Source organism: Copidosoma floridanum, unplaced genomic scaffold (assembly GCF_036245765.1).
Source record: "Copidosoma floridanum isolate Cflo_tuat_1 unplaced genomic scaffold, Cflo_Japanese_pri ptg000020l, whole genome shotgun sequence".
Taxonomy (NCBI): domain Eukaryota; kingdom Metazoa; phylum Arthropoda; class Insecta; order Hymenoptera; family Encyrtidae; genus Copidosoma; species Copidosoma floridanum.
In genome coordinates this window covers 39573412-39645500 of record NW_028321897.1, presented here as the reverse complement: position 1 = coordinate 39645500, position 72089 = coordinate 39573412, and the positions used below count along the sequence as shown (strand labels likewise).

The window sequence follows — 72089 nt, the reverse complement described above, 5'->3', positions numbered from 1 at the left end:
GTTGCTATTATAGTACAGCAATACTATATGATCTATAGTAATAATAATAATGATAATTATAACGACAAAATTATTATTATTACAATAATAATAATAATAAAACTTAATATGATTACTATTATTAATTACTGAAATGACAAAATATTGTAACTACTCGCATGGAATTCTCAATTTTTCAATTTTTGGTCTTGAAATAAGGATTTGTCATTATAATATTCCGAAAAATTCAATCCCAAAAATAATTAAACCAAAAAATTGTGTATAACAAGACTATTATTTTGTTAATTACGAAATGATACGCAAATTTGGCTCGACAATTAAAAACACCACTTAGTCAAAATTTTTGTTATTTACTTACGAGGCTTGATGAAGTTATTCTAAAACAATAATCTAGTTCTTTTGATCTTTAAGTATATTACTTCCTATACAAACAAATACATCAGTTTTTCTGCAGCATACCAGCGTTAGACATTTTCTGCTTGTACGGCAGTAATTATGTGAATACAAAATAAAAAGTTTACATTGTTTATGCTGTTGGCGGCAAGTTTACAATTTATCTTTTACCCGAAAGTATAAATATATAAGAGGTCAATATTCAGGTAAAAGATAAGTTGTAAACCAGCCGCCACTTCTATCGTCGATATAAAATAAAAATTTAACGTTGTCTGTGATGTTTGCGGCAAGTTTTCAATACATCTTCTACCTAAATGTTGATCTTTTATATATTTGTACTTTCGGGTAAAAGATGAATAGTAAACTTGCCGCCAATAGTGCAAACGAAATCATCTTTTTATTTTACATCTATGAAAATTGTTGCGGCTGGTTTATAATTCATTGTTTGGCTGTAGGGCCAAAAATGACTAAAACTCTCGTTGAGAATTTTAGGGCTACTTTTTAGTTCAAAAATCCGCAACGCTAGATGGTGCTGATCAAATAAATTGTTACTAATACTTACAGAAGAGCCATTTCATTAATTATAAACCAGCCGCAACTAATCTTGTAGATATAAAACAAAAAGATAACTTTGATTGTACTGTTTGCGGCAAGTTAACAATTTATCTTTTTTCCGAAAATCTACCTCCAAAAGTGTGAATATGTAGGAGGTCGATCACTCAAAAGTGCGCAGCACAATGGTATTTTTGAAAAATGTATACTTTCATAAATAGGTACTACTTGATGTGATAACTGTTTCTTGAAACACGGCTAAAATATAAAATAATAAATAGGCCTCACCACGTGATCTAGACATATTTTAAGAAAAAACGTGAAATTTGTTAATCCAAGTAAAAATAAAAGTTTTTGCGCCTAAGAAAATATATTTATATTGTTACCTACGAGGTTGTATCAAAGTTATTGTTGATTCTGTTAATTTCAAGTAATATTTTTATACTTTGGTGTAAAATATTTTGCCTTTACTCAAAAAAACCCAACTTGTAGCGATTAATTTAAAACTTATGTGTGTTTTATAACCACACTTGTTTTCTTGGATGACAAATGGATTGATTGTACGTTTGTATATTAAAGCATATATATTTTTGTTATCAGTACAACAGTCACTGTACCAAATTATACTAAAAATTAAATAGCACAGCATGAAATTTTTATCAGATGTGAAACAAAAACCAAAATCATAAGTAAAGTGGTGTAAAATTTATTTAAAAAAAATATATACATATATAAATATTAGACTGTTACAGGATACGTATTCATGACAAACTGTATCGATTGTAGAACTTAATTGGTTTTAAAATTTTGCAAAGACTACTTGTGTTACTAAAGATGTACATCATTTTGGAGCAAAAAACAAATTGCACCAAATCTTACATGTAACGACATACTTTTCAAAGAGTCTTACAATACAATTCAATTATATGACATAGAAAATCACATATTCTGTTTTACAAAAAAAAATACATACATACATAAGTACATCGATCTGTACCGATTTAGTTCTCTTATATTTACATACTATACAAGTCACGCACAACGGGTAAAACATAAAATGTCCATTTTTGGCAACGTGGTCAACAACATTGGGAGACCACTGCCTTGAAAATATCAAAAAAAATCGGATGCTGGGTCGACATTAAATCTACAAAATCCGGCTTATTGATGATATTCTTCGCATTAGTCGCGATAAACCAAAGAGCCCTGTGCCTCAACCTGTCGACGTCGTGTCTATCCGCGAGGACCATGTACTCGACAACGTTGTCGGCGCTCACTTTTTCCACGAGTTTGTCCACACACATCTTTTTCAGCTGCTCGATCTGATACTTGTCCGCCGCGTACAAAAGGTCAACGGCCACGTCACCCAAACCCTTGACCTCCCTGGTGTACATGAACCGCAGCATTTCCCGCAGAGTTTTGTACTCAATGTCATCGACGTGGATGGTGCTCGTCTTCTGCTCCACCATCAAAGTGCGGAACATGCTGGCGAACACCGGACTCTTCACCGCCAGGACGCACCGGTGGGCGTACATCATTTTACCACCAGCCACGACAACCACGTCGCTGAACTGCTCGTTGTCCAGGAGCATCTTGTAGTCGTCAAACGCCTTGGCTTTTTGCCGCAACAGAGCGTACTTCTTCGGGTGTTCGTCCAACTCCTCCCAGTCGCTTCCCGAATCGTCGTCCTCCTCGACATCCATCGTCAGAGAAACGTCGACCTTGTGGAACCAAAACTCCACCATGAACACCTTTGGCCCGGCCCTCGTGTCGAAGCAATCGCACTCCAGCATCGTGGACTCGCTCGACCATTCGGTCCGTGAGAATTGGAAGCTCCGCGTGCCCGTGTTGTTGAGGAACCGCACTTCCACGTCGCCCTCGATTTTTTCCTCGTTTTTCAAATTACAATGCAATATCTGGTCGTATTCCGTTTTTTCGGAAGACTGTGCAAACGGGAACGATTGGGTGGTCAGTTGTAGCTGCCACTTGTAGCCCAGACAAGGGTCCTTGAACACTGGCGACACTACTCTCCCGTTTTGGCTGATGTCGCTCAGGAATACCGTCCACCGGTAGTGGTTCAGTTTCTGACCGATCACGCCGGACGTGCAATCGGTGTCCAAGTTGAATGATGCCATTTTCTTTCTTGTATTGAAATCGCACTGCACAACCAGTCCTTGGTCAACTTGTTTGTTTTGGTATTCTTTGACTGATGCCTTTGCGATGATTTTCAAAAAGTGAATATTCGAGGTGATACTCGTGGAACAGATAACTATTCTTTGACACTAACTTATTGTGGAGAGCATAAGCTACGACTGATGCCTTTGCAATGATTTTCAACGTACAAATGTAACGAAGTGAAAATGGATATTTATCATCGTTCATTTAGTTGGTCGTTAATAGCCAAGTCGGTCTTGGGATTGGTCAGCTACCTGATAAGCGCTTAAAGAATTTGGCCCCGGGGCCTTTCTTTTAGACCACCACGTGCGCTTTCGCTATGAGGTGGCGTACAAACTTCATGCGAAAAATTACGTCAACTGTTAGTCCGAATTCGCTTCTCGACTTTCTATGCGTTTATCGACAACTTTCTTCATGGCTATACTGATAAATGCACATACGATGCAAACAGCCCAATCGTTATATAAATATAACCCAAATATAGCCCAATATTTGTCACTACTTAATGCAGTTGCTGGCAGGTATAAAAGGCATCCATTTATACTTCAAGTAGTAAAAAAAAGTTTTCAAGTTAATGTTTATAATAAATATTGGTAATAAATTAACGACACGATTTTAATAAATAACATAAATATATTTTTCGGTGTTTAAATGTCTAAATAAAGAGGAGCAGTACAAGTCGTTACTCATCGCTACTTTCGATCTGAGATTACTTAGTATTTAATATTAGGCAGCAACGTAGTGACGTAAAATGAAATGAGTCATAGCTTGTTATAGACCACTGTTGTTGTTAACACGTAGGAGAAGAAATCGAATTTTAATTTTAATTGTGTTTAACTGTGGTTACATGTATAACGTATTTCAAGAAAAGAAAATTTCTTAAAAATATTTATGACAAGCCGTTAGAGGGGTTTTTATTAATTGTTGACAGCATCAATTTCATAATTGTAATACATTTATTTCAAATAAGTACAACCCATTTTTTTAAACACACGCACAATTTGGTTTGTGATGTTGTGGCTTGTTTAAGATTCAATAAAAATTATCGACTCACTGATTTGATTTTCTCAGTAAGTTATAAATGGAATATGATACTTTCAAAATCTGCAAACAAAAATGTAATCATGAATTTTATAAATCGAACAATATTGGTTTAAACTACGGATGATTTAATTACGGAAATATAAGAGCCGAGTGTCAAATATATCAGGGGACCGCATTTTATTACAATGGGTTTGGCAGCACGCATCATAACTAATACAACACTTTTACGTGAAGAAGTGCTTAGATTTATCCACTCTGTATTATATATGGAACCTTGCAAATTCATACTCTGCAAGATAAAACAATTATCACTAAACATTTAACAGGATGGCACTTGCATTTAATAGGAAAAGTATTTAAATTTTATTTTACCATTGCAAACAATAAATTAACAATTTTATTTTTTTTCGTTTGATTCATTAATTTTTTTCCGAATAGTTCCCCCATGACATAAAAAAAAAAAAAAAAAAAAAAAAAACTAAATTTATAAAATTTACGACAGAAAAGTAAAACAATTACTTATTCCTTGATTTTATTTGGAAGAATGAAAAATGCATCTTAACCAGTCAAGAAAGCACATTAACAGAGTAATTAAGAATTATTAATTAATATTTTATCTTTAAGAAGTAGTTTTTCAATTGCAATTTAAGAACACGATGTAAAACATATACTAGCCGCTCTATAAACTTTATTCAGTAAATGGCTCTAGGGCTAAACTGCCTAATGCCTTTATGGTCCTTATAAGCTTGCACATTGGTAAAACTCTAGTTTATATTAATATCTTTTTCCATGAATACTTTGTAGTGTTTCCTACAAGTAACCAGACCAATCTTTTGTCGACTACTCCATCAGTTGAACCAAGTTTTGCGAAAACAATTGACAAATAAAGGCCGTTAGATTCAATATTCTTGCGAAAAGTTTGAAATATTGGTGAATACAAGATATTCGAAGATAGGCGCATTGGGCTATTTGCATCGTATGTGCATTTATCAGTATAGCCATGAAGAAAGTTGTCGATAAACGCATAGAAAGTCGAGAAGCGAATTCGGACTAACAGTTGACGTAATTTTTCGCATGAAGTTTGTACGCCACCTCATAGCGAAAGCGCACGTGGTGGTCTAAAAGAAAGGCCCCGGGGCCAAATTCTTTAAGCGCTTATCAGGTAGCTGACCAATCCCAAGACCGACTTGGCTATTAACGACCAACTAAATGAACGATGATAAATATCCATTTTCACTTCGTTACATTTGTACGTTGAAAATCATTGCAAAGGCATCAGTCGTAGCTTATGCTCTCCACAATAAGTTAGTGTCAAAGAATAGTTATCTGTTCCACGAGTATCACCTCGAATATTCACTTTTTGAAAATCATCGCAAAGGCATCAGTCAAAGAATACCAAAACAAACAAGTTGACCAAGGACTGGTTGTGCAGTGCGATTTCAATACAAGAAAGAAAATGGCATCATTCAACTTGGACACCGATTGCACGTCCGGCGTGATCGGTCAGAAACTGAACCACTACCGGTGGACGGTATTCCTGAGCGACATCAGCCAAAACGGGAGAGTAGTGTCGCCAGTGTTCAAGGACCCTTGTCTGGGCTACAAGTGGCAGCTACAACTGACCACCCAATCGTTCCCGTTTGCACAGTCTTCCGAAAAAACGGAATACGACCAGATATTGCATTGTAATTTGAAAAACGAGGAAAAAATCGAGGGCGACGTGGAAGTGCGGTTCCTCAACAACACGGGCACGCGGAGCTTCCAATTCTCACGGACCGAATGGTCGAGCGAGTCCACGATGCTGGAGTGCGATTGCTTCGACACGAGGGCCGGGCCAAAGGTGTTCATGGTGGAGTTTTGGTTCCACAAGGTCGACGTTTCTCTGACGATGGATGTCGAGGAGGACGACGATTCGGGAAGCGACTGGGAGGAGTTGGACGAACACCCGAAGAAGTACGCTCTGTTGCGGCAAAAAGCCAAGGCGTTTGACGACTACAAGATGCTCCTGGACAACGAGCAGTTCAGCGACGTGGTTGTCGTGGCTGGTGGTAAAATGATGTACGCCCACCGGTGCGTCCTGGCGGTGAAGAGTCCGGTGTTCGCCAGCATGTTCCGCACTTTGATGGTGGAGCAGAAGACGAGCACCATCCACGTCGATGACATTGAGTACAAAACTCTGCGGGAAATGCTGCGGTTCATGTACACCAGGGAGGTCAAGGGTTTGGGTGACGTGGCCGTTGACCTTTTGTACGCGGCGGACAAGTATCAGATCGAGCAGCTGAAAAAGATGTGTGTGGACAAACTCGTGGAAAAAGTGAGCGCCGACAACGTTGTCGAGTACATGGTCCTCGCGGATAGACACGACGTCGACAGGTTGAGGCACAGGGCTCTTTGGTTTATCGCGACTAATGCGAAGAATATCATCAATAAGCCGGATTTTGTAGATTTAATGTCGACCCAGCATCCGATTTTTTTTGATATTTTCAAGGCAGTGGTCTCCCAATGTTGTTGACCACGTTGCCAAAAATGGACATTTTATGTTTTACCCGTTGTGCGTGACTTGTATAGTATGTAAATATAAGAGAACTAAATCGGTACAGATCGATGTACTTATGTATGTATGTATTTTTTTTTGTAAAACAGAATATGTGATTTTCTATGTCATATAATTGAATTGTATTGTAAGACTCTTTGAAAAGTATGTCGTTACATGTAAGATTTGGTGCAATTTGTTTTTTGCTCCAAAATGATGTACATCTTTAGTAACACAAGTAGTCTTTGCAAAATTTTAAAACCAATTAAGTTCTACAATCGATACAGTTTGTCATGAATACGTATCCTGTAACAGTCTAATATTTATATATGTATATATTTTTTTTAAATAAATTTTACACCACTTTACTTATGATTTTGGTTTTTGTTTCACATCTGATAAAAATTTCATGCTGTGCTATTTAATTTTTAGTATAATTTGGTACAGTGACTGTTGTACTGATAACAAAAATATATATGCTTTAATATACAAACGTACAATCAATCCATTTGTCATCCAAGAAAACAAGTGTGGTTATAAAACACACATAAGTTTTAAATTAATCGCTACAAGTTGGGTTTTTTTGAGTAAAGGCAAAATATTTTACACCAAAGTATAAAAATATTACTTGAAATTAACAGAATCAACAATAACTTTGATACAACCTCGTAGGTAACAATATAAATATATTTTCTTAGGCGCAAAAACTTTTATTTTTACTTGGATTAACAAATTTCACGTTTTTTCTTAAAATATGTCTAGATCACGTGGTGAGGCCTATTTATTATTTTATATTTTAGCCGTGTTTCAAGAAACAGTTATCACATCAAGTAGTACCTATTTATGAAAGTATACATTTTTCAAAAATACCATTGTGCTGCGCACTTTTGAGTGATCGACCTCCTACATATTCACACTTTTGGAGGTAGATTTTCGGAAAAAAGATAAATTGTTAACTTGCCGCAAACAGTACAATCAAAGTTATCTTTTTGTTTTATATCTACAAGATTAGTTGCGGCTGGTTTATAATTAATGAAATGGCTCTTCTGTAAGTATTAGTAACAATTTATTTGATCAGCACCATCTAGCGTTGCGGATTTTTGAACTAAAAAGTAGCCCTAAAATTCTCAACGAGAGTTTTAGTCATTTTTGGCCCTACAGCCAAACAATGAATTATAAACCAGCCGCAACAATTTTCATAGATGTAAAATAAAAAGATGATTTCGTTTGCACTATTGGCGGCAAGTTTACTATTCATCTTTTACCCGAAAGTACAAATATATAAAAGATCAACATTTAGGTAGAAGATGTATTGAAAACTTGCCGCAAACATCACAGACAACGTTAAATTTTTATTTTATATCGACGATAGAAGTGGCGGCTGGTTTACAACTTATCTTTTACCTGAATATTGACCTCTTATATATTTATACTTTCGGGTAAAAGATAAATTGTAAACTTGCCGCCAACAGCATAAACAATGTAAACTTTTTATTTTGTATTCACATAATTACTGCCGTACAAGCAGAAAATGTCTAACGCTGGTATGCTGCAGAAAAACTGATGTATTTGTTTGTATAGGAAGTAATATACTTAAAGATCAAAAGAACTAGATTATTGTTTTAGAATAACTTCATCAAGCCTCGTAAGTAAATAACAAAAATTTTGACTAAGTGGTGTTTTTAATTGTCGAGCCAAATTTGCGTATCATTTCGTAATTAACAAAATAATAGTCTTGTTATACACAATTTTTTGGTTTAATTATTTTTGGGATTGAATTTTTCGGAATATTATAATGACAAATCCTTATTTCAAGACCAAAAATTGAAAAATTGAGAATTCCATGCGAGTAGTTACAATATTTTGTCATTTCAGTAATTAATAATAGTAATCATATTAAGTTTTATTATTATTATTATTGTAATAATAATAATTTTGTCGTTATAATTATCATTATTATTATTACTATAGATCATATAGTATTGCTGTACTATAATAGCAACTTTATAAATAACAAAAATAGTTATGGTTAACATCTATGAGGCTCTTTTACCGTCAAGCTTGAATCAGATGGCGCCAGGGTACGTCGCGGCTGTCATGGCCGTCTCACTCACACAACATTAGTTTTCAGTACTGTATGTACATAGGAAATTAAAGTGTAGTGGTAAAGCGCAATATTTGAAATTTTGAAATGAATAAGGAAGACAAGAAAGAATATTATGGGAGCTTAAAAGTTTCAGAATTGAAGAAGCTTTTAAAAGGGAAAGGAGTAAGAGTCAGTGGAAGAAAAGCAGAACTCGTGGACAGGTAAGTGTACATTTTAGTTTATATTTACAAGGCTATTTATGTATTTGTTTACTAATGATTGGTCTCCCAATTGCTTCGAGCCACTTTTTTTTATCACACTATCAGAAGGAAATTTAAATTGCACTTTCTTATCGCAGGATATTACACTGCACTTCATTTTTCCTACTATCTTTAAACGTAAATGCAAACAAAAATTGTCTGCAAACAACAGCAATCATTTACAAAGGTTATGTCTTATGCTTTGCTCATCACACAGATAGGCTCACGGACACAATACACTACTATACTGTAAATTTGACGGTGTGTAAGTGCAATGGCCATGACAGCCGCGACGTGCCCTGGCGCCATCTGATTCAAGCTTGACGGTAAAAGAGCCTCATTGAAATCGAATATTAGGTTATGTATTAGTAATTATACAAATATATTTATAAATTATACATTACTGCTCTCTAATGCAATTTGCACTGGCTTCCCTATGATTATACATTTTTTTTTTTTCAAGTGTCTATAAATATTGTAATTCAAATTCTCGCGCTTTAGAACGGGAGCGGTTTGGACTTGGGAACTGGAATCGGAGATGCAAGGTGCTACCAACTTAAACCTTGCATCCTCGGAAAAAATATTTTGTCTCCGATCTCCAAGCGCAATAGAACCATAGACATATAAAGAATAGATGGCTCATTAGCAGCTAGGCTGCTAGGGCCATAGACATTTAAGAAATATAGACTGCTCGTTCTTACGTACGGGTACGGTGCTAAAGCACAAGTAGGAGACACCTTTGGCGATGTGCGAGAGACAGATACCCACGTTTGATAATGTTGATGTCTCCTTCTGCTTGTTCTTCAGCACCGTACAGCGTACATAAGAACGAGCAATCTACATTTCTTGTAAGTCTGTGACTGGGACAGTGAGGGAAGACGAAGGTGGTGAGTCTTGCTCTCTGGAGTAAGGCAGTGAGGTCGTAGGAGTACAGGCAGGAGTATGCATCGGTGCTTCTGTTTCGTCTTTTAGACTTGTGAAGTTGGCGCCCGTAAATATTAAATATTAATTTTTTGCACCCATTCAAGGCTTAAACGATTCCTCCTTACTTGCGGATTTATCCTCCACTTGAATTTTTATTTGCGAAATCAATAATTTGCGAGATATTTGCAAAATAAAAAGTCGAAAATGGGCGCGGCGCTGAAGTATAAAAAACTTTTTCTTTATACGTCCACGAATAGATCTAGGGCTGTATTCTGCAAATGCTGCCAGCAATTAAATTACGTAGGTCATGGTAACGCTACATGGTCGGGCAGCGCTACTGTCAACCTGTACTAATTAACTGTTAATGGGTTTCACGTGTCAATAAACTCCAAAATATCGGTGTGGCTGTGGCATGGGAGTAAAAACAGCAAAAAATATTGATGTTTGTTGACATGCGGAACCCACATAGAGATACAATACACAGAGTGAGGAAGGGTACCGTCATCTGATCTCGGTCAAGAGTTGTTTTGCATCTCTTTCTTGCGGACTTTGTCGGCTGTCTGCTCTTAGAGTTTCCTCTTTCAGATGGTTTCACCTCTCCTCCTTCACCGAAAAGCAGCCACATTCGAATGAGTCTGTCATAGCCAACCAGTGAAGAGGGTGGAAAAAGATGCAAGACAACTGCTGTCTTTTTTCTCTCTTTATACTGATGAGATATCTTCACTTACATAAGGTCCTGTGCCCTATGCCTTTCCTACTCTTTGTATTATATCTCTATGGAAAATGGAAACCCACCGACAGTTATAGTACAGGTTGACAGTAGCGCCGCCCGGCCATGCGGCGTTACCACGACCTACGTAACTTAACACTTAACTGCTGGCAGTGCTGGCAGAATTTGCGGAATACCCGAATACCCCGACAAAAAAATGACCACTATAGACGGCCGTAGCTGAACACCAGGCCCTGGCCAGTATTGGAATGAGGCTATCAAAAGGGTATCGCCAATTCGTGAGTCCCTGATTATAGAATACGTATATAAGTACACTATACAACCTTCGTCCTTCGAGACGTGACATGTGACATTTAGGCTGCGTATACATGGAGTCTTGAACTTCCAGGACCAGCCCATTTGCCCTTGTGAGTGCGAGAAAGAGAGTAATGTGTTCTTGCTTCTTACTCGCACTCACACGGGCTTATGGCTGGTCCTGGAAGTGGGTGGCTGGGTGCCTGGGTGGTGGGTCAATACAGTTAATGCGTGTATTTATTACATTACTTGTCATAAATGTAATTAATGTAATAATTAGTAATAAATGTAATTAGTGTAAGGATACAGACATAGAGATATTATAGATAGAGTAGGCAAGCCTGTAAGTGTGAGCGTTAACACGTTAAAAAGAGATGCAACACTGAGCTACCTTTCTATCTCTCTCTGTGCTCGCTGCTGATTGGCTACAGACGTTTTACGTATATGTTGGCATAGGCAATCAGTAGCGACCACAGAGAGAGATAGAAAGGTAGCTCGATGTTGCATCTCTTTTTATCGTGTTAACGCTTCCACTTACAGAAGAATCGGTGGCTTGCCTACTCTATCTATAATATCTCTATGGATACAGAGCATCAGTGTCTGAAATGCGTAAGATGCTCCAATAAGACGAATAAAGACAAATATTTTATGACACAAATAAGTGTTAAACTTATTAAAAATTTACTTCAGACTTTGAACACATACAAAAATCAAGTTGAGTTGTTTCGGAACCAAAAATGATTTGTTTATACTTCCAGATACCAATTTGTCATGTATTTTATCGTAGAAAAATAGCTCTGAGAATTAATTACATGAATTACACGCTGTGTCATTAATACACATTATCTTACGTAGATTAATAACCTATAAGAAATACACTAATTACATAGTGTAAGATACATACCTACTACTGCCTACTAGACTAAGAGCTGAAACCAGAGGGTGTTCAAAATTTTAACCAGCCACCAGGCCGCCACTCTCACCTCTCACCAGAATCAAAAAACCTTAGGCTGCAGTCCCATGGTACGAAACAGAGCTCTATTGCGGAGCTCTATTTCGTACCACGGACCATGGGACTGCAGCCTTAGAATTTAGGATTCGTGGAGATCCGAAATATTTCGGTCACATTCCATAGTGGTTAGGAGTTTTGTGGTAATTATAGCAGTGCCATATGGTCTTTTTTATTGACCAGCCACAACTTACATCAATGGATAGAAAATATAAAGCTGTTATCTGAAAGTACCATTTGCGGCAAAATAAGAATGCATCTTGTTTCCAAAAATGAATCTCAAAAAACAAAGACTCCCTACCCGATGTTATCTATGATACGCATCTAAGATAATAGATGATGGGTTATAGATAACATTATAGATAAGAATGCAATATATTTTTTTTTTGGAGGTTAAGTTTCAGGTACAATATGCATTCTAATCTTGCCGCAAATGGCACTATCAGTTAACAACTTTTTATTTTGTATCCATTAATGTAAGTTGTGGCTGGTCAATAAAAAAGACCATACGGCACTGCTATAATTACCACAAAACTCTTCACCACTATGAAATATGACCGAAATATTTCGAATGTTAACGAATCCTAAGGTTCTTGAATTCTGATAAGAGTGGCGGCTGGTTAAAATTTTGACCACCCTTCGACCTCAGCTCTTGGTCCGTACAGTACCTACAGTGTAGGTCCTACACTGGAGTGGCATTCCGTAACTAATTTGCTGTACATCAGCCTATATGCTACAACCATAGAGGTATAAGAATTCTTATACCTCTATGGCTACAACATGTTCCTTAATTAAGGAATACTACCCCAGTGTATGGGGTGTGTTCCAATCTACAAAAAGACAAAATTAAGTTATTTAAATGACGTGAAGAATTTCGCTTGCTTAGAGACACTTAAACACTTAAATTTCTCTCTTGGTTTTGTTCTTGACACTCTCGGTAGACGCGGTTCACGTCCTTCGTCTCGTTACCCTCGCTTCGTGCCATTGTTAGGCTTGACACGACAAACTGGAGCACGAGTCATGGCTGCGGAAAATGAGGTTTTTGTAAGTCCAATTTACCAGTTTCTTACCGAGATTATTCTGCTTAACTTTTGGTGTCAGACAATTTAGTTTGTTGCGTTCTTTTTACACAATAATACTAAACGCGCATAAGCTGCACCTAACCAACTATGTTAAAAATTTTTTTTCATTGTTTTACATTGTTCATTCAACAGTTTAAGTTGCTTTTATCATTCCTAAGTGTCGTTCGCTAGTAAACCTCCGGAGTACAATTAAAATTATAATTATATACTTTAGACTATAGTGTTTATTGCAACAATAAATATTTTACCAATGTGCCTTATTTGTACAGTAAATAATATGTACACGCACGGAGAATATATCTAGTTTCTAAAAAATTGTCTAGCATGAGCGTAACCGAAAAAATCCACGTATTTTACGTAGAAATAGAACTATTTCAGCAACATCAACTGTGCCTTAAATATACAATCATATCATGCATGCCTCAATTTGTATGTACATAATTTTTACTCATAAATAATCAATCAGTATTTAGTGTTATTTATTAAACAATACTTGAATAAACTGTTCACAGTTAAGTCTCTAAAAAATTTTTTTGACATTGTCTACAGTAATGTGATATGCTTCATTTCAAATTGAGTTTTGAGTAAAAATGAATATTCTTGTACATCCCTTGAGTTTTTTTTTAAAAGAAATAAAGTATTAAACAATACTTTCTGATATAACTATTAATTATCTATAACTATTAATTAATATAACTATTAAATATATAAAGTCGCATTTAAATAAATCCCATTTAAGACTAAAGTCTAAGGTAATGCATGATGCAGAGTCTGAAAATTGTGATAATTTTTTAAACCATTTTCTATCCACACAATAAATTTAAGTTGAGTTATAATGGCATCAAGTAATGAATTTTCTGTATTCTAACAGTAAAAACGGTCTGGGATGATGAGCAACTTTAGTCTGTTTTTGCTGTTACTGTTGGATAATCAACAAAAGTTGTTTAGTTTTTGAAGTCAATTAACATACCTGTATTATATTTTTGTTGAAAATCTATAAGATATTCTTAACTAATAGGATTGGGGCAATGAAAAGTTGCAACGTGCTCAAAAGACTGTAAACGAATCCATTTATGATCTTGAAGCATGGAGTCTTCTTATCAGGGAAGCACAAAATAGATCAATAGCTGAAATGAGACCAGTTTTTGAAAGACTTGTCACAGTATTTCCATCAGCAGGACGTTATTGGAAAATTTATATTGAACAAGAGGTACATGTTATATACAAGTAATTTATGTTCCAAAACTTCAAGTAAATTTCGCAGACAAATTTCTATTTATGTATCCACTTTTTTACAGATGAAATCACGCAACTATGAAAAAGTAGAAAAGGTATGTTAATGCAGAGTTTCTTAAGTTCTCCATAATCTAGTGAATTTGACACCAAATATGTATGAACATTTGTATTTGATTAGGTGTGGAACAAAAATGAAAAAGTGGTATTTCATACCAAATATTTCAATAACGACACATTTTAAACGTGACAAATTTCATAAAGATACTTTAGGCTGTGATATAGAAAGTTGCAGGTTTTATAAAAGAAATTTTAAAGGATTTGTAATACAAAATAATACCAGATGTCACAGAAAATTTTTTTTTATATTACATCTATCAAAAATTTAAGTCTTTCAATCATTCATAAAATTTATTTTTTTAAATTTATTAATATACTTCAAACAATTTTTATCACTTTACGTAATCATTAAAAAACTCATTTATAGTTTTGAATATTTTTGTAGTTAAAGTGAAAATGTGGTTTGACAAGAATTCAAGCTTTATAATTCGTGATAGCAAAACTTACATTAGTAATGATAGTATGAAATGTGATTTAAGCACTTTACAAATTGTGTGAAGTGAATAAAAGTCTTTATATCTATCACAAGGCACTCTTTTCATTAAATAATTAAACGCTGAAAATGTTTGGGAGGTGGTTTTCCTTATAGATGTCTTTATATTTTTTCTACTCGATTCAATGTATACTCTTAAGTGTAAAGTATTTTAAAATACAACTTGTTAGCATCATGGAAGGCGAATAACTTCCTGAACATGGTGGCCTTAAATTCCTTCCTAAATCTTATAAATTATACCGATGTGCTTGTTCAGTGACCTTCTTTCACAGTTTGCATGTTTTCAACAGAAATACCAGTGAAAATATTTTTTAACTCATAAACTTCCAAATATTTCTAAATCGATTTAACCATCCCATCCTGAACAATAAATAGATGACGGTTTATAGAGATAGCATAACATTAATCATTGTATCAATTGCAACAAAATAATTCGTTCTTGGGTAAACAGTCGTTGAACTCTGCCTTGTAATATTAATTTCTACTTACTAGTTAGTTATTATATATCTACATTTACAATGATCTCATCTTATGCTGTTTCGCAGTCTCAGTTTTTTCTCTTATTGTTATATTTGCCTTAACCAGTATGAAGCCATAAGAGTTGAGAATCAAAGATTTTATTAATAAAGAGACTTCACACTAAAATATTCGTTTCGATTCAATTTTTCATGAAATTCCTCCCAAAAAATAAGTTACAACATGTGTTCGACAATAAACTACTTAAAAAACATGATGTCTAACTTTACTCTCCCAACTTGTAAGGATTTAATTAATTTAAGCACAAATTAGTGATGCAGAAATCAATTCATCTGTCAGGTATAAACAAGACTTTTCGAAACACATTTCCATGTGAGATAATATCCTAATTAATACTCATGGAAACAATTATTTAATTATTAACCACTTATTCGAGAGTAAGTAGGTGGTGATAAAAACGTAGTTTCAGTTTGGAGAAATGCTCACCACTTTACTTTTGATAGACTTAGATAACAAGCATTTTTTTATTATTCAACAGCTTTTCCAGAGGTGTCTCATGAAAATTTTAAATATTGAATTATGGAAATTGTATCTTACTTATGTTAAAGAAACTAAAGCAAGCTTAACGACTTATAAGTGAGTTGTGAGAATATCATGAACATCTTTTGGTAACAACTTCATTAATTAACACCATCTTCATCGTCGAAAATTTTTATTTTTCAGAGAGAAAATGGCCCAAGCATACGATTTTGCTTTAGATAAAATTGGAATGGACATACACTCTTACAGTATTTGGAATGATTATGTTGTATTTTTAAAAAGTGTAGAAGCAGTTGGTTCTTATGCTGAAAACCAAAGAATAAGTGCTGTTCGAAAGGTAAGATCATTGAAGCATAAAATATGGAAATCAAGTTTATAGTTCTCAAATTATGAATAATGCGTAATACATTATTTTTAATATCAGAAGTTTTTTTTGTTTTTTTTTTGTTTTTTTTTGTTTTAGTATTTATAATAAAATTAGTAAATATTAATTAAAAATTTAGTAGCATGAAAAGTATTGTGTAGTGGTTTGAAAAAGTATTTTTTTTTACTTGTTAATTTCTTTAAAAAGTTTATCAGAGATTTTCGTGTCTCACGATTGTTGATTAAATTACAATAGCATTAATTTAATTCCTGGATATATTTGAAAAAATATCTACAATTTATGTATTTATGTTTTTGCCATGCTGCCATCATACTGCGCGGAAAATTCCTTCTCTAGGCGCAGGATTGGTGAAATAGTATATTAGGCACCTAGTGAGCAAGGTGAAGAATGTCGCAGATTTCACGTAAATAAACGCCCGAGGCGAAGCTGAGGGTGGATAACGTGAAATCTAGGGCATTTCTTAACCTCCGAACGTGGTGCGTATACTATTTTTCGTTCCGCTTCGCGCAAACGAATATCCCTTCTCTCGGCACAGGATTGATGACAAATAGAATACGCACCACCTTCAGAGATTAAGAAATGCATTAGGTCTCACGTTAACTACCCTTGGCTTCGCCTCGGGCGTTTATTTACGTGAATTCTAAGACATTCTTATCCTCGCTTAGTAAGAGCGCAGTATACTAATACATAATATCTTCAGAGGTTAAGGACGTTGCCCTGGATCCTTATCTCTGAGTCAGTTACCTTCATTATGGACGTTCATCTAAAGCTTGTTGTTATCTTATAAAATGCATTTTAAAAAATTAATGCATATCGTGCCCTTGCATTAAAATCAATTTATAAGTGCCACTGTCTTTTTCGCTCTATTTCATTTATTCTGTCTTAAATTAAAAATGATTAAGCTAACCTCAAATGTATTACTTTGTTATTGTTTTCATTATATTTCACTAAAAAGTATTATAACATGGGTTCAAACTTGAAGGGTTTACTCAACGAATATTTTCTTGTTCACTATCGAAAAATTATTCATATGCGTAATTTCTAACATTTTTCATTTTTTATATTTCATTTTTTCCATATAACTAGTGTTGAACTGCTTTTGTTTGGTCTCAAATTTTTCTTATTTAAGTGTTGTAACATATGTTTAAAAAACGCGTGTGAGTTCAGGTCACTTGAATCTACCATACTTCCAAGTTTCATCTATTTCTGTAATTATTTACGTAAACAGGGCAACGTTCTTAAGAAATGCATTAGATTTTACGATAACTACGTTCATTCACGTGATATTTAAAATATTTTTAATCTCGCTCACTAGGTGCATAAAATACTATTTTTGAACGTCAACGTAAATTGCATGATTATTGTGTTACTACTTGGAAAATTCTATTGAGTACATCTGGTAGATGATTCTAGAAAACTGGATATGTACTTTTGCTACGTTAATAAAAAATGAAGATAAAAACATTGTCAAATGTTTCATATTTCTGTCATTTTTTGTTTATGTAATTGAAAAAAACTTTTTTTTTAAATCCATTTGACATCAAATGAAATTAAAAAATTTTTCCCATGCCTAATACCAAAAACATATTAGAAAAAATCATGATTATTTTTCTATCAAATCATATAAACTCTTGAATAAGGAATGTAAAATTAAAATTTAAAATGTTTCCCAATAATTTCAGGTGTATCAACGTGGAGTCGTGAATCCTATGATCAATATGGAAACACTGTGGAAGGATTACATGGCTTTTGAGCAAAATATTAATCCTATAATTGCAGAAAAAATGGGAATTGAACGGTCACGAGACTACATGAATGCAAGGAGAGTCGCCAAAGAGTTGGAAGCGGTCACAAGAGGATTGAACAGAAGTGCGCCAAGTGTACCTCCAACTGGTCATCCCGAAGAAGTTAAACAAGTAATTAAAAATTTCGTTTTTCATATATTACTATTTCAGTGTTAAATAAAAAATTTAATTTTACTCCAACGTATTCACCTCCTTGCGTGGAATTTTATTTTTCTTGTACATCACACAAAATAAATACATTTCACTTCTCATAATTTTTTTTGTTATTGCTTTTCGAGATTCGGTTGATTTTATAGTTGGACATTTTCATTATACTTATAACGAAATTTTTACCTCACCATCAATAAGTACACACACCTAAGCATGAATTTTCAGAGTAAAAATATCTTTGCTTACTTATTAATTGTTAGAAATGTAAGATTATTCGCACAATTATTCGAAATTTAATAAAAATTATGAATTATTTAAATTGATTTAATAATACTTACATTTAGCTTCTATACTTTATAACTGCCTAAAGGAACATGCCTTGATAAGAAAAATGGAAATTTAGGGACTAGGGTATGAATGATTATTATTTAGAGTATCTGTGAATTTAAAGTACATGTTTAGTGATAAATACCGTAAAATTACTCTTTCGAAAACTTGAAAATCTTTTAGACGTCCCACAATGAAGTTATGGAAAATTTAGTAAAGTGTGAGTTTTGATTGAGGCTAGTTGCGTTTGTTACTAAAACTTTCAAAAATGAATATATTATTGAAAAGAAATCTTCGATTTAGTTTGAAATATTTTTCTAGTCTAAGTTTAATTTTGTGAATGTTAAGCAAATCAGCTCGAAAAAACGCTGGATCGACGACTACTGAAGTTCAAAGTTTTATGTTTATTTACAAGATTTTTGGCGGTACATACTATTTTGCCTAGATTTAAAGTAAAGATAAAACAATTTATAACTACCTGCGTAATTGCTTATAATAATTTACGAACTCGTAAAAAAACATTTTTTCTCGGATACCCAATTTTCATTGTAGTAACACACAGTATTGTACATAATGGTAGTAATAAACAGTATTGTACAGTATTGTACGGCCATATCAATGCTTTAATTTTTTTTTTCTCTTTGACACTAACTTTCTGGTCAGAAATCTTGAAAACGATCAAGTACTTATCATCAACATTTTTTATTCAAACTATATAAATAATAAATATGTTGCTTGTTTAACCAAAAAAGCATATCTTTCAATAGAAGGCAAAATAACCAAAAAATCATAACTGTTAGTAAAATGTATTGTGTTCTAGCATAATGGAGTAGATGATTATAATACTTGCAATAAATGTATTCAAGGTTCACACCATCTATTTCCGATTTATTACAGTGCATTTTTCTGAAATGTACAATATTGTACTCGCACGACAAAAACGTAAGTATGTACAAAAAATTCGAAGAAATTATTATTTGCACTTTCATCCGATTACCGCTGCAGTTATTATTTGATTGTTGTAGTATATTATGAACCTCATGAGCGAGGTTAAGAATGTCTTAAAAAATTTCACGTGAATAAACGCCTGAGGTAAAGCCGAGGATATTTAACGTGAAATGTAATGCCTTTTTTAACCTCCGAACGGGATGCATATACTATTTTTCACCAATATTTTGCCAGAAGGAGGAATTATTTTCGTAAAAAAGTTCCTTGTTTCGGCGCATTATGATAAAAATAAATTGTGCATTCTGATCGTCAAATTTGTAATCGACCATCTATCCATGATTTTTATGACTTATGATTTTTTAGACGAAATTACCGCTTTTTCCCTTGTACTAGACCTAAAATTGGCAAAAAGAAAAGAAAATTAGATCTATATTACAAATCTTGTCATGTAATTTACAGTTTTTGCTGTTTCATAGACAGACTGACCGAAAATCTTTTTAAACAGATAGTTGTAGCCCAATGTCATATTTTGGATATTATATGTAAAAAAAAAACTTCTCGATAACGAAAAAAATAGTAAAAAGCGTGTATATTTAGTTAAACTTAAATGAACTTAAATGAAATAGCCGGGAAAGCCTTGATTGCCAATATCTCATAAACCCTAAAAGATGAAGCAATCATTAAAATACCAGCTTATCAGGTGTACAATTTTCTATCGATCCAGTACTTTGCCTTGATTTGGTTGCACTTAAAATTTCGACCTAAAAATTAATAAAAGGTTTTTCGCGATCAGCTTGCAAGAGTGAGAGAGATAAACAGTTTTTGCGAATGGCTGTGAGCCCCGAGCCCCCTTCATGCTTTACCATCTCACGCACGCATTCGGTGTATTTATGTTGATTATGAGCACATTTAAGGTGGCGCTGCCAATGCTGGAGTTCGGTACCAAATTTTTCAGCACGAAAGTATTGCATCTTACAGAAACGGTTCTATTTTATTTAACTATAATTTTATTCTTACGTGACAGTTTGTGAAACTGGTATTTATTACGAGATATTTGAATAGTTTCTTGAAAAAAATTATTTAAAAGAAAACAAATTAGCAGAAAAAAAACAAGAGTCACCATATTCTTTAGGTAAACAGCACGTATCTGCTATTCCTATATATAATACACATGCACTGACTAACTTTGCCTGGCTAGTATGGAATTAATTACGACCATGCAATCAAGATAATTCGGTAATCACTCAAAAATGATTTTAGTTCGATAAAGTATAGCAATATCATGTAAGAAGTACTAAATTTCTAAGTTACCCAATGAAAATAGAATTGTAAATAATAAAAACAAAACCGTTCCGATAAAATCTAATATGCTTCATGCTGGAAAATTCGGTTATCGATAAAAGTGGCCATTTTTGGACATTTAAGTACGGGGCTTCTAATTGTCCTAGAAACATTTTTCAGGGCTTAAATTGTAGGTATTTGTAATACCTAGCTTTAGTGAAAAAAAAGTTAACAAAGTTTTGCCACAATTTGCAAAAACGTCCCTGTCTTCAATGATCAGGTGAGATCTCACCAGAGTTCTCAACTGATTTATCAGGTGAAATCTCATGCCAAAAACTCAGCTGAGAAACCACCTGAAATATAACCTGAGATTTTTGAAAAAAGTTCTTATACGAGCTTGTTGTTTATTCATTTCAAATAATTTCTAGTCGTTAAAGCTACATGTTTGAAAAATTTTTTTTCAGTTTTTCAACCTCATATACATCGAGACTTTGAAAATTTTCGAGAATGAAAAAAAACGTCATCTATTAATAAGTTTTGTTGTAGTTACGGGGACATTGTCTAATTTATCGTAACTATTCCTAAATAGATATTAACTAGAGCTGCTTTATTCCTACAATAAAATTTGTGACGTCATTCGAAATATAATATGGCGGGTGGCACCATATGGCAAACGAGCTTCTTTTTCACGCACTCTCGAATAATATGTATTAAATAAATGGGTTAATTACATATTTTGTTTAATACAGTTAATAAGCGAAACGCCAATTTCGATTCAATGTGGTGGTCAATATAAAATGGCGAATAACACATGTTTTTGCGATTCCCATAATATGGGTGTCACATAGTAGGGCTTAAAAAATGGAGTGCACATAACAAAGTGGCCCTACGCTTAGTCCAATATGGCGGCCACAACAGAAATATAACATCACGTGACTAGTTTTAAATATTACCGTAGTAAATAAATATTAATCAAGATTACATTAGTCAATGTATGATTAAAGGATCAAGAGAGCATTGTCGTATGATTAATATTTCAATCTTTTAAAATCAGTTAGGAAGAATAGGGAGAGTTAGTGAGACTGAGTCGTCACAGTACTTGTATTTTTATGACACCGTGTTCAGGACTTGATGACTGTTATTAATACTTATTTAGAAATAGGGCTGTTACCTTAAGTATACATCTTATCACACAAATAAGAATTTTTTGGAATGTTGAAAGAAGGGCTTGAAAATATGGTTTAACAACACAGATAACTCATGAATAAATTTATTACTTTGTTCTTAAATAAATAATAACGAACGGTCATTGCATTGTCCCATGTTTCGTTCTCTCATTTTTTCACATATTGTGTAATACATATATTATGATGTCTCATAACAATTTATACTGATTTCCTTAGTATAACAAGCTGAGTGAAAAAGTGGTTGCATCTCATAAAATATAAGGATTTGTCGTAAGTTATAAAGTGATTTTTTCAAACTTTGTTGAGCAATAAAATATATTTTAAAAACCACATGATTTAATTATAACGGTATTTTTTGAAGAAATACGCGGTAACGTAAGTCAAAACCACTTGGTTTATAACGCAAGACCACATGGTTTTGTTTGTTTAATACAGTTTTTTTGATAATTAATAATTTATAATGTTTGGTACTGGGCATAAATACATTACATCTAACACTTGAACGACTACGCAAATCTTTTCGATGTCTTCTGTAAGAACTATTACATCTGTTTCTTCCATTTGTTGTTTTAATTGCATATCTTTGCATATAACTTATTAAAATTTTTTGTATATACTCTATTGCACGGCATTACTTCGAAATGTCTTTCATGATCTACCGTGAAAGCAACTATTCAAATATATTCGCCATTTTTTAGTTTCGACAAGAGTTGTGAGAACTTTTTTAATTTTTATATGTGACTCGTACATACATTTTGTTTTTACCATTTTAGTATGAATATTAGCCTGACTTAACAAATTTAAATTGTTAGTAAAAGACACTTAGTTATGTGTACTCCACTTTTTAAGCCCTATTATGTGACACCCATATTATGGGAAACGCTAAAACCAATGTTATTCGCCATTTTGTATTGACCACCACATTTAATCGAAATTGGCGTTTCGCTTATTGACTTTATTAAACATTATATACATGTATATATATGTATAACCCATTTATTTAGTACATATTATTCGAAAGCGCGTAAAAAAGAAGCTCGTTTGCCATATTGTGCCACCCGCCATATTATATTCCGAATGACGTCACAAATTTTATTGTAGGAATAAAGCAGCTCTAGTTAATATCTATATAGGAATAGTTACGATAAATTAGACAATGTCCCCGTAACTACAACAAAACTAATTAATAGATGACGTTTTTTTTCATTTTCGAAAATTTTTAAAGTCTCGATGCATATGAGGTTGAAAAACTGAAAACAAATTTTTTAAACATGTAGCTTTAACGACTAGAAATTGTTTGAAATGAAAAAACAACAAGCTCCTATGAGAACTTTTTTCAAAAATCTCAGGTGATATCTCAGGTGGTTTCTCAGCTGAGTTTGGCATGGGATTTTATCTGAGAAATCAGCTGAGAACTCTGGTAAGATCTCACCTGATCATTGAAGACGGGGTACAAACAGGTGTTTTTCGAAAATGGCACAGAAATCTCTAAAAATCGTTCAAATTCAATTTTTCAAAGCGATATGTATTCTGCAGATATTACTTTACGACACAATTGTTATTTCAAATTCTCATAATGTTGCCAGTCCCTAGAAAAACGCGTTGCAGAATAGTGAAATTTTGCGGCTTTAGGCGCCGAGGTGAGCCAGTGAAGGGGAAGGGACGCATGATGGGAAAAGCCTTTCTGCTGCGCTAGCCAAACTCAGGTGGGCGAGCGCTTTAAAGTAAATACGTGGCTTTAAATCAGCCGTGCTATAAAAAAACACTATAACTTGGAAAGTACAGGACCAATTTTGATGTTTTTTTTTTTTTTTGTGGGGTACCTCACCAACATATTTGTAACAAGCTTATTTCTCCAATACAATAAATACGCGATAACGTTCAATTGGCGTCCTCAGACGGGAGCTTCGTAATAGGTACAATATCACATACTCATCTCTTAAGCTGTTCTTGATGTACTATATAATATTTTGTCGTACGTTGGTACATCATAATTTTATCACCTGATGGTTTTTAGTAGAGTTCTTTTTTCATGCTTTGGCAGAATAAAATAATATATTTGCCACTACAGAATATTTTGGAAAATTAGTAAAAACAATGTGGTAATACATATTACATACAAAGAGTAAAATATCGCGAAAATTGTTTTATTGTCATACTAGTGGGGCCTCCCGTCTCGGCTTCGTCCGAGACTCACTAAATGGAACACCGTAGTATGTTGACATTTAATGTGAAACGTTTTAAGTTAAAAAATTTTACATCTATTTCTGACACTGCTCAGAACAACAATATTTTTATTAAAAAAGACCGGTGAGATTCTTAAGTAAACTCTGTCTTGACTGAAGCTACAGCAATTGTGACTGCCTGAATACCTCAGGGTGATCTTCTCTGGCCTGCTGTTGAAGCCCCAGACTGATCGGGAGAAAAATTACCAAGTCCGAAGCTTTGGAGCTAGTTGTAGAGATCTTTCTCAACGTCTCCTGGTACAGCGACAGAGACGTTGGTGTCTAAAGCTCCTTTTTTTTTCAGACTTAGTTGTTTTGGTGATCTAAGATGGGGAGATTGGTTCGTGATGCTTGCCCGTTGGAGACTGTCCCGTTGGCTTAAGTTTTTTTTCCCTTGATAGCTGTTAGGTTCACTGGAAAAAAGTTGGTCGCTCTGCGCCACCGAATACAGTCACGCCGTGCACTCACTTTCTTGGTCGCGCCGCATGCCTGTTTTGGGCGCGCGGCGCACCCAAAGTACCTGGCGCGCGGGACAACTAAAATTTAGATGTGCATGCGCTGCTGGGCGACCAACTTTTTTCCAGTGTTCGCGCAGCGCAGACCTTGGAGAGGATCGGTGATTTCTGGTTGAATGCTTAGAGTCGAGAGGGTAATATAAGGTTGTCGGTCACCGGGGTTCCCAGACTTGTGAAGAACAATTCCGCTCGTGACGACTGCCAGTGAATGACTGAGTTGGTTTAATATTGGCCGGCTTTAAATGATCTTTTAGTCGACGAATCGTTCCCAGAAACGGTAGTAAAAATGTATTTGTTAGCAAGGTAGTTTAAACTTGGGTGGCCTTTGGAAAAACCGATGAGATTGATGGTTAAGTAGGAAACGTAAATACTTACAGTGGCCCTGAAAAGAGCCAGTGGTGAAACTTCCAGCTATTCCTTATTATTATTCTTATATCTCGTCTTCGGGTTATTCCCTGTATAACAAACCGCTCATCGTTAGTCGGGAAAGTGGGCCTGGAGAATACCTTCTCTGAGGGTATGCCATTGGGACGACCACTCAGAAAGAAGTCGTTGTGGCTGCCCGTACTCAGGGCTTTCTTTCTTGGCTTGCATTTGTAGTAAGAAATTCTCTAACGGCACCAGGCCGGATGATTGACCGGCCACAAAACTCTGAAGTGTTAGAGCAGGTTGTACTCTGGCTAGACACGTCTCCTGGTATTTCGCCGGAGACATTATAGTTTAGAAACTTTCTTCATGGGTGGCACATGTCAATCCTGGTGGTACAGGGTGGAATTAGACGTAGGTCGCTTGCCCAATGAAGAAAAGTGTCGTCGGTAGCCGGGATACCCAGCTGCACAACTAAGAACTGTATTCTTGAAGTACTGCCGGTAAACAACTGAAGACATGTATAATACGCTCTGGTGTATTATAACCGCACTTATTTAATTCTATTGCAGGTATCTTCGATTTAATGTAAACGCTACCTAGCGGATTCTACTAAACTAACATGAAGTGCCAACGTATTTTGGCGAAATTTCTTGCTTATTTATTGCTATTATTATTAATTTTTTCAAGAAAAACACTATACTAAAACCATCTAGAAAGAGTCAATAATCAGTATGCGAAATTTCAGCCAGATCGGTTAAGTAGTTTTCGTGGTTATCGATAACAACGGTTTTAGCGACTTTGCTTTGTATATTAGTAAGATAAGATTCACATATTGTCGCATTCACAGTTCTTTTACAAAAAAATATCGTTACTTATAATTTTAAAGTTGTAAAGTCATTTTTAAATAATTTTTGGGTCTTAAGATCCTGAATTTGAGCCCCGAAAAAAGTTTCTTGGACTATTTCAGGACTTCTGTAATTTAATGTCCTAAATTGTCCATTTTCATCCGTTTAATTTTTTTGTGAGAAAAATTGTAGACCGATTTGAATTGAAAAAAAAATTGTTTTCTTTGCCTTTTGAAGCACTATTTACGAATATTTTCGTTTTTAGCAAGAAATTTTTTTTTTTCGCATTGAAAATTGCCATGAACCTGTTTTACGGCCCTGTTTGACGTTTTTTCCTACAGATTTAGTAAAATATTGCTTTTCAAAATTCGACTCAGCTATTTCTGTTATTGTTCTTATAATTATACCGTGAAAAAAGTGAACGGAAGATTTTTTGTAACTCATAAGCTAACTTGCCTGTAGTACATGCGAAACGTTGGATCGGATTTTTGTTTTTCAGTCAGCGGGCTGCACAGCAGGCTATAATACTTATTTTTAAGTCCAAAAAATATTAGTAGTAAAAAAGTCTCTATGAAATGAGCTTTTTCATGTTTTACAAGATTTTCTATGGGTTAGGCATAGTCTCAAGTAGGGGTTTTTTTTTATTCAACAAAATTAGCCAAAGTAACTAATTTTTACTAATAATAAGCTATTTTGCGTTTGTACAGTCACCATCTAATTACTTAAAATTTATCTGACAAACTTACTATTTCGTTTTAAGGATATTATTCTATAACACCTGCACATGGCATGAATATTAAATATTATTATGAGTAACAAGTTAGACGATTACATTGAAAAGCATGCTAATACGAGGAGCTTTTATGCTAACCGTTTTTTTCTCGCTCCAAAGTAGGCGGGTAGATGATTCCTCAAAAAAATGGTCAGTAAGGAGTTTTCTGCGACCACGACGAAAATTGTTAAAATCGCTTTGTATTGTGATCAGAATGCATTAAAAAAAAGTTTTGGGGCATAAGCGAGCCGGCTTTATTGTAATCAAACAAATAGTAAAAATCGACCAGATTTTTTCTTCGAGTTTCGCTTACAACTTTTTTTGGGCATCATTCTGCAAAAATAGCAAAAATAACTTGTTCGTTAGTTAATTATCTGTCAATCAGTGCTGGTTAGATTATTTCAAACCTATTTTTCACGCAGTTATACAGAAAAAAAAAAAATCGATATTCATAATTTCAGTTTTGCAACGTCATTAACTTTTAGATTTTTTAATTAAAATTCTTCAAAATTTGGGTGGGATACCTCTTACAGGGGTCTTAAACCACGTGCAATGACTTTCCTCAAAGATTAAAAATGAAGTCACAAAACGATCATTAATTTAAAAAATTGAATTGGCTGCCCTGCAACTCACAGTATAGCTAGATTGAATTTTCACAAAGAATTTGTTAAAGATACCAAATACTAAAAACTAACTTACACTTTTCATATTATTAATTATACATAACTTAAAAAGGTATACTACCCCAGTAAGTATACTTGCTTATTTGCACTCTCCCTCTTACTTACTCTTACAGGCTTATTCCAAAAAACCTTTTATAAATTTTTATCTCGAAATTATAAGTGCAACTAAATAAAAGTAAAATACAGGATGGATAGGAAATTTTCTGCCCGACACGCTCTTATTTTTATTTTAGGTGTATAGATGTATCTTTTACGGTAAACGAGATATTGGCAACAGAAGATTTGACGGCTATTTTCTCAAATTTTATTCAAGCATCCACTGTTTTCAGTATTTTTCTTGTAATTAAGGAGTGTTCTTGCATATAATATCCTAAATGTAATATTGGGCTACAACTATCTGTTTAAAAAAATTTTCGATCAGTTTAAGAGGAGTCTATGTGATTGGCGAAAAAAACATGCGTTCAGGTATATAGGGTAAATGTCGGTATTACATAGTACTATTGCAATTGAAAGGCTGGATCAAATAACCTGCTCCATGCTCGGCCTTGTCGCATTTATATATCTAAAGGTATACTCTCTCTGTCTGTGAACGTCCGAGTATCGTTTAAAATTGAAATGAACTTATTTAACAATTTTTTTTCGAAAACTTCCAGCGAGGAAGTTGTTTTGCTTGATCTTTGGAATACTTATGCAAAGTTTAACATTAAAATATTAAGTTAAACAGATTTTAGAAGTCACTATGCAAGAAAATTGCGTAACTGATCGACTGATTGAGGCACAGTAACAGACAACACTTACTACACTTAGTTAGCGCATTTTTCTACAAAACGCTTTTTAAATTTCGTTCAACGTGATATTTTAATACAAAACCTTATATAAACATTGCAAAAATGTATATATGTGCGACAACTGGCCGGTAACGGAGCAGTTTATTCTACCCAGCCCTTATGTACTGCCGCTTCACGTAAGTACCTCGAAAAAAAGTGTCAGTAAAACCCATGTTCACCCCTAAATATTTTTTTTTAGGTTTGAATCATGTTTAAAATCGAAGTAGAGTACTCTTCTGATGGAAATTGATGTGTCTGTGTATATGTATGTATGTGTGTAGACAAAACTTATTAGTTGTTGTTGTAGACTGAAATAAGAATATTTGTACTTATTTTTAAGCCAATCCTATTTTTGGTTTATGAGTTACAGTTAATAGTTGGTCGAATATTTCGTTTCGTCGCTGGTCGCGTCTGATTGTTTATTTAATAACAAAAGTTATCAACTTTCTGCCGACTTACTACAAATTATTTAAGGTGGCTCCAGCGCCTAGTGCCGTATCAAAATGGGGAGACTAAAAATTAATCATTATTTTCTTTAAAATATGGTATAAAATTATCGTAGAGACTGTTGTAAGCCATATTCTACATTTTATCTGTTACTTTAGTGAGTTAATATAAAAAAACAAAAAAGTTTTATGGTGCCCTAATTGATAAACTGTTACAGTACGCTCTTAAGTTCAAGAGTAGTTATACCTATATATATGTACTCTGCAGAATGCAGACAGCTGAGAGCTGACTTGCACTCGCAACTGTATACTTAGTCTCCGATTATTTAAAGATTTTGTTCGATAACAAGACACTTTTCTCATGTCATCGAAAACTGCGTAATAATATATACAAGATAGTATATTTTTTACACCTTACGGGTTATTTATATAAGTGCAGCAGTAGGTTGTTTATCGCGTAAGCTTGCATTTCCTATCTAACCCGTCTTAAAACTACGATTTTGTAAGCATGATTTCTTACAATTTTCATCGTCAACCTTAATTTTTTTTTATACGAATAGAAAGATGGGAATTCAAAAAATATAATTCAATTTTATTAACCTCGGTTGGTTTATTTATAATTTTAACATTGAGGCCACTGGAGCCACCTTAAGATGATTGTCTGCTATTCAGCATGAAGTAGACAAAATTTGGAGGCAATTGTATTTTTGTAAAAAAAGTTATAGTTAATTATTCGATAAAATTACGGATTCTTAAGTTTTAAAGGATGATTAATTTTTAAATATTGTTGTTTACAATCATTCTGCTGACGTAAAGCTTATTAGTTGTTGTTGTTGATTAAAATAAGAATATTTGTACCAATTTTCAAGCCAATCCTATTTTTGGTTTAAGATTTATAGTCAAGCGGTCTTTATTACATTGATTTGTGCGGCTGTAATTTTCGTTTATTTATGCATCACATTGTTATCAACAGTTCTATCACGTTAGAATTTCTATGGATTTACTATATTGTATTTAAGAACTAGAAATATAGGCGAATGGGACGTATTTTTCATTAAAAATTTTTATCACTTTGTAGAGCGCTCCATATTGTACGTCGGCTAAGTCCGTCGGCTAGCTTCAGCTTTATTTGATAAATAATAATGCCTGAAAACTTAGAAATCCGTAATTTTATCAAATAATTAACCACAACTTTTTTTACAAAAATACAATTACCTCTAAATTTTGTCTATTCTATTCTAAGAAGCATACGATCATCTGAAATAATTTGTAAGTTTCTGAATCATCTCGATTGATTTTGATAAACGTTGACCTCTTTTTTTTTGGTTTTTAGATAACTTTTGCTCCAAAAAAAAATTTCAATGTCTTTTTGTGTATTTTGATTTTACAAATAAAAAAAAAATCTTCTTTTTTTCAAATCGACTTTTTTTTAAGCTTTTTAATCGGTGTCTTCAAAAATATTACCATGGATAATATAAAAAATTAAGTTAGTGGATGTGCATGACTGTAAATAGGCATATGTATAGAATATCATGTTTGAGGATTATATTCATAGATTTGAGTAAAACTAGAAGCAATTTTTGTCTCTGGATAACTATTACTGCTCAAAACTGATAAGTACCCCCAATAGCTATCAACCTATTTAGTAAAGCAGATAATCATTACTTTTTTTATATATTTTTCCTACCTCGAGCGTTTTTGAGAGGCTGGTGTGCCCTCGGTAGGACAAATAGCATTCGCCACATAAGCGCTATAGCTCCGTGGCTAAATAGCCCCGGAGACGATGGCCCTTATCCGACGAAAACTACTATTATTATAATAAGATTCCAACGTGCACCCATTGAAGGGTTTTTACGTATATTATGTCCCTAATCTCTACACCTTTCTTGCTCTTTTTCCGTAATTACCATCCCCTACATCCCCAAGTATGCGAGTCTTCTGTACGGGCCCTTTGCAAAGTTCCCCTTAGACGACTCGGTCATCCATTCTACTGGATACTATTTACTGGGCGCATCGGTTATCTCAAGTACACACCAGCTATTATCAAGTGTAATAGAAAGATATTTTCCAATAAACCATGTAACTCGCTGTATCGACTTTTTTACAACTAACAGTGACTTTACCCGATGAGCTGGCCAGGTGTTGGATTTCCTTGGAGAAGGAAGCTCCTGAAGGTCTAGACATTACCCGAAAAATCAACTATTTGTTCTAAAATTTGTATACGTTGTGTTTTGGTATCCTATAGGTACTCCTCCCATCGAAAAAGCCCAAAAAAATCTTGATAATTTTTGACGAGATTTGAACCCACAACCCTTCGAGTATCTCGGGCTACAAAGCTAGCACGCTAACCACTAAGCCATCGAAGCTCTATTGATTTTTTAATATGATTGTCGTTGATTGTCATTAGTTGATAATAAAATAACCTAAACAAACTGAAGTTGGTTCCAAACACGGGATTTTATTTATAAAATTTGTCAGACTTACGTATATTTATCCATAGGGTGTCAAGAATATATCTAAATGTTTTTAAGACTTAAGTGCGCTTAGTTTTTTTTTATAATAAAAAAAGTTGAAGACTAGTTTTTAATGCAAGAGAGATGTAGGTCTTTAGAAAATAAAGATTTAACAGAGAAATTAGTTAAATCTGTATGTTTATTAGACAAGTTATTTTAACGAAAATGTAAAACGACACACCGTTCAATGTTAATTCTTATGTGTTCTTTGTCAGACTGCATGTGGCAACTTATCTTTTCACTAAAGAGTTTGTCAAATGTTTTCTGTTACATATTGAGACTTGATATTTTACACTTTTACTCTTGAGGCATGTAGAAACGATACATGATTGAAAAACTTTTAACTTTAACTTTTTGAAAATTTCCAACATACTTTTATTAATTACTAGGGGGCTTCGCCACTTGCACGCTCCGCGCGCCAACCCCCCAAACTTTTTTAATGAAACATATTTCTAATAGTTATTTAATCTTAATCAAGTGATTAAATTTTAAAAATAAATCTAAGCTTAAACGAATAAAATGACCTCGATTAGCCTGTAGTGTGCTAAATGTAGCCAGCGCTTGTCTACTTAATCTTATATATACATTTAAATGTACCGCTTTTTATACCTCACGACCAATCAGATCACAGCGTATTCTGTCGACAGTCACGTGATACTGATTCTTTTAAAATAGGAAAGACTAAAAAATTATTTACGTCTAAGTTAGATTTTTTTTGGCGAGCAATTAGCAGAATTCCTTTATTCGCGTGCAAACTGGAGTGTTAATTTTCCGTAATAGTTGCATCTTTGTCGTACCGAGGAAATCACCTTTAAAGAGGTTACCAACGTTTTGTGAGGGAACAAGAGAGAGAGAGAGAAGTCCGACTTTTTACCTTTTTCAGGCTAGTACCGTGCATGTTCTGTACATTAACATTGAAGAATCAATGATCCTCGAATACGTTAATTAATAAATTTTGTATGAAGTGTTCATAACATGTGAATTAAAGATTAATGCAAAAAGGTTGGTTCATGCAAAAATCAAAAACTGCGCTATCAAAGTGAAACTTAAAGATGTTGCTTATAAAGCTTTTAGATGTCTTAATGCCAAATTTCAGATAGGCTTATAAAATAAAATAATGAGAATGAGACGTTTAAAGATTGTTGTTAAGCACTCGTTTAGGATGGGCTATTATTGATGTACACAGTTTTGACACAGGAAACTATACGATTATTCTTCGTAAAACTGGGCCAGAATAACCAAAAACTATAGTAATAAACTAGAAGTGACCCTCTTTGTAACGGTACGTTCAAAATTGTACCTTGTAGGATGTAGTCAAAAGATAGTCAATGACTAAATTTATTAAACTGTATACGTAGGTGGCTAGGTAAGAGTACGTCGCACTATACGTACACGCATCAGTAGTTCAGCATAAATTATTTCATAACTTGAAACGTACCAAAAATCAATTTTAACTTTTTTGTCAAAAATCTTTTATCACATGAGTTACTTCGAGGATTAAATAATAATTGAATCGACTATTTGTTTTATTTCAAAATTTATCGATTTTGGCAAATAATTTTTTTTTTTTTTCATTTAAAGATTTTTAACATAATACGTATATGTACGCGTTCTTGGTTCGCTTTGACATACATACATTTTTATGCATTTTTTTCCTACGTCGCACTCACTTTGCAAATCTTTACAAATAGCACAGTACACGGACGTTTGTCTCTCGATGCTTTTTTGTAACTATTTTCGCTAATGAAATTATTGAATCCGGCAAAACAGCCGCAGTTGTTCGTATGGCATCATGGATTTGATTACTTTTGTCAATAGTTTATCACTGTATCCTTACTCAAACTCAAGCCTTCACCAGCCCTGACACAAGGAATTAACAAATAAAAATTTTATTTGTACCTTTTTCCATGAAATCTTTTAGGATTGTTAAAACTAGATGTAAACCACTTGGATCTTAGGAAAATTAAGAGAAAAGTGATTTATTGTCTTCTGCACATGCGCAGATGAAAATAATGAGTTTTTATTGAAGTGAAAACTTCTTATGGCGCGTTGGGCGCTTTTGTGGGTGAGCATTTTCAGCCGTTCTCGCGACAGATGAGATTTTACACAGATATACTCCGCGTGTATTCTTATAATATATGTATACTATACGCGCTCTTTGCATGGGCATTCGTTCGTGCTCTCGTAACAGACGAGATTACATACCTATATGTATACTCAGAGTGTATAGGTATGCGAGCGTTGGTCTGAGCATTTTTCCACGCTCACAGTTCATGCTTGATCGCACATAGCGCCGCTGCCTGGATCTCACCGCAAACTACTTGACGCGAGAATTCAAATTCAAAATCGTATGATTTTTTCAGCAGACAGTAGGTGCAGAAATTCGAATTTGAAAGAAATCTTTGTATGTATTGGCTAATTAATGCCTAAAAATATTGGATAATGTTGTATTATTACATACATAAATAGTATACCAAGAATTCTTTCAAATTTGAATTTCCGCGCCTACTGTCTGTTGAAAAAATCATACGATTTTGAATTTGAATTCTCGCGCCAAGTAGTTCACGGTGAGATCCAGTCAGCGGCGCTATGTGCGATCAAGCATGAACTGTGAGCGTGGAATAATGCTCAGACCAACGCTGATACGCAGTCTTTGCATGGGCATTCGTTCGTGCCCTCGTGACAGACGAGATTGAGAGTTTTTATATTTACTCGTATTTTATAAATGAATATTAAACGGAAAATTTATTTATTAAAATATTTCATTTGACTTGTGTTGCTGCTATGGTATTGTGTTAAAAAAAACAAATCTAAAGTGTTGATAGAATTAATAAAAACATTGTTGGAGTGCTTTCGTATACTATAGTGTTACTATATTTTGTATACATTATTACAACTGCTGCTCGTCATCACGTAAGTAAATTATTATTTTATTTGGTAAATTTTGTTACGTACATGATACGTACCTAAACAAATGCACCACGTTATTAAATAAAATTATCTAAAAAATGAGAAACACGTGGGGTACATATATGTTTACAATAGTGTACAATACTATTAGTATACACATAGGTATATATCAGCTGTCTCTTTCGTCGGCTACGGAGACAACTTCCTGTTTTACTAACAGTTGCAGGAATTTTGTATTTACTACTTACTAATATTTACTCATTTAAATAAAACCACTTGCTTCGAATATAGTTTCTATATTATTATACTTCATGTCCATTCAAAAAGTGCCCACATTGCTTTGATAAACTTGATTTTTTATGTACAATCTCTCATGTCGCGAGCGCACCTAAAAATGCTCACCCAAAAAAGTGCCCAACGCGCCATAAGTTCAAGTTTTCACTTCTGCCTGCACTCCCGGAGTGCTTATTTATTATTATTTTTATCAATATTTTATAACTTTTAAGGCCAATAAAGCTCTGGAATTTGAATTTGTGATTTAGACATTCGATTGTGAACAGTGGACAGAGGACAGTGGATGCTTGGGTAACCAAGTATGAAGTTATAGGGTACTCGTATGAAATGATATGGCAGACAATATAATAATAAACATAAATATACCTTCTATGAAACGATCCTGTGTATGAAGTTGGTGCAATTATCCTTGAAATTAGGATACCTACATTCATTTGGTGTCGCGTTAATAAATATTTTAATGTTTAATAAATGAAGAATATTAAAAATATATTACGGCAAAATACAATATAAACAATATGAAGGCTAGCCAGTATACGACTGGGCGCTTTCATTGAATCTTCCGATGATTTCAAAATAACCTCTTACCGACTATGCTGATTACATCTCTAACGTCACGCTCCCATCTGTAACATACGCTCACACACTTATTCCTAGTCCGTATTTCATACCCAAAATTAAAACAAATCATCTCGTATTACCGCTTTCTTCTGTAGGGTAGTATTACATGCTAGTGAATGTCCCTTCCGAACGTTAATCACACATAGGTTTTTTTGAACAGATATTATTCAAACATTAAACGTATGTTCAAAAAAGCATGAAAAATATCCCAAAAAATTTTCAGAGCGTTTAACTGTACCCATTTTTATATGTTTAGTTGGAAAAAACCGCAATTTAACATGTAACATTACGAAAAAATCACATAAAATTTTATTTATATGATCTGTAAAAATCTCAACTTTTTTTGTTTGAAAGATGACTAAAAGATTAACTTATTCAGTTTTAAAATAGATTCACATTTTCTTTTTCATAACACACAAATAAAAAGATCAAATATGCGTAAAAGCGTTTATGTCAGTACATCTATATCAAAAAAATAATCGCCAGCTTTGCTATGTATGTTCGCGCTTCTCTCACCTCCTTAAACTTTCCTTCCACTTACTAAGATGAACGTTCTCAAGTGAAAAAATTATTTTAATCACGAATAAAAAAATTGCGGACGAATGAAACGCAACAAAAATCAATAATTGAATTTACATAATACAATAAAAAAATTTTTAATGAAATGAAAATATTTTATTAACAATTATTTATTTATTTAGTATAAAAGTAACAAATTGATAGAAAGGAAATAAACATTTATTATTTCATAGGAAATCAGCTCTGTTAAAATATATTAATTTCTGAGTTCAAAAAAAAACATTGAACTAAAAAAATTATTTTATTAAATGAATAGTTTATTTATAAATTAAACCAAATTAATACGTAAACAGTAAATGAATACATATATTAAGAATAAGTTACGAATCACACCCTAACAAGAAGTAATAAATTCCTTTTTTTTTTTTTTTATAAAAAAAAACTGGTTAAGGAATAAGAAACTAAATTAAAATAAAAATGTATGCTGTGCTGTGACAGCGTAGCATATTGCATGGAGAGGCAAATCTTGGGCTTTACGCTTGGATTTTTTCGTACGAATAGCCTATGACAACCTTTCTTGGATACTTAGCACGGTGGTTTTTCGCCAGACTCGAGCGTTCCGTGCGCTCATCGCACGACACTTCAGCATGAACAAATCGCAAGGCAGCCATAGTCTCCAGACTACGGTCGCTCTTGCGTTTGGCATAAAAGAGTGGGGAAGCATATATTGTGTATACATTCTATACATAGCTATAGAAAGTTTATATAAGTACCAACCTATGCTAATCTATTAAACTGTACCTATTACCTTTTCTACGTGCACACAAGTATAACAGGTACATGCTCGTTACGATGAATATACAATGTATGCCTCCCCACTCCTTGATGCCAAACTCAAGAGAGACCGTAGTCTGTAGACCACGGCCGCCTTGCGATTTGTCCATACTGAAGTGTCGTGTGATGAACGTACGGAACGCTCGAGTTCAGCACACCACTGCCGTGCTACGTAGCCAAGAAAAGTTGTCGTAGGCTATTTCCACGAAGAACTTTAACGTGAAGCCCATGATTGTGATGACGTGTGTGATGTGGAGGCGAAGTAGTGAGGGGGTGGGGCGAGGGAGGAGTAACATGCAAAATCCACTTCCGTTACATGTTTTCTCAAGGCCATCAATCTGAAATTGTTGATTTACTCTAACGGATAACGCCCATATAGAAGGTACAACTTCCAAGAATGAAAAATTTTTGCTGATATTGAATTTTTCATGTTTAATTTCGGTGCAATATTTTCTATTACAATTGTTCTGTAATTAATAGTACGGCGTTGCATTCAAGGAAAAAAATTAAGTGCCTGAAAAAATCTAAAGGTTTTAAAAAAACCTAACGGCAACAGTTATAACCATTTAAGTTTGGAAAAGAAGCGCAAGTCGCACAAATTAAAAAAAGTTTTTCTTTTTGTAAGCAATTCTATAAGCTAGAAAGATTATGATTAAAACACCTTACAAGTTGGAAAATATTACATCAAACGTATATATATAACATTTTAATCATGACTATGCTTGAGAAAGTTATAAGGAATTGTTAAAAAAAAGAATGCGCTTGATGTAGCTCAAAATTATTTTTTTTACATTGAAAAAAGGGTGGCCAGTATCAGGAGTTATAGTTAAAAAACTCGACACATAAAAAAAACTCAGAAAATAAGTCACATAATTTAGATCGTGAGTTGGAAATTTTTTTGTTTCTTATGGATCAACTAAAAGAATAAAGTGTTTATCAAAGTGTACCTCAAAAAATTTTTTTTTGACTCAAAAATAAATTTTTTTGTGCACTAATACGAGGCTGTTTAACCCTGCAGCACATCTTGACCAAAAAAAACGTTTTTTTTTTTAAACATTCACCGACGCTCAGCAATAAATCTGAAAATACGAAAGAGATTAAAATAATAATATTTTGAGAAATAATTCGTTAAGGGTTGATACACAGCTGAGTAAAATTAGAGGTTGGGTTGATATAGCAATTTTCGACAAAAAACTGTTTAAGAATTGAGTTATGACATAGGCTCGAATAAAAATGTAAACCTTACACCGGAAAAAGTACTAAATCTTCTTTTACGAGGATGATTAATGTGCAAGCTGAACTGCCATTGGGAGTAGCACAATGAGCAAGACTCGTCATGCGCAGTACTTTTATATGTGTCTGGAAAATTTATGAAAAATTTATATGGAAGTTGCCAGACACTAATGAAGTTACGCATGACCGGTCTTGCTCGTTATGCTGCCCTGTAGTAGTTGAATTGACATGTTAATCATTCTCATACTCAAGCCACATACATAAAAAATTGAACCCAAGGTAATAACATTTTCAGTTTTCAAATAGAGCCTAGAGTCATATTAGGATTTTAATTCTGGCATTACACACCCTCTTGGAAAATACGTGAAGTTGGGACAGTAAGCTCACAAAGACTTCTCCATTTAAGGTAGTTCTATCGTTACTTAATTACGCTTCAGATATTGACATTACTGTACACAAACTACTGAATGTTGACGTTAAAATAACTATAATTTTGTGAAGCTAGTTTACTTAAGAAAAAAGTTATAGACCTTTATGTTTCAAAGGTTAAACACAATGCTAATAGAAAATCATGTATTTTTTAAAATCAAACGTGGCTCAAAATTAACTAAAATTATCGTTTGGATCTGAAAAAAATGACAGGAAACACAAGTTAATGTTAGCAGAACAGTTAAAGCACTTAAATGTACCAATTGAATACTTATGATAAAAGAAAAGTGAGAACACAGACTAAAATATGTGCTGCAGTATGACGCTTTTTTACCAAATTCATTCTCAAATATTTTGTACTGAATATTAGTATTTGAAAATTTGTACAAGTATTTTGAAGATGTAAATAAACAATGAAATTTACGGATATCACCGATTTTTAAAATTTTGTTACTTACTTTTTTCTATTTAAGTTTTATTCATATGTAGAACTTTTTTTAGATATACAAAACAATTTTCGGTAGTTTTAGTATAACTGGGCACTTATTTTTGAGCACAGTTATACTTTTGGCTAGTGAGGTACTGATAGTGCTACCTCAAAGTAGCTAATGTGTTTGGTGCCGTATGTAGCGAAGAGCCCTGGTGCCCTCCGGTATGAAACTACACATAGCAATTTAATTCATTAGAACAGTAAAAAACTGGTTATGTAGCACTGCTTTCATCAGATCTTCGAATTATTTCACAACAACTTCCTACGCTGATAACTTCTTACTGCGAATCCAAGTACATAGATTCTACGCACTTTATTGTCGAAATTCTGTAACACTTTTTACGCGCTTATAGGCTTATAGTTTAAATATTTTTTAAGTGCATAATTTATGTTATACACCTTCAATGGGTTAAAACAAGGCGTTTAAAGTGTATAGTTATCAGTTGTGCACTAAAAACGCGTAAAATTATGTAGGTCAAAGTGCGTAAAAAGTGTTCCAATCCAAGTGCATAGAAACTATGCCCTTAGATTTACAGTGAGCTCTAACGTGAAGCTCGCACCTATCACGTACGCTCAGACACTCATTCTGAGCTGTGTGTATAATATCCACAATACCTATGTACCTACCAGCGGGCCCGTCTCAGATTCGCCCGAGATTCCATACTTGGAGCTCCGCAGTGTGTTGACAAGTAATGTCACATGTTTTCAGTTTAAAATTTTGCATCCATTCTTGACACTTTTTAGAATAAAAAAATTTTAATTAAATTTTATGCAGTTTCTGTCAGATAATAAGATAATAAGATAATAAGATGTAAGAAAGTAAAAAAAATTATAGTGAAGCTGAAAAGTACCGTGCGTGCCCTACACCTCAAAATAGTTGTTGGCCCTAAAAAAATTAGCCATTAATTTACACTTTCTCACGCTATAATATTTAGAAAGGGCTATTCATTAAAGCTTTAAGGATTCAAAACTGTTAAAAAATATACATTTAAAAATTTTTTTTGCAATCAAAAAATTCAACTACTAGAGCAACAAAAGTCACGGAACCTAATTCCTCCATTTTTTAGCGCCACAATGAATATTAATACATACTATTCCACCTATTTTAGTAGCTAAGAGATTTGAGTAATCAATATCAGGGTTATAATGGGCAGCTGATCTATTACTTAATGACTCATTTATTCGTCAATTTTTACGCTACTGTTCTGATCTCGATGAATGTTCTGAATCAGTTTCTTGATGCCCAAAATTTTATACATTTAAGGTATTTGAAAAAGCATTGTTAAACATTTTGTGAGCCCTAAGGACTGTTTTTTGCCAACTTTGTTACGTTGTAATATATTTTTCGTCAATATAAAAGCCTGGTGAGTTACACTGTTTCTTGACTAAAGATTCCAACAAATATGACTGTCTGGATACCTCAGGGTTATCTTCTCTGGCCTGATGTTGTAGCATGAGGCTTGTTGCAAGGAAAACCACAACGTTCTGAAGCGTTAAAGCTAGTTAAAGTGCTCTTTTTCAATGTCTACAGGTGTTAAAGCACTTTTTATTTTTATCTTGGAGCTCAGTTGTTTTGGACATCTGAGGCGGAAATTCGTTGTTGTTTGCCTGTTGAAGACTGTTCTGTTTGTTCAAGTTTGTTGTATAGCTTCACTATAAGGTTCACCAGACGCATAACTTAGAAAGGGTCAGTGATACCTGGTTAAATGTTTAGAGTCAAGAGGATAATTCAACGTCGTCAATGTCCGGGATACCCAGCCTCGTGATGAACAACTCTGCTCGTCTCGTCTGTCAGTGAATGACTAACTTAGTTTGAAAGTGGACAGCTTTATGTAGTGTATGAGTAGGCGCATCGTTGTTGAAATTTGCTTCAGAATGTTTTTCGAAAATAGTTGTAAAAAAATATATTTGTTGGCAAGACAATTTAACGATACACAATCCTAAAAAAGACCGATGAGATTGATAGTAGCTCAGTAAACGTAAACATTTTTTATAGCTTTGAAAAGAGCCAGTGGTGATATTTGCAGAAGATGTGACTGGCCGTACTGCTAAAGGTAGTTTTCTTTAGCTTTTTGTTATAGCAAAAGGTTTTTTGGCATCACCAAGTTGATTGAAAGAACAGCCACGTCGCCCTTCAGCATTGAAGTTAAATATGCTCTAGCCAGACATCTCCTGTTATTACGCCAGGGACGTTAGTGCTTACAGCGCCTTTGTTTTCATGGCACCTGATCATCTTCGATATCCAGGGTGGATTTAGTTGGAATTGGTTTTGAATTCAGTAGACGTAGCCAGTCCATTGCAGACTGTTAAAGTATCGTCGGTAGCCGGAATATCCAGATGCACGACTAAAAGTTCTAGTCTTGACGTACTGCCAGTGAACGACTATTGTAATCGTTATTATACTTAAGGTAGTTCCTATGGTTAAGAAAATGATTTATGATTGTTATGAAAATTGAATCACTGATTCTTCATAATGCTCCGACTAAGACTAAATTTTTTTTTAAATTTTCGACTGTCCAGTTTTGTAAATATAATAGTTGAAAGTTAGAGATAATAACATAGGCTCTTATGTAAATACCGTAAAATTTAATCTTTATCACCAAATAACTTTTAAACGTGATTCACCATTCATACATGACTTGGGATGTGTGTAGTGAAAGTTATAACTAATACAGAGAAAAATGTGACTATTCCTCGAATGGTTTTTATGTAAAATAACTTTTATTAAACAAAGTTACGTTCTGCATTCACATTCCGTAAATGTGGCAATATCTCAACTCTGAAGTACAGCGAGCATGCGTTACTCAGCTAACTCAGCTTAGAGGTTAACTTAGCAATTGCTTCTGCTGGCTTAGTGCGACGTTGTCAGGTTTCCGATGTGTTCTGTGTCTCACTTGCACGAATAACTCTTTCTCTATCTAGCTATAGGAACCACCTTCAAAAGATTAACACCAGACTGACTGACTTTGATTGCAGGTGGCTTTGATTAGTAACATTCTAGGAATGTCTGGACACCTACCCCAACTATTACCCCGTTCGCCATTTTTAGTCTAACAGCCCCGAGTATGCGGCATACGATTTAAACCTGCTTCATTTTCTACTCCACTCGCGTACACAACTGAAGCCCTTGTTGTTCTAAAATTGTTAGAGCTAATCACCATAGTTCGCAATTCAATAATATATTTGAGCATATTAATAAAGATTTTAATTCTGTAAATATTCAACAACAAAAAATGAAGTAGGTTCTAATCGTGTGCTGTGCATTTACGACTGTTTGACTGTAAATGGCGAGTAGGGTAGTAGTAGGGGTATGTATTTAGACCCTCCTAGAGTGTCACTAGCTTCAGTTTTACTTCGACGGCATCCAGCGGATTCTATTGAATGGAAGCGCAAAGCTAGCATTTTTTGCAAATTTTTGATCTTATTTACTGCTGTTATTATTAATGTTTTCGGGAAAAAACTATGAGAAAACCATTTAGGAAGTGTCAAGAATTTTTGGAAACTTAGCTTTACATAATAGTAAGATAATATTAGAAAAGGCTTAGAAAAAAACATGCTGCGGTACTGCTTCATCTTACATCAAAAATCGGTTTATTTACATTAATATAACAGTCTTCCAAGTTTTGCCAAGAATAATTAATAACTCAAGAATAAAATCATCTGCAAGCTTAAAATTTTTAAATATTTTGCAATTACTGATATAAATAACAAAACCACCGCGTTATTTTTTTCGAGGTGTTGGCGATCACATTTTTTTCGAAGCCTAATTGCATAATGCATAAGATTTTCTGTGGTCTTCTGATATAGGTTCTACTCGTCTAAAGAATTCAGAAAACTGTTCAACTTAAACATCCTGTTAGAATTAAAATAAAAAAAGATCTCATATCTGAATCTTCCAGTGAGAGGATCATCGAATCATCTACAATTTCTTCTTGTTCAGCATCATCTTCAATCTCATCCTCGTTTATCTCATTGCGAAAATCTGCTCGCAGCTCAAACAGTCAACTCCACAATGGTTTAAATAAAATTCTGATTCTTTTTTTTTTTAGTTATTAAATATTAAAAAAATGCGCTTTTTCAAACTCGAGGAAACAATGACATAAAATATCGCTACGCATCTCATTTTATAAATAAATCAATCCTCCACAAATTTTCTCTGGATGGTACATACCTATGCCTTGAGGAGGAGATATTATGAAAAAACTGAAAAAAAAATCAATTTTTTCTTATTATTGTTGATAAAAAACATAAAACCAAGGGTTGATTTCTTAACAAACTTGAAACATTTTTATATGCACGTAAATAAACCGATTTCTGCAGAGAAACTAAATCAAGGTGAAACAGCTAACATTTTTCTCTGATGTCAAGGCTAAAAAAAGCTAAATTAACGTTACAGGCTTGTGTCTCATTCTCAAAATTCCAGTTTTGACGACGCCTGTAATCAAACTGCAGATTTTTTTATATTTCTATGGCATAGGATCTTAAAGTTTTTAACATAAATATCATTCTTACGGGTTTTAAAGAGTTGAAAAAAATTTTATTGTAGACTTAGATGCTGTTAAAGTTGCTGGACCGACTCAGACAAATACAACATTCCAACAGATAATGCTCTTACAATTGCACGTAATTGAATTTGGGTGTTCCAATTTAAACTTTTTGTATTCTACGCAGGTCTAGGATGTTGCAAGAATTTTTTCATCCCGGCAAGCCAGCGATACAGGCTTGAGAATATATAAATTCGATCTCCCCAAAATTAAAACTATGCGCCCGTAATGCTAAAGAATGTTCATTGTCTTCTCAAAGTGTTCGGTTATCTATTCGGAAGGTGGTGAGTTAAAATATAACTGATCTTTATACAGTATAAGTATAGTGTAAGGTTTAATTTTCATTTAGTACGTTACAATCTGAATTTTTTGAAAAATTTATAAGAGCCCGCAACGCTCCTTTTATGATTATGGAGGCTCCAGCGGGAGGAGTTAGGAGGTCACAGGTAGATTAATTGATAGATAAAAATACGCTGATTCCAACGGTGTCCTTATTTACCCCTCTAACCCTGGAAAATTTTGAGATATTCGTACATTATACATAGCCTCTCATGGAGCAACGTGAAAACATCGGTATTTTCTAACAATAATCGAGGAGTTACATATCAGGACTGTAACTGTTTTATAGAAAAACATCTCAGCTTTCAGATGGTACCTTCAAAAATATAGGTAAGCCTGAAAATATTTGAGATATTCCGTAAAGTATTGATCAAGTCATTGAATTAGCAGGGTCATGACGGGATGCCATCTTGTTTTTTGTCAGGCGCGCGCTTTTGAATATTTCAGAATTACACTGCAAGTACTTGCATAGGATTCATGTCATTTGTAACTCTTTTTTAATCGTGTTATCCTATGGATTACTTACACTTATTTTTTTGTTTAATAATAAAATAGAACATTGAAAAATTTTAACTGCAATTATTTTTTATTTCATCACAAATTGCGTCAATAATTTTAATATTTGAAGTAACTCTTACTTTATTATTTACACTCATAGATAATAATAAGGTGATACCATTTGTAGGATCTTTTTTATATGCATCTACTAATACTTTTGTTGATATCGATTCTTTGGCCATTTTGTAAATTATCTCATCATTAATAATACCTTTTAATACACTTAATTTTTTTTTGTTATCATCAATTACTTTTTTATTTCTTTTTTGCTGTTGCAAAATCATTTCAGCATCCTGCAAGTCTTGATGACTCTTACAGTGATGTATGATTTCTTTCATTTTTTATAACCCAAAAAAACTAATTCTAAATGAAACGCTCCGTACGTGACAGAAGCTGCTGTTTGTTTACCATAGGTACGGATACATCATATATATAGATTTTTTTTTTTATATTATAGTGCTCTACGTCCGGCTCCCTTTAATAAGGGCACTACTATGGGCACTTAGCATTTGAGAGAAGGAAGGGAAGAGAGATGGGAGGCCTCCCATTACTGGGAGGTGGGTAGGGGGAAATTAGGCAATTATTGCTGCGAGGAGGTCGCCTAAACCCTCTTCAAGGGGCATTGCGTGGTGAAAAAGCACATGTGAGAATCACAGAGGTACTTGCCCGAGAAAGTCGCACTGGCCGGGAATCGAACCACGGTCTTCCGCGTGCCAATCCTCGACCTAGCCGACTGAGCCACCGCGCGCTCTATATATATAGATGATGTTGCTCGCCTGCTCGCATATATATATATATATATATATATATATATATATATATATATATATATATACGTATGTATAGATATATCCTCACAGCCGGAATACCAACTAACCGAATGGTTTTCGGGTTGGTACCAGTGCTCGCTGGAGCCCCCTTAAATATGGTTATAGTCATTCCTTTTTTAAATAGCAAACCGGTCAGACAGGAAATGGTATTAACTTGAATTGAAAATTCCACATTTTTTTATCGCTAGTTGGTTATTTTTCTACTAACGTTTTAATACGGCTAACTAGGCCTTTTTCTATTAATAAACTCTTGTTAATTAAACGTTACAATTATTCTTGTGCTACCTTGTAATACAAACAAAATAAGGGTCACTCTTTTTCAACTGTAACAAAATTTTTTTTATAATTCGTATACGACTATGATGTCTACAGCATTTGAACCACTGAAACTTTGTTTATTAATATCAGTATTATATGATGTAAGAGTATCTAAAAATAGAATAAATATAAATTTGTCATATTTTCGAAGTGGTTCAAAAATAGTAATGTTTGTTTATTTTTACAACAGTACATTAAATAATATTTGAATGTAAAAAAGTATAAGATTTTATATCAAAGGTATTTTTTGCATCAAGAAAGTTTTTACTATTTGATTAAAAAATACAATTGTTGTTATTTAACTTGTTGCTTTTAAGAAAATACTCTTAGTAATGTTATGAGTTAGATGTAATGTATATTTTTTCATAATCATCTAAACGATTTTTTTGAAATGTACTTAAAATATTTTGTACTTTTTCTGATTGTCAAAAGAGTTTCTTTAAGGAAGCTCAATGATTTATCAGCATGTAGGGAAAGCACTCAAACTTATAACAACTATTCAGAGTATCACAATACTATGTGATTTTTTCAATATTTTTAACCACTAACTTTTTTCTTATTTAAAAAACTTGAAGTGTAAAATATTGTAAAATTCACACAGTTTCTTGACATTTTCAATAGTTAATATTAAATTTTTTTAATGCATTCACTACATTTCGAGAAAACCATTGATTGTCTTGAACACTTCCACACACTTATCTCTAATAAGTATTGGGTAGTACACACCTAGGGCTTTATCTTGACTAAGTCGAAAGTGCAGGATTTGCGGTCTGCGTATATGCAAAAGCTAATTGTTGACATTACGAAAATTCATGTTTTACTTTTGTATTGTTAATGGTGAAGGTCCGAAATCATTTTAGAAACAACAAACGAGGAATGGAGATCCGTCTCGCAATGATATACATTTATACTTTTTGGTAATAATCAAACATTACACAATGTAATGTATAAAACTGTACAATAATCCTAAAATTCAGCAAAGGTTTACAAAAAACATTAGAAATTATAATGACAATATTGTTAAATTGTATAATCGTGTACACATGTAAATATTAATTGCATTAAAATTTGTTTTTTCTGTAACTGTTCTGCTGCTGTTGATCAAATAATTTTAGGTAGAGTTGTGGAAAAAGTACATTGCTTGGGAGCGTAGCAATCCTTTGAGAACGGAGGACACGACGCTAGTTGCTCGCAGAGTGATGTTTGCAATCGAGCAATGCCTACTTTGCCTCGGACACCATCCAGCTGTATGGCACCAGGCCGCTCATTTTCTTGACTATAGCTCAAAGATTCTAACTGAAAAAGGCGACGTTAATGCGGCCAAAAACTTGAGCGACGAGGCAGCTACGATGTTTGAGCGTGCTACCACCACCTTGCTGTCAAGAAACATGTTGTTGTATTTTGCTCATGCAGACTTTGAAGAGGGCCGGGTTAAGTACGACAAAGTGCACCAAATTTACCAAAAGTTCCTCGACATTCCAGACATCGATCCTACGCTGGTAAGTGCTTGCTCGCACATGTGCTTTAGACTACGAAAAGGGACGTAATGTATCCTACATACTAAGTCTCTTTTCGTATTTCAAACCAATTACGTTATGTGACTTTTGTAATTAGGTTTGAATTATTACAGTTTTATAGGGAAAAACTTGATAATTTTGGTGTCTATTTTTTAATGATAATCTATTAAACGAAACGTAGATGAAAAATGTAATACTAACTAAGTTTTGTTTTACATGGTAATACAAAACCCACTAAGATTTTTTACGAAATTATCACTAAATTTGCATACTGTGCATACTACGGCACAAATACAATTTTGCCGTCTATCCTTAGAGAAGGATTTGTTAGTAATTAACTTCATATGTTAGCTATTAACTTACGTATAATATGTATCCCGCGTGGTGCCATATAACGCGGCGCAGGTTCAACTTTTCTCAGTGTACCGCTAAGAACATTAGCACGCCGTACTAAAGAGTTCAGCTAGTGGTCGAGAACGAAACGAGCTCATTTCCACTCCTTTTATCCTATAATTCCTCCTCTTTCTTCACCTCTATTTATTAGCTCCAAGTATAAATTTAACGCTTGCAGCGAAATTATATTTCTGCCGTGGTATGCACAGTGAGCGTATTGAGTGTTAATCTCGTAAAAAATCTTAGTGAGTTTTGTATTACTTAATAAGTAATTACTTTTTCCATCTACGTTTCAGTTTTATAGGGGTAAATGACCACGTTAATGTAGATTAAAGTTTTTGACTGTTTTATTTTATCGTTATCTGCAGCCTTTTATTCAATCAAAACAAAGAACTTTTTTCTGTTTTCATTTTTTAAAAAATAGATATTTCAGAGTTGATATAAATTGGTTGTATTACTACAGATGGTTATCAAATCAGCACCAGTTACTGCGAACTTAATTACTGCATGGGTATCACCCATTAGCTTTTCATGTTGAAGCCCAGACCCACTTAAGTATTATTAAACCCAAAAATATATCTTAATTTTGTAGAAAATCTATTTTAATGACAAGTTTTATTGACAGGTAACTGTTTTTGCTTCTTAAAAAAGATTAAAATTTTTTTTGAGGTTTTAAACTTTTACCATAAAAATTATTTATGAATTAATTTAGTTATAGATATTAATGTTATTACTTGATGGGTAAGTATTATGTCAAATTATTATACATTGACCTCTTTCCATCTAAATTGCGCTATGTATATTTTTTATAGAAACGTCGCGCTTATTTTTAGAGTGAAAATCACTGGAGTGCGAAAAACTTTGTCAATTAAAAATTACAAAGCAGTGAAAAAAGTTATCCGCTTATCTAATAACATTAATATCTATAATATGGGCGTTCGAACTAAGGACACGCATAAGCAGAGCAGTGGAGAAACGTGTCTGCCGAGGCTTTGGTGGCGAAGTTGGTTAACGCACCTTCCCGGCAAGAAGGAGGCCCAGGTTCGACTCCTGGCTGAAGTGGATAACTTTTTTCACTGCTTTGTAATTTTTAATTGACAAAGTTTTTTGCACTCCAGCGATTTTCACTCTAAAAATAAGCGCGACTTTTCTATAAAAAATATACATAGCGCAATTTAGATGGAAAGAGGTCAATGTATAATAATTTGACATTAATTTAGTTATATTTATTAAAATGATATGTAAGATTTTTTCCAATGCATTGCTATTTTTATGTTACCAGGTTATAATTTTATCGCATGTCTTAACAATTCCGTGTTATTAGAAATTTTCGTTTAACACTAATAGTATTAATAGTATTAATAAATAGTACATTGTAGAACTTCAAATTTTACACAAATAAAATTGAATAAAAAATGATGTATGAGGTATACCAATAAGTAACCGTACGGAAGCGACCAAAGGGGCAAGGGATTAGATGTTGTGTTGTACATTTTAAAGTTCTCGAAGTCCATTAAAGTGTTTGCAAAAAGATATGTATTGGTACAAAGGACAGAAAATATATTTTCTCGTTGGGGAATGCTATTAAAAATGAAAGCAAAAAATATTTAAATAGGGGTTGCATTTTAAATCAATTAGATAAGTTTTATTCTTAATTTAATTAAGTATTGATTTGTAAGATATTTCATTTTCTAAATGAAACAAGATAAAGGTGCAGCATTTAAAAGTTTTAAAAAGTATAATTATACTACCTTCCAATCTTGAAAAAATAACTATTGTATGAATTAAATATGGAATGAAAAAACTATGAAATTCGATATATTTTTAGAGAATCTATTACTGTCATACTATCAATTTAATTAAAACATGTTTTTCGTGACTTGCGAAAAATTATATTTTAGGTAATATAATCTGAAAAAAATGTAAATCATAGTTTCCATCACATAAGCGCTATTGTCGCTAGAGCTATTCTTGGGTTCCCTGAAAAGTAACTGTAAGATATTCCAGGTTAGATGGCGCTTATGTGGTGGACACTATTTTTGTCACCGGGGGAGCAATAACGTCCAAATATTGAAAAAGAAGCCTAAAGTAGAAAACAGCATTTTTTTATACCTGGTTGCGCTTGTGACCAGGGCAAGCACCGAGAATAAGAGGCGCGTAATGCTTACCTTGGAGCTTCAAAATAAGGCATCACAGAATATCAAAATGTTGGTTTAAATAAAAAATATTTAGCTAATGAAACCTACTTCCAAATGTACTCGTCACGTACGGTAATCTATAATAACACTATCTATCAAGTGAATCAATTAATATTTTTCTCTAACAAATTATGCTCTGATATTATTTGGGTCACAGAACAAGAATCTGATATTAAAATTCTAAAGTTTAAAATAGTGGATCCAATTTAGTGGCCATAATATTGAAACTTCGCAAGTCTTCAAAAGTATTGTAGTATGTATTTTCTAGGGTGCTCGTTACGAATATTTCATTCAAGTTTAATAGTTAAAAATAGCAGTATGGCGCCAAAAAATTGAAAAATTTGTTAGTGTTCTCCAAACAGCTTGTCTTAAGAATTTTTGGGGTGTTTATTATAAATGATACAAAAAAAATGGTATAACTCATAGTTCCAAACTTAATATAATAGCTAGCAAAATAGAACGTAGACTCTTCACAAATCTATTTTTAAATGGTTTTTAGGAGTGCTTGTTAGTAATATTTAATCATGATTTCGTACTCTTTAATGAATCACGTAGATAATACAGTGGCCAAAGAACTAAAAGTGTTTAGATCTCAATTCTGCTCTTCAATATTATTTTTTTTTTAAATACGTTATGCTACTAAGAAAAGTTGAAATTTTGTGTATTAAACGTTATTACTTACTTTAATGTTACAGATGTGGTAATTTAATTATGGCAATTAAAGAGTTGTATCTTACAGTTGGTTTCAGTTCCATTTCATTCTCTACTTAACCTGTGACTATGTAGGATCTGTGTTACAAATACTTACATACACATGTATAAAAAAATAGTTTACGTCAGTCTAGAAAGTGAGAGATTTATTATTACAGAGTATTAATTATTATAAAAGTTGATAATGTTAATACTAGTCATTGTCTACAAAATTTCTTGATTTTTTGATAAATTAACCAATAAAATCGTGTGGTCAAAGAAAAATGATTTTAAATAAGGCCTTGTACATCGTACGTAATTTGTAAGTACCATTTAGAGATGATCACGAGACTATGAATTAAATGTAATACGTAGATCTGCATGTGTTTAGGTGTAAAAATTTTAAACAATGCTAAAACATGCGAATGCATAAATCAAAAAACAAAAGTTCCCAAATTACAAAAAAAAAAAATAATAATAATCTGCTGGCTTGATAGACAATGACACAACATTGGATTAGCTATTCTAAACTTTTTGCAAACAACTTTAGTTACGTTATTATGAGCGCAAAGTACACACTTTAACCCATATTGAAGATGGCTTGACTATTACGTACTTGTATTATTATTACCAAAAATATTTTTGGGAAATACAAGAAAAGTCATCATGGTGTTGGTCATATTTTTTTTGTCATTTTATGACCTATACGATTCTTGCTTCCGTTTTACTTATTATAACTGAAAAACAAAAAAAAATACATTCTAAGTCTTAATACATGTTGATTTGCGATGTCTTGTAATTTTGATGACTCTCAGCTAATTATTTCTGCATTTTAATACGTGTCAGTGCTAAAAAAAAATTCAATTTTTATAGATTAGTTTGATTTTCTTTCAGGTTTTATCAAACTTCTAAAATCTTTTTTTTTAAATTAATTTTAACCTTTCTTTAGTTAAATGGAGTTTCTCGTCTAAAAATAATAGAAAGCGAAAAGTGGTTTTCCATATTTTATTCACTTCTCTCATCTAAGGAAAGTCACGGGTATCGTAGGCCCAGTCCTCTTGCTTACTTCTTAAGGGGTATCGTGATATAATACGCATTAAAAGTTGAATACGCTGAGATTGAAGCTAACTGTATACCCCACCCTTCCCGTGACTATGAATTTTTATCAATGACTGTACTCGCGCGTGCGCTGTTCGGGTCTAGTCATCTGTTTTCCTCGTTTCCATCAAATTTGAGTCAAGTTGTGCAACTTTGCATAACAATATCTCATAAACTATGAAGCTAGATTTTCTGAAATATGGGACAGTAATTTTTAATATGGTCAGCTTCAACATATTACATTTTGACAAAAATCTATACAAAAACTAAATGAGTTATACGAAAAAACGTATCTTTGGCAGCGAACTCGCGATGACCTCTCCATAAGAGCCCGTGTGTAACAGAAAAACTTTAAGAATTTTTGACTCAAAAACTACGAAGCTAGTCCCTTCTACCCCCCTTAACTGTAACATCCAATCAATTATCGTGTAACTGCCACTGCCACCTGACTTTCGTGTCACTACTAGTTGATTACCTAGCTACCTCATAGAGGTATAAGAATAGAGGAGAAAAGGGGGCGTGATATGCGACAGCAGAATTCGCTACGTAACGAGGCATCTGTCTTTGTCTGGCAGTTATGTTATTGGTCGAGTCATACATGAGATTGAATCAACTGTAGGATTCAGGACGAAGAAGTAGCCAATAACGTGGCTTTGGCAACAAGGACAGATGCCCCGTTACACTTAGTTATGCTGTCGCTGCCGCTAATGGGCTAGTATAGCGCTTTTCCCCTCTATTCTTATACCTCTATGAGCTACCTACTTAGAGCCTCCCCTTATTGTTCCACATATTGCGATGTAATTCTGGTTGCGTGGCAACCGCATCGAATGCGTCCTGTATATATACACCATACGTGACATCTTATAATTAGTCTTTTAAAATATTTTATGTTAAAAAATCTCAAAGATAGTGATGTTTTGGAAAAAATGCATCTTTTTAAAAATAAATTACGATGGATGTAGATGAATACAAGTGTGCAAATATATTTATACAAATGTATAATTAGTCATATATCGTGTTTTTTTATCAAGAAAATGACAAAAGGAACACAGTCTGTAGGTATCTTACTAAATCTCTGAAGTAAACATTTTCATTACATAATGTTTGGTTAATTTTCAAAATGCATAAAAATTATATCTTACATTTAACTAGTGGAAGATATAGAATTTGTCAACAATAGTAATACTAGTGTATTTAGCTAAAAATTTCCTACCTGCCAAAAATCTATATAAAATCAATTTAGAATCTAAATTTAGTCAACTTAAATACTTGCAGTGTAAATGTGGTTTTTAAAACGAGTTGTACTATGGAGAATTTTCAGAACTCAGCACACCTTTAATAGTTATGACTAAAAAGCTGAAAATATAAAATTTATCATCAAATAATCTAGATACATTTTAATTAGTAAGTTTAAAAAAAATTTACATAAATGATGTATAAAAGCATAAATAAGTAAAGAATTCGATTGTACATGACGACATCCACTATTGTTGCTTTGAAAATTTGATGTTTTTAGTTTAAATAATTGAGATGTAGTTTCATTGATTAAGAAATTCAATATATAAATGAGGATGCCTTGTACCAGTCATGTTTAAGGAGATAAAGGAAAAAAATCGTTACAAAGCTTTAGAGAATAAATAATTTGATTTTGCAGATGTTAGCTAAATTATAGCCAGAAGAAAGAGTTACATAGTTTTCGTTACTAGTACATTTTTTTTTTTTTAAGTGTATTATCGCGAAATAGTCACTAAAAAAAGTACAGTTAATAAAATTTGAAGGACTTTGTTTTGAACTGCCTAAAAACTTTGATAACATACATGTGAAGGAAAGAGTAACAACAAAATAATCTAGACTATCTTAGTAATATTTTATGTGTAAATTTATAACAAAGTGATCCATAGGCATTTTTTATGAAATTCCACCTGTGCCACCCACTATGTACAGCGATGTAAAAATATTTCTTGTTATTTTACACAACTCAAATCTAAGTCGATAATAATTCCAATAAAACCGTGAAAAGAGTTTATATAAATGGTAATGAAATTTTAGGCATATATTCAATACATGAAATTCGCTAGAAGAGCTGAAGGTATCAAATCTGCAAGAACTGTCTTTAAAAGGGCGCGTGAAGACCCCCGGTGTAAGCACAATGTCTACGTAGCGGCTGCCCTTATGGAATACTATTGCACAAAGGATAAAAATATAGCGTTCCGTATTTTTGAACTTGGACTAAAAAAGTTTGCTGATAATCCAGATTATATACTGTGCTACATAGACTATTTATCACATTTGAATGGTAAAGTTTTTTTTAGATCCTTCATTTTTTTTCAGACAATCCGTCGATTTACACAACTGACGATTGATCTTTTTTATTTTTAGAGGACAACAATACAAGAGTATTATTCGAACGAGTATTGTCATCTGGAAGCTTGGAGCCCGAAAAATCGGTGTAAGTATTCTGATGTAGTATTATATTGTCTCATGCTTAAATGATTTGTTGAGAAATCTAAGTGATGCCCCCAATAAAGTCAAATTTAGGTTTTTGAAAAATAGACCGTACGGTCTTTAATTTCGCACTTAGTGCCGGCTTGTCTAAAAAAGTGATCTAGAAGTGAAACGTATTTTAGACTTATGACTACTTTTCAATGGAAAGAAATTCCAAAAATAGAAGGAAGTTAATAAAATCTATACTTTTTGTGTACTATCCAGCTTAAGGGAAGGCTATTTATGTACTCGTGACGTTACGGTCTTGGCCAATAGAAAGCGTTTTGGGGTCCATGGAATACGATTTAATTTTTTGCATCTTCAATAATTATTTTTGTAACAAAAATGACATCTAAAAATTCTGGGCAAAAAAATTACAATAATAATAATCAGGGGTCTAGATTCAGATAATATTTAATTTAAAATTCATGAGTAATGCTAATTACACAAACTACCTTACCTTACGCGGTCCGTAACAGAGTGCGTATACTGGAATTAGTTCAATTTGTTAAGGTTTCTCATCATACCTGTACTACCTATTTACACTACGTCAGACTATCACACCTAAAAATATCGGTTGATGAAGTTGCCACAATTAAAGTAACCTGTATCTTTTCATAAACAGTCATTTAATTTTTTAAATATTATACAATATTGCATGGCAAACCTTCACTTTTTTTGATATCATTGAAAAGTTCATGATTTTTTTTCAGTAGTTTTATAATAAAAATTAAAGTATAATTTGAAGGGTATTGTATCAAATTTTATCAAGTTTGAATGGCCTCCTATGAGACGAAGAGACTACGTTCAACATAAAATTTTTTAATGATTAATTTGAGATAATTGCCTGGCAACATGGTTTGAAATTTTGTGAGATGATTTAGTTCGTATTCAGATTAGGCCGATAGAGTAAGCAAATCCACAGGATAAAATTCCTTACAGTATCTCACATGATTTATCCGAATTATTGGGTGGTAAGGAGCAGATCTTTAAAAAAGTGCCTGTTTAAAATGTGGGCATCATTTTTTTTATTAACGATTTTATGCAAGAAATGCTGAAAAATTGGGTTTTTTAATGAATTCTTTAAGCCAATCAATAATTTGTCGTATGATATTTTTAGGTATTATTAAAACAAACATTTTACAACTAAAATTTTTAAAATCAGTTTATAATTTTTTTAAATAATTGACATATAACGTCGAAAAAATCGAAAATTTAATTGATTTTTTACTCCGTCAAAAAGTTTTAACAGCTCTGAAACTCAGTGAAAATGTTAAAATGTTCAAAACTCAGTGTGAATTTCAAAAAGGAGAGAAAGACCTACTAAGTATACCAAAACAATTAAAAAAAACTAAATAAAAAATACTAAAGCAGTATGTACCATAACATAATTTTTATACGATTTAAGAACAGTATAGTTTTTTTTATGCTGCTCTCCAGCTTGCTGTTGTGTATTTTGTTAAAGTACGTTTATTTAAACAATTGTCAACGTTTATTCCAACATAAGAATGGTATAGTTTTTTTCATGCTGCTCTCCAGTTTGCTGTTGTATATTTTGTTGTTAAAAGGCGTTTATTTTAACAATTTTCAACGTTTATTCCAACATGAGAACCCTTCTGTAGAGCGTCACCCTTGAAAAAAATTATTTGTTTACAATGAAGTAATTAACAAATTATCGACAATAGCAATACGGTAGTTGTTAATATTTTATTACACTATCCAAAATAAACAAACAGTTCAAAATCGGATTCAAATGACCGAGATACAACTTTTTTTGCTCAAGGTGTGAATTTGAAGTCGTTCGATCGAGAAAATTCTAGTTAAAAATGACAAGCGTGTCTTTGCGACTTGATCAGATGGTTGTCAATAAACATTAAAATCAGCCTTTATAAACATAATACTAAAAAATATAGGATATAAAAATGCAAGCATTTAACTACCTACACTACAAATTTCAAACGTCTGTGTTGTTAAATAAACATATGGCGTAAGAAATAATTTAAAAAATTATCTCGGCTTGTTAACATTTTACAACAATAATTTTTTTTTTAATTCGTAAAAAAATTCCAGCTTATAATTAATTTCTTAATGAGATATTCCAAAAAAACCATTCGCAAAAAAGTCGCACTTTTGTAAAGATCACTTTGTAGATGAAAAATTGCAAAAATTGTTATGCCATTAGTGAATTCATAAACTGGACGTTGCGACGAAAAAAAGGAGTTCCCGCTGGGCCCTGTCAGATGACGGCAACCAGATTTGATTAAATTAAACATTTGACACTTTAATATTAAATAAATGCATTTTCTCAAAGAGTTAAAAATATTTTTAACGAAAAAATTTGAGTAGTTTCATGCTCACGGAAGACATACTTTCATTGAGTTTTAGAGCTGTTGAACATTTTTAAAAGAATAAAAAATTAATAAAATTTTTGATTGTTCGACGTTATATGTCGATTATTTGAAACAATTATTAATTGATTTTAAATATTCTGGTCGTCAAATGGTCGTTTTATTAATGCCTACAAATGGCATTCTACAAAATATGGATTTTGTGATTGGCTTAAAGGTATAATTAAAAAGCGCGATTTTTCAGTATTTTTTTGCACGAAATCGTTAATAAAAAAATGATGCCCGCATTTTTTAAAGATGTTTTCCTTATCCAATATATAATTCGAATAAACGATGTGAAATACTGTAAGAAATTTTATCCAAGATCAGTCTTCTAAGGAGCTAATTCTACCGGTCTAAATGTAAATTCTCCAAGTTTCATACATACTTATAGTATTTTGACTTTGGGATGAGCCACCTTAACTGCAAAATTTAAATTCTTGAACTGTTTCATCACAAATAACATAGAAATCATAACAACACAACAAATAGGTCAGTGGTTCTTAATACAATGATTATTATTTTTGTAATTTATGTTCATAATTTCCTTCGTATTTTTATGCAATAAATAATTTCAAGAATTTAAATTTCGTGGTTCACAAATTACTCTACGTTCAGTATACTCGATACAGTATTATAATAAGGTAGTACTTGTGTAAATAATGCGTAATAGCAAGAGTTATAATTATATAGGTAATATCTAATAATCATAGTACAATAATTGATAAACTTAATCTCGTACTTACATCGGATTACTTTGCATGGATAGCATTATTTACTTTTCACAACTTTGATATTTTACTTGTAGAACTCCGACAATTAATTTGTGACATTATTAATTAACACGATACACAATTGCAGCTTCACATTTCTTTAAACACCATAGTAGAAAACTAGTTGTTAAAATTTATACTAGTCTGTTAGCTTCAACTTAAAAGTCAAATAAAATTCTGAATAGCGTTTATTATTTCCATAAATCAGTACCTTTCACCGGATCAATAAATGTCTTTTCAAACATTATGACATTGAAATTAAAACTATTTATATTTCCTTACGGTTTTCGTAATCTTAAAAAATTAGCAAACTAATACATCTGTTCATCATAAACAATACAAAGTATTAATTTTCTTGAGGTAGTATTCACAGATATCATATTAAAAAGATTCATATGACTAATTTTCCAAGAATATGAACTCTGCTGGCTCTCATAGAGGCTTCAAGTACAATAATAAATAAAAAATGTTAATAAAATCATTCATTTTAGTGACATATGGAATCGATTTTTGGAATTCGAATCTAATATTGGAGATCTAGCGAGTATTGTCAAAGTAGAAAAACGGCGCAGTGCAGTTCTTGATAAGGTTCATTTATAACACTTATTATAACCATATCGATTTTGGTTTTATTACTACGTTGATATTAACTTGCTAAATAACGATGAATATTTTTTTTTAGCTCAAAGAATTCGAAGGAAAAGAAACTGCCCAGCTGGTGGACAGATATAAGTTTCTTAACTTGTACCCCTGTACGCCGATCGAACTAAAATCCATTGGTTACATAGAAGTATCGAATATCGGTAGAACAACGTCGTGCTCACTGCCTCGCACTCCTGATGCTGAAGAAGTTATTGCAGCACTCCCAAAGCCGGACTTGGCTCAAATGATTCCCTTCAAGCCTAAAGTAAATCCTTTGCCGGGAGAACATCCTGTTTCAGGTAGGTGTTTTTAGAATCTGCAATGAATAAATAAAAATTAATAATTCCAATAGTTTACAAAGCATGTATATAACCACCTCACCTCAAAAAATATAAAAAAAGCAAGATTGTGAATAGTAATGATTAATTGTATTCCACAGGTGGATCATTCCCACTTCCACCGGCCGCCGCCCAGTTATGCACGATGCTACCGCCACCAGGTTGTTTCAGAGGTCCTTTTGTTGCAGTTGAAATGCTCATAGATGTTTTTAGTCGAATTCAGTTGCCAGAACATGGTGTGTCTTTTTTGTCATATACATCTTACTACATTATATAATAGTTTAGGTAGGGCTAGCTATTAGCTCCCCCTTCCTCTATAGTATCCCTACAAAATGAGAGAAAACTAGTTTAATTAAAACCCGTTAGTATTTTGCTAAAAACCTTTCAACAGCCCCCCACAGCATTTTTATTGCTCTCTCTTACTTTTTGGTTCCTTGTATTACTCAATGTCTCTTTTTCTTGATTGAGTGGTTCATGTCTATTTGTAGATTAACTTCATACAAACTAATAAAAAATTTTCAGTTAAGACTAAATTCTTTTTTTTCTTTTTTTTTTCTTCAAACTTTCTTCGCATGATTTCATTAGTATAAAGTTTAGTTACAATATCTTTTCGTATTAAGACTATTTAAGTATGCATCAATGTAAAATTTATTATTCGTTACATGTAACTACATGACATAATATAACTACTTATATCAATTTCAAAACTTTAACATTGAAATATAATAATTAGAACTGTCGTAGTTGAGGTCAGTAGCTCTACTTAACTAACAATCAGACAGTACTTTCCTGTCTGCAAAATTAAAAAAAAATAACAATTTTTTTAAATGATGGAAGCCTTGTCTTACAAATATTTAAAGCAAAGTAGCTAAAACCATTGTAATCACTAACCGCGAAAACTACTGAACCGATTTTGCTGAAATTTTGCACACCGATTCTTGACACTTCCTAGATGGTTTCAGTAAAGTTTTTATCTTGAAAATTTTAATAACAATAGCAATAAATAAGCTCAAAGTTTTGCGAAAATACGCCAGCTTTCCACTTTAGTTCAGTAGGATCCGCTAGGTGGCGTTAACATAAAATCGAAGCTACCTGCAACAGAATAAAATAAGTGTGGTTATAATACGCCAGAGCGTCTAAAAAAATCCTGCGGTTGTCTACCGCAGAGCTGCATAGCAAATTATTCCCGATGTCCCAATCGAACTGAATTGGCGCTATCGATAGTAAGCAGCATGGTTCAGTACGGTCGGGACATAAAGCAGTGCTCTCTCGAAAGTGGCATCCAAAGAAGCGTGAAATTCAAATTGGCTATATGGAGCAAAACGCAAAAACCCACATAACTCAACAGAATTATCTAACATAATAAATAAATAAACCCCAAGCTATTAAACCCAAAAACCCAATGCTAATTAACCCAGTAACACGGAACGCCTACTGGCTACTTTTGAATTTAATGCTTTAAATAATAACAAAAGCGCCAATCACCACACAACCCGGCGCGCTTACTGGCCGCTTTGTTTATTAATTAAATAAATAAAATAACACAAGCGCTAATCACCACACAACCCAGGGCGCTTACTGGTCGCTTTAATAATTAATGTAATAAATAAAATGACACAAGTGCCAATCACCACACAACCCGACGCGCTTACTGGCCGCTCTGTTTATTAATTAAATAAATAAAATAACGCAAGCGCTAATCACCACACAACCCGGGGCACTTACTGGCTGCTTTGTTTGTTAATTAAATAAATAAAATAACACAAGCGCCAATTACCACACAATATCTTTGAATTCATTATATTATTTAACAAAGTGGCCAGTAAGCGCACTGGGTTGTGTGGAGATTGGCGCTTGCGTTATTTTATTTATTATATTAATTAACAAAGCGGCCAGTAAGTGCTCTGGGTTGTGTGGTGATAGGTGCTTTTGTTATTTTATTTATTTAATTAATAAACGGAGTAGCCAGTAAGCGCCCCGGGTTGTGTGGTGATTGGCGCTTGTGTTATTTTATTTATTACATTAATTATTAAAGCGACCAGTAAGCGCCCTGGGTTGTGTGGTGATTAGCGCTTGTGTTATTTTATTTATTTAATTAATAAACAGAGTGGTCAGTAAGCGCCCCGGGTTGTGTGGTGATTGGCGCTTTTGTTATTTTATTTATTATATTAATTAACAAAGCGGCCAGTAAGTGCTCTAGATTGTGTGGTGATTGGCGCTTTTGTTATTTTATTTATTATATTAATTAACAAAGCGGCCAGTAAGTGCTCTAAGTTGTGTGGTGATTGGCGCTTTTGTTATTTTATTTATTATATTAATTAACAAAGCGGCCAGTAAGTGCTCTGGGTTGTGTGGTGATTGGCGCTTTTGTTATTTTATTTATTATATTAATTAACAAAGCGGCCAGTTAGTGCTCTGGGTTGTGTGGTGATTGGCGCTTTTGTTATTTTATTTATTTAATTAATAAACAAAGCGGCCAGTAAGCGCCCCGGGTTGAGTGGTGATTGGCGCTTGTGTCATTTTGTTTATTTAATTAATAAACAAAGCGGCCAGTAAGCGCTACGGGTTGTGTGATGATTGGCACTTTTGTTATTATTTAAAGCATTAAATTTAAAAGTGGCCAGTAGGCGTTCCGTGTTACTGGGTTAATTAGCATTGGGTTTTTGGGTTTAATAACTTGAGGTTCATTTATTTATTATGTTAGATAATTCTGTTGAGTTATGTGGGTTTTTGCTTTTTGCTCCATATAGCCAATTTGAATTTCACGCTTCTTTGAATGCCACTTTCGAGATAACTGCTTGTACGTCCCGACCGTACTGAACTATGCTGCTTACTGTCGATAGCGCCAATTCAGTTCGATTGGACATCGGGAATAATTTGCTATGCAGCTCTGGTCTATTGGCAGTTTATCGAGCTGCATCGAAAATGTAGATGATAGTTGTACAGCTGGGTATCCCGGTTACCGACGACACTCTTTTCTAAAGTGACCTTGAACTACGTGCTCCCTGAATTTCCAGGGTTGACGAGTGCCACAAAAAAAAATTATTATAACGGATTACGTCTCTGGTAAAATATCAGGAGACGTATCTAGCCAGAGCACAACTTTCTCCAACACGTCACAGTTATGTGGTCATTTAACTGACCCGCCTGGTGCCGTCAGAGAATTTTTGGATACAAATATAAGCCAGGAAAGACAGCTCTGAACGACATGGGCAGCCACAACGGCATACCCACATTTTCCCAACTAACGATGAGCGATTGGTTATCTGGGGAACGACCCGAAGACGAAATATTCTTTGGTCAGCGGCGTAGAGACTCCGAAGTTAAGAGTCAAGCTACCTGCAGCCAGCTATTCATCATCAGGAATAATAATAAGAAATAGCTGTAGGTTTCACCACTGGCCTTTTTTAGGGCCGTTATAAGTATTTACGTTCCCTACTTAACCATCTATCTCATCGATTTTTTTAAGGGCCACTTAAGTTTAAGCTACCTTGACAACAAATACATGTTTACTACCATTTGTGAGAGCGATTCTTCGACTAAAAGACTATATTAACTAAAGACAGACACTATTAAACCAAGTCAGCCATTCACAAGCAGACGTCACCTGCGGAGTTGTTCTTCGCAAGGCTGGAAAACCCGGTGACCGACGACCCTATATTACCCTCTCGACTCTAAGCATTCAACCAGGAATCATTGATCCTCTCCAAGGTCTGCGGTGAGTGAACCTAACAGTTATGAAGGGAAAAAAAACTTAAGCCAACGGGACAGTCTCTAACGGGCAAGCATCGCGAACCAATCTCTCATCTTAGATCACCAAAACAACTGAGTCTGCAAAAAAAAGGTATCTTAGACACAAACGTCTTTGACATTATACCAAGAGACGTTGGAAAAAATCTCTAACAACTAGCTTCAAAGCTTCGGACTTTATAATTTTTCTCCCGATCAGTCTGGGGCTTAAACAGCACGCCAGAGAAGATCTCCCTGAGATATCCAGGCAGTCACAATTGCGGTTAACTTCAGTCAAGAAAGAGTTTACTTAAAAAGCACACCGGTCTTTTTAAGGGCCATCGGACGTCGAACTACCTTGCCAGCAAATACATTAGAACTTAACAAAGTTGACAGAAAACAGCCTTTAGGGGTCACCAAAGTCTTAAGCATGCCAAAAGTCGCAAGAGGGTGAATTGGTGAAGAAACTGACGCAGAAAATTTATCGAGATTGGAACAGCAGCGTCAAAATCGACAAATAAAGAATCCATTATGCAAGAGATCAGCTTTTCATTGTACCCACACAGTATTGTATTTTTGTTCCAATAAAAAATGTAGAGATTAAGCTCCAGGACTTTGTTGCTCTGGTAATAAAGTTGTGAGATAAGAGAAAAAAATTTATTTAGTACATACTTTTTGGGAGTTTAAAATCTTAAGAGCTTAAAAAACTAGATCTTTTCGTAAATTATACTGGAGAAACTACAAATCAACCGCTTCTTATGGCCAACGATTATTTTATGGCATAAGGAACGCATGTTACTTTTCAGTATGATTATAATTTTTTAATTTTTACAGCTTATTATTTGACCAAATAAACTGTATGTGTTGCGAACAAATATGTTTTTAATAAAAAGATTTTTGTTCTGAAAAGTGTCAGGAATAAATGTAAAATTTCTAACTGAAAACGTTTCACATTACATGTTAACATACTACGGTGTTCCATTTAGTAAGTCTCGGGTGAAGCCGTGACGGGGGGCTGCTAGTTCCATATAATATTATACCACGTGAGCGTATCAACTCGTGCGTTGAAGTATTGTAAACATCTTTGTATGAATTCCGTAGGACTACTATCATACACCGTAGCTAGCTTGTACAGACTCCGTTTATATCTAGTACTTCCGATTATGAACATTTTTTTATTTAAGTAACTTGTTTAAAATTAATGTAAAGGAGTGGTGTTTTCCTAAAAAGTTACAGTATACTCATAAAATTTACAGTTTAACAAAACGATAAGGTCTGGAAAGTTTCATGTGTTTAAGTAGTATTTTTAAAAGAATTTTGAAAGCCTTTTTATATCATGGTACTCAATTATACTCAAAAATTGTTAGCCTTGCTAAGTTCTGAAATATAAATCTGAAAATGGTTGAGTTCTGTTTTGTTTTTTGGTGCAACTTATTTTTTGTATAACATTCGTAATATTGCATGATCTTGTACTTGTACATTAATAAAATTAAACTGCGTAATGTTGAATTTTGGACTGGAACTGTTTTTGAACCTTACAATAAACAAGAATTAAAGTAATTCTTTAACAGTTTCGTATACTTACGACATAACATGGCATTAACGTAAGGTTCGAGTTGCATTTAGTAAAAACAAGAAAAAACTTGACTGTTTTTAGATTGTAATTTCAGAAATTTGTAAGGCTAACGATTTATGAATACAATTTCTTACGCTTGTATAAAGGCTTCTAAAATTCCTTTAAAAATATTAATTGAACACATCAATTTTACATGGCTATTTATTTTTTTTAAAAGGTAAAATATATGGTTAGTAAATACGTCATGGTTGGACGAAAATATAACTACCGCCCTGACAAGGCAAACAAAATGATTGAATACTCATCAATAGTAAAAACTGAAAATTATTAATAAATTTATAAATATTGCATTCGATTTGTATTAAGTTTATGTGCGTTGACTACTTTTTTGTAGACCATCTATACAAGTTTTTAGCGTTCCGATTGCATTTTTCTGTATTGGAATATCCCTGATCCTGCACTTTTATACTATTTATTATGCAGGATTCCCCATACACATCAAAAATTCAAGTTCAATACTAAATTTACATCTCAACTAAAAATAAAACAAAAAATTTCGAAAAGTATTGCGTCAAAGGGGGCTCCAGCGAGCACTCGTACCAACCCAAAAATAATTGTGTCAGTTGGTATCACAGCTGCAAGGATATGTGTGAGCACCATCATGTATGTATGTGCGTAACTGTAAAAACTGTACGCTAATACAAGCAGAATATAGCGACTTGAATACGTTACGGAATATCTCGAATTTTTCGGGGTTACCTATATTTTGCAAGGTACCATCTGAAAGCTAAGATTTTTTTTTTAAAAACAGTTTCTATCCTGATATGTAACTCCTACATTATAGTTAGAAAATTAAGATATATTTATGTTCCTCCATAAAAGGTTGTGTGTAGTGCGTGAACTTTGAGAGCAAATATCTCGGAATTTCCCACGGTTAGAAAGATGAGTAAAGACACCGTTGAATTCAGTGGGTACTTATCTATCAATTAAACTACCTGTGACCTCTTAACTCCTCCCGCTGGAACCCCCCAAGGGCAGTCTGAAGATAGTTGAAGTTTCCTATCTTATCGATAAGGTTACTTTAATTGTATAGCTTTATAACATTATTTATTTAGCAGATAGATATTTTATAGAAAAGAAAAAAGAGTAGACGCACATTCTTGACACTTCAAGGAATACGTCAAACCCACAATTGACAAAATTGATTGAGAGTTTAAGGCAAAAAGTGAAAATTAGATGTTGGACTGAGAAGGTATTTTCTAATTTTTCACTTTTCTTCTCCATATTTTAAGGAATTTCTCCGAAATCAAGCAATATTTACTCCTTTTGAATTTGGGAATGTGCGTCTACTGTTTTTCTCATATGTAAATATTCGAAATATATTGATTGTTGTAAACTAAGAAAGATACTTATCTATTGATCGGTAAAGTAGGATACTCATCTATGCTAAGTAATATCTCATGTTTATTTCTGTTAGGTAATGTTATTTAAGTCAGTGGTTTACTCTACATAATTTTTAGGGAAAAAAAAGAGTAGACGCATATTCTTCAATCTACAAGGAATATTGCTTGATTTCGGTGACATATTAAACTATAAAGAATAAAAGTAAAAAAACAGATTGCACCGTATCAGTCCAACATCTGATTTTTCATCTTCCACCTTGTATTCTCAATAATCTTGCTGAGTGTAGGCTTGATTTATTCTTTGAAGTGTCCAGAATGTGCGTCTACTCTTTTTTTTTCAATAAAATAGCTAGCTGTTGAATAAATAATGTTATAATGTTATAAAGCTGTATAATCACAGTAACCTTATCGATAAGGTAGGAAACTTCATCTTTCTCCAGACTGCCCTTTATGCTTTTGTAGATTTGGCATGTTAACCACATGACTAGCGTCAAAATTCAATGAGAGTCCCCATAAAGTAGCAAAAATTTAAACCTTATATGGGTGCAATCGACCATTCTAAGCCATAAGAGTGAAAGAGACAGAACTAATGACGGTTAACCTCCCGAGTCGTTACATTATATTTAATATTCTTTTTTTTGTATCTTTTTTTCTCTGTTTTCACCTTCATTGGAAATTACTGCTTGAATACAACCTCTAGAAGCTGTTACCTTCATTTCGTCATAAAAATATAAAAACGTCAATGATATCTAAATATTTAACATGTATAAGTGTATTACGCACCTAGTAAAGTAGTAAATCCTGTGCCGAAAGAAGGGATTTCCGTACTTTCGGCGCAGCATGATAAAACATAGTTTTCGTCATACTGCGCCGAAAGGAAAAACTTCTGTTTAGCTTCGCAGGACGAAAATTCCTACTTTTGGCGCAGTGTGATAAAAAAAAGTATACGCATCAAGCTCAGTGTTTGAGAAATGCCTTAGATTTCATGTTAACCAGCCTCGGTTTCGTCTCGGGCGTTTATTCAAGTAAATATAGTACAAGGAAAATAGTTATACGTTTTTACACGCAGACCTTAAGACGGTAGTTTTTGTTGAACTCTCTGTTTGTATTTTTTAATTTTGAATAATATCATCAGTTAACAATAATATATACATGGTGAGGGGTAGGCGTGTACATCATGTAGATAGCTGTAGTCCTACTAGTACATATACATAAAAATAATCATTATTGTCACTGTTATTACTTTCAATAACTTATGTAACACACTAATAAACTCGTTTATTTCTCTTTTTTTAGCTCCTCTGCCAACAGCAGACAACGGTTGTGATACCAAGTTATTCGATTTGGCAAAGTCCGTCCACTGGATTGTTGACGAAAGTGCTGATGGTAATCATATTATTAACAAACGCAAAAAAATGCGACTAGCTGGTGATGAAAGCGATGAAGAAGATTTACCACCACCTCCTGCCAATGACATTTACAGACAGAGGCAGCAGAAGCGCGTAAAGTAAATTATTTTCGAGAACTTTCAAGAAGACGAAGATGATCATCCATCTCTATAAAAAATTTCGTAGACGATTATTGTGATTTAGGTTAGACATAACGTTATTCCAGCTTATTTAAAAATATATAAATTGTAAAACAAAAGTCACATGTAAACAATATAAACTTTGGGCTTGAGACAATTTGACGTTTACACTTTTGAAAACTATGTCGATTCGATAGTTTTTTCTTAGCGTGATAACATTTATTACGCTGCTACATCGCAATTTTTTTTTTATTCAAAGTTATCTATAAAATTGCAGCTTCTTTTGAGAAATTTTTAAGTTTAGATAAATTAGTATGTTTGAAAAAATTTTAATACATCATGTGTAAATTATAGTATTTTCTACATTATACTATAAATATAAATAATCAAATGACAGTCTCAATCTTTCATCTACATCTGTAGTTAATTGATATCACGTGTATCACATGAATCACTATAGTTCAAAAATACAATATTTGCATTGTATAAGGAATGAAATTTCATATACATTTTGTCATTCGAATTGAAAGCCTGTATATTTCTATGTATGATACAATTGAACAGTTCCGAAGCGTAAATCTTAATAGAAAATGATGTTTTGCAAAATCACAAGATTTTTTGAGGATTTGACATTTATAAGTGATTTCATTTAATAACAACCTTATATTATTTCTTATGAATAATTTTTTTTTAGATATTTTGCTATTTACAGCTAAGAGTGATGTATACTTCATATGATTGATATAAATATTAAAAATACTTTCTTTACTTTTGTACATTCTAACTAAGTTATCATTATAATATACTATCTTAATATAGAATACTTTATAATAAAAGTGTCACAAGTGCTATCATTAAAATACTTTTATTAGTAGTTGGATGCAGAGGGTCTTGTAAATTTGACTGAATATTTCATACCATACAAAAATGTCTTTTAATAAAAGTTTTTTAACTTACGATTTATTGATTTATTATTGATTAGTTATGTGATTGAAAAACCGTACCTAATATAAATATAAATTTGATAAAATTTTTAATTTGTGTAATACCTCTAGAATTCACTGCTTGGCAATGCTTTATATTCGGCCATCACCATAAACTTGCATATCTTTTTACTTTTATTAAAAGGTAGTTTTAAAAAATAGTTACCCCCCCATAAAAACAATACCTTTCCAAATATCTTTTCAATCTTTTTTTGCAATAATTTGTACTAAAAACAAAAGTTGTACTAGTTTTCATCAGTAAGGAGGGAAAATTACCTTTTTTTGTCAAAATCTAACGCTAAACTTATCTATAAATGATTAAAATTTATAGATAAGGCAAGTATTGATATGAATAGCGTTAGATGAGTGGTGTGGTTTTTAAATTCTGACAAAGGAAGGCATTTTTCACCTCTATTGAAACTGAAAATGACAGTACCTGTATTTTCTAATACAAATCATTGTAACAAAATGTCAATTTTTTTGTGAGTCAATTTTCGAACAGTACATAAACTCTAATCTTGTCACAAATAACACTTTACCATAAATATTTTTTATATTATGTCAACAATCTTAGGTTGCAGCTGGTACATAATATTGACTATATTGCACTTCTTAAATACCAACAAAACCCTTTCCAGGAAGTAATATGACAAAAGCACTTTGGATCTCTACAAATCATGACGTTTCTTCATTCTTGTGAGAGTTACGGCTAGTATTTTTTTACCACCCTTGGGTCTTTTACAAGCTCTGAAAACTTGCGGTTGGAAGAATAAATTGAAGAAGCTAAAATTAAGATTATTGAAAAAAATTTTCCGATTTTAACTATTTGAGATGGTCTTTCAACTAGAAATTGTTTTTTTAAATAAAAGTTTAGTATTGGAAAATGCCAAATAATATCTAAACATCATACTTATAGTAATATGCAATTACACTCCGTTCGCTTCGTTAACAAGATTACTTGTAGTACACCCTTTTCTTCACTAGACGTCACGACGTTCAGAGTTTCATACAAAGGATAAAAAATTTTGGTATTTACTCTGAGCTGATACAGAGATTGCGCTCTGTCTAGTAAAAATTAGGCAAAAATTCTTGCATGTAAACAAACAGCTTAGAGCATATATATATACATGCTTGTGATGAGCTGAAGGAAGCAGACAGCAGGAGTGGATCACCGTTTTCTCTCTCGTTGACCAAGTCCCAATTATAAGCAGCTGTACGCATGTAAATATGCTCTCGGCCGTTTGCTTACATGCAAGAATTTTTGCCTGATTTTGGCTAGGGAGAGCACAACCTCTGCGTCGACTCTAGTGAGGTTTGAGGGAGTGAGGAGACACTGGCGGGACCGCTGCTCAGTGATCTCAAAAGCAGCGACGGAACAGCGCGCAGAATTCAAATTGGCTATATGGGCAAACCCACAAAAATCAGTTAACTAAAACCCAAGCTATTTAACCCAGTGACCCGGGGGGCAGAAAATTGAGAACATAATAATTAAATAGGTCAATAAACAAATAACCACATAACCTAAAACCCAAGCTATTTAACCCAATGACCCGGAGGGCAGCAAATTAATAACACATTGAATATATAGATTAATAATAATATAATGATTAAATAATTTATTAAATAAATAGCAACATAACCTAAAACCCAAGCTATTAAATCCAGTGACCCGGGAGCAGAAAACTAATAACATATTAATTTTAAAGGTCAATAAACAAATAACCTCATAACCTAAAACCCAAGCTATTTAACCCAGTGACCCGGGGGGCAGAAAATTAATAACATATTAATTATATAGGTCAATAAACAAATAACCTCATAACCTAAAACCCAAGCTATTGAACCCAGTGACCCGGGGGGCAAAAAATTAACAACATACTAATTAATTAAGTCAATAAACAAATAACCACATAACCTAAAACACTCGCTATTTAACCCAATGACCCGGGGGGCAGAGAACTAATAACATATTAATTTTATAGGTCAATAAACAAATAACCTCATAACCTAAAACCCAAGCTATTTAACCCGGTGACCCGAGGGACAGCAAGTTAATAATTAATTGACTAAATAAATTACTAAATGAATAACAACACACCCTAAAACCCAAGCTATTTAACCCAATGACTCGGGGGGCAGCAAATTAATAAGCTATAGAATATATATAATAATATGATGGTTGAATAAATTATTGAATTAATAACAACATTACCTAAAACCCGAGCTTTTTAACTCAGTGACCCTGGTAAAAGCAAGAAAATAATTTATTATTTGAATTAATATATAATTAAATAACCTCATAACCTAAAACCTAAGCTATTTAACCCAGTGACCTGGGGGACAGCAAGTTAATAATTAATTGATTAAATAAATTACTAAATGGATAACAACATACCCTAAAACTAAAGCTATTCAACCCAATGACTCGGGGGGCAGCAAATTAATAATATATTGAATATATATAATAATTATATGATGGTTAAATAAATTATTAAATAATTAACAACATTAACTAAAACCCAAGCTTTTTAACTCAGTGACCCGGAGGAAAGCAAGTAAATAATTTATTAATTGAATAAATATATTATTAAACAACTACATAACCTAAAACCCAAGCTTTTTATAATAATAACTTATCCAATCAATGTATTATTTAATTGCTGCATTACAGGTCATTAGGTAAAGTAGCTTAGGACTGAGGTTATGTGGTTATTTGTTGATAATTTATTAATTCAAAAAATTATTAACTCACTGTGCCCTAAGTTACTGAGTCGAATAGCTTGGGTCTTAGTGTGTGGTGTTATTCATTTAATAATTTATTTAATCAATTAATTATCAACTTGCTGTCCCCCCGCGTCACTGGGTTAAAAAGCTTGGGTTTTAGGTTATGTGGTTATTTGTTTATTGACCTACATAATTCTTATGTTATTAATTTTCTGCCCTCCGGGTCACTGGGTTAAATAGCTTGGGCTTAAAATTATGAGGTTATTTGTTTATTGACCTATAAAATTAATGTGTTATCATTTTTCTGCCCCCCGGGTCACTGGGTTAAATAGCTTGGGTTTTAGGTTATGAGGTTATTTGTTTATTGACCTATATATTTAGTGTGTTATTAATTTGCTGCCTCCAGGGTCATTGGGTTAAATAGCTTGGGTTTTAGGTTATGTGGTTATCTGCTTATTAACCTATATAATTCTTATGTTATTACTTTTCTGCCCCCGGGTCACTGGGTTAAATAGCTTGGGTTTTAGGTTATGTGGTTATTAGTTTATTGACCTATATAATTATTATGTTATCAATTTTTGGCCCCCGGGTCACTGGGTGAAATAGCTTGGGTTTAAAATTATGTGGTTATTTGTTTAATAACCTATATTATTATTATTTTATTAATTTTCTGCCCCCCGGGTCACTGGGTTAAATAGCTTGGGTTTTAGTTAACTGGTTTTTGCGGATTTGCCCATATAGCCAATTTGAATTTCGCGTGCTGTTCCGTCGCTGTTTTGAGATCACTGCCGCTGCTGATTGGTCAGCCGCAACTTGAGGCTCTTGCGGACTTCAGTCATATACTTGTATATACATACATCCACACATATATATATATACATCATGACAGTCTCCGTACACAGAATATGAGGGTAAAAGTCAAGCTAACCGCAGCTAGCTCTCTATCATCAAGAATAATAATAGCTGAAAGGGTCGTCACTGGCCCTTTTTAGGGCCATTATAAGCATTTACCTTTCCTACTAAACCATCAATCTTATCGGTTTTTTTAAGGACCACTTAAGTTTAAACTATTTTGCCAACAAATACATTTCGTCGACTAAAAGACTATGTAAGGGCGGCCACTATTAAACCAAGTCAGTCATTCACTGGCAGACGTTACGAGCAGAGTTATTCGTCGCAAGGCTGGAAACCCTGGTGACTGACGACCCTATACCGACGCCCCGGACGAAAACTATGCCCTTTTCCTAAGTCTGGACGAAAACTATGCCCTTTTCCGGAGCTTAGACAAAAACTATGCCTTTTGGTTTAGTCCGGATGAAAACTATGTCTTTTTGGGATCTCAGACGAAGACTATGCCCCTTTTTTGGCGTCCGGACTAAGACTATGCCCTTTTGTGTAGTCTGGACGAAAGCTGTAGCCTTTTTTTAGTGTGGGATAAGATTATTCCATTTTCTCCGAGTCTAGACTAAGATGTTAAACTTTTCTGGATCCCAAATGAAGTAAAATTCATTTAAACGCACCCTACATTTGTGTTACTAATTAGATACATAGTCAAATATATTTATATGGTGGTTATTACCTAAAGTTTTTATGATATTCATTTTACGAAATCTTTTAAAAAAGCTCTTTTTTTCAAACACTTTTTTAAACTCCAAATCCTCAAGCCGCTATACCTGCTAAGAATAATGAATACGTTTTGTTTTTTTTACAAAGGCATCCGTAGATACTTGGATACAATAATCGTAAAATCTTAATATAAAATGTTGAATCGTTTTCAGGAGCTTCGTTTTCGTGAGCTTCTTCTAGCGTACTAGTAGTAGTTGTTAGCCACCAAAAGCATGAATCAGCAAATCTGGAGGGTTTTTTTTGTTTTAGGGGAAGTACAACACAAGAGAAGTCAGTAAATAATACTTGAATGTTTTTTAACTTAGTTTTCGTTCAGACACGGGCATAGTTTTAGCCCAGATTCGAAAAAAATGACACAGTTTCCGTCCGGACTAGAAAAATGGCATAGTTTTCGTCTGAACTCTGGAAAAGAGCATAGTCTTCGTCTGGAACCGAAAAAAGGCATAGTCTTCGTTTAGGACCAAAAAAAAGGCGTAGTTTTCGTCCGAACTAGAGAAAAATCCTCTTCAAGGTCTGCTCTGGGAGAACCTAACAGCTACGAAGGAAAAATAAACTTGAGCAAACGGGACAGTCTCCAACGGTCAAGCATCACGAAACAATCTCCCCACCTTAGATCACCAAAACAACTGAGTCTGAAAAAAAGGTGCTTTAGACACCAACGTCTTCGGTGTAGTACCACACTCAGAGAAAGTTTTTATAAATTTTATTGTAAATGCCGATAAAAGTTACCGTGTGGAACGAGAAACGTGGGACTAGGTCGTCACTCTGGACTTTTTACCTAACCTTAACAATTTTTACTGTTACGTCCAGTAATAATCATCGGGCGCCCAACAAAAATTCCCCTCACGACTCACGAGC

The 72089-nt window shown here is 33.4% G+C and overlaps 1 protein-coding gene across 1 annotated transcript; it reads left to right on the top strand.

Annotated features, from left to right (window-relative positions):
- Positions 1 to 12728: 12728 nt before the first annotated feature.
- su(f) (cleavage stimulation factor subunit su(f)) lies at positions 12729 to 66150 on the top strand. Its single transcript, XM_014349207.3, has 13 exons — positions 12729 to 13044; positions 14101 to 14292; positions 14381 to 14413; positions 15944 to 16041; positions 16129 to 16282; positions 18013 to 18246; positions 46258 to 46641; positions 53088 to 53334; positions 53418 to 53487; positions 57174 to 57270; positions 57365 to 57623; positions 57764 to 57898; positions 65667 to 66150. Exons 1-13 carry the CDS (start codon positions 12814 to 12816, stop codon positions 65879 to 65881), a joined length of 2349 nt encoding a protein of 782 aa, XP_014204693.2. The 5' UTR covers positions 12729 to 12813; the 3' UTR covers positions 65882 to 66150.
- Positions 66151 to 72089: the final 5939 nt, after the last annotated feature.